Source organism: Tiliqua scincoides, chromosome 9 (genome assembly GCF_035046505.1).
Source record: "Tiliqua scincoides isolate rTilSci1 chromosome 9, rTilSci1.hap2, whole genome shotgun sequence".
Lineage (NCBI taxonomy): Eukaryota > Metazoa > Chordata > Lepidosauria > Squamata > Scincidae > Tiliqua > Tiliqua scincoides.
The window spans coordinates 1,817,726-1,869,601 of NC_089829.1; the positions used below are offsets into that span (position 1 = coordinate 1,817,726).

The window sequence follows — 51,876 nt, forward strand, 5'->3', positions numbered from 1 at the left end:
CCCACTTCCAAGCTAGTGGCACCTCCCCTGTCCTCCAGGATTTTCAAAGATAATTGACAGAGGCTCTGCAAGTACATTTGCAAGTTCCTTTAGTACTCTATGATACAGTTCATCTGGTCCTTTCCCATTAGTTCATCAGTCAAAAATTCCTGATGTTTAGGGCGGTTCAGCAGTGGAACAGATTGCTGAGAGAGATGGTGGACTCTCCCTCACGAGATATTCAAGCAGAGATTTGATGAACACCTGTTGGAGATGCTCTAAGAGGATTTCCTGCTTAAGGCAGGGGGTTGGACTAGATGACCTATGAGGCTCCGTCCAACTCTGATTAACTGCAAATGACAGAAGAGAAAATACACAAATCTTGATCATACATTTCAAAATATGGAAGAACCCAATTTTCATTGGGCTGCCCTTTCAGCAGTAACTCCTCAGCAGCTGAGAGCCTGAGAGCCAGATAAAAAACTTCCGCAGGCCATACCTGGCCCCCAGACCTTATGTTTGACACCCGTTATATTCAATTCAATGTGTAGTTTACAGCAGAATGCAATGAAACAAACCAGAGTGAAATGTCTCCATTCTATCAAAGGTCATGGCCAAAAAAACAGAAAACAAAAATACAACTGTCTTATGTAACAAAAAGTAGATCTTCTTAACTCAAAACAGATGGATGAGACTGAGTGTTTGAGGAGCCAATGAGATGTTATTATGACACAGCATGGAACCAATAAGGTGTTAGTAAGTTGACGCCCTCGGGGGATGACACCACCAGTGCCGAATTGTGATTTTTAGGAATAATACCATAATGGTACCTATCATTCAATGCATAATTTAATGTAATGAATCAAACCACATTGAAATATCCATGTTCTCTCAAAAGGTATAGCCAAATAACCAGAAAAATAAAACACAAAAAAGTGGATTTGCTAAACTCAAAACTAACCAATGAGTCTGAAAGCTAGTGAGATGTTATGAGACAGCATGGAACCAGTAAGATGTTATTAGTCCCCATTTCCATGTATCAGAGCTTATACTAGAACTCCTTTTCAGTTGTGTGAGTGGCATTAAGTTGGCCACTGGTTTCTTTATGGTTACTGATTTGCTGGGCAACCTTTACAGATAAATAAAGTTAATGGGGGGACACCATGAGTTAGACTGGGTGACAACAACAGTAATCATGCCACTGGAGGGGAGGTTGGGTGTTGTTGATCACCAGCTTGGATGACTCTTTGAAGTGGATTAGTGTCGGGCCTGGGACATGGGGGATCCGCGGGGTCAAAAGAGGAAGCAGCCGGGCACCTCAGGGTCTGGCCTCAGCACTATCAGCCCAGCCCAAGTGACCTCAGTAGGATTGTGAGGGAAGGAGGCTACATCACCCAGGTCCCTCTCCCCACAATCTGGGACTCGCCTAGTCCCAGGCTGCTTTAGCTCATGGGCAGGCTAGCCTCTGCTCTAGCCAGTTCTGCCCTCATACCCTGCACATGCCTGATCTTGTCTGATCTTGGAAGCTAAGCAGGGTCAGGCCTGGTTAGTACTTGGATGGGAGACTGCTTGGGAATACCAGGTGCTGTAGGCTTATACCATAGTCTTTCAAGACTGAAGGTTGCCAACCACCTGGCCAGGCTGGGCTTTAAGCTGGAGACCAGCCCCCTTAGGCTCCGCCCCTTCCTCCCTGTGAGGGTTATAGTGCTAGCCACCTGCGCCTTCCTTCCCTCTCCTCGTCTGTGCCTCATCCTCCTGCTCGAGCTGCCAGCTAGGCTGCAGGGACTGCTTCCCACCCCTTCGCCCCTGGAGTGGACTGGGCTTGTGGACAGTGTTTCCCCTGCAGACTGGCAAGCAAGGGGGCAACCATGAGCCCTGGTGCTTTGAGCCACCTGCTGGAGGTCCGCCCAGTCAGTCAGGGACTGACTTGGTCCCCCACGGCCTCAGCACAGGGCTCAGGAACAGGCAAGGTTTACCACTGAGCGCCCAGTCACTGCTTGCCAAGGCTTGCTTCCAGGAGTCTGCAGGCCAGTCTCCTCTGGCCTTGCTACTACTCTCCCAGCGAGCGTGAGGGTCTGCCTGTGGCAGCCCCACAGCTCTATTTCCCCTGCCAGCTGCAGGGGCTGAGGCAGGCTCTCTCCTCCTGCTGCTGTGGCTACCCAGCCTGGGGACTTGCTCCTGGGCAGCTCTACTCTCAGGTAAGACGGGGAACCCGGGCAGATAGTCTATCTGTGGTTATTAACCATGATGGCTACATTGAACTTTCAGGTGCAGGGGCAGTATGTCACTGAGGGGAGGGGAGTATAGCAGGGGAGGGCACCAATGTTCATCCGTTGCTTGTGGAGAAATATTCACTGCATTTATTTTCTGGCTATGATTATTATTTATTTCATATCATAACTATTACTATTGCTCAGCCTCACCTACCTTACAGGGTTGTTGTGAGGACAACATAAGAACAGCCCCACTGGATCAGGCCATGGGCCATCTAGTCTAGCTTCCTGTATCTCACAGTGGCCCTCCAAATGCTCCAGGGAGCACACAAGACAAGAGACCTGCATCCTAGTGCCTCCCTTGCATTGGCATTCTGACATAGCCCATTTCTAAAATAGGAGGTTGTATATATACTTCATGGCTTGTAACCCGTAAAGGATTTTTCCTCCAGAAATTTGTCCAATCTCCTTTTAAAGGCGTCTTGGCCAGAAGCCATCACGACGTGGCAATCACGACGTGGCATCACGACGTGGCAATGAGTTCCACAGACCAACCACATGCTGAGTAAAGAAATATTTTCTTTTGTCTGTCCTAACTCTCCCAACACTCAATTTTAGTGGATGTCCCCTGGTTCTGGTGTTATGTGAGAGTGTAAAGAGCATCTAACCACTCTGCCCATCCCAGGCATAATTTTGTATGTCTCAATCATGTCCCCCCTCAAGTGCCTTTTAGACGGAAGAGGCCCAAACGCCATAGCCTTTCCTCATAAGGAAAGTGCCCCAGCCCAGTAATCATTTTAGTCGCTCTCTTTTGCACCTTTTCCATTTCCACTATGTCCTTTTTGAGATGTGGCAACCAAAGAAGGGGAGGAACTGTGCACACTACCCTGAGCTCCTTACAGAAAAGGTGGTATAGATATGTGGAAAAATAGAAATTAATTAAATAATTTTATTGTATGGAGGGGTAAAAAATTTATGGGCCCAGGTATCAAATGACCTAGCTATGCCACTGAAGTCAGGAGTCTTTTTGATACTTATGTCTCTGTGGAAAAAATGGAGCTCCTTTTGGGGTGTGCGTGTATGTCAGAGCTCTTTTAACACTCTCATGACATCCCCATTCCCATCTGTAAACAAAAGGTCAGCTGCTCATCAAGTGAAGGCAGCAGTGCAGAAAGCACCAATCAGTTCCTGAGGAACCCCAGTAACAAAACACCTCCCACACCCATCCACAGTTCACATCACACCTTCAGAAGGAACGCCAGGGCGCAGAGCAACAGGGACTGGGAGGTATCTGAGCTAGGCAAGGCAGGAGGTGGTGGGACAGACTGCGGAAGAGTGGGGACAGAAGCAGCAAGTGGGAGGAAGGGTGTGTGCAGCAGCTGGGTGGCTTACCAGTACAAATCAATCCTTTGCAACTCAGTTAGTTGGCAACCTTCAGTCTCAAAAGACTCTGGTATCACGCTCTGAATGGTGGTTCTGGAACAGCGTCTAGTGTGGCTGAAAAGGCCGATATGGCAGTGACAATCTCTTCCACACTGGGAGCAAGTGCAGTCTGTCCCTGGTCTGTCTCCCTGGCTACGGGCCTTCCTTCTTTGCCTCGGTCAAGTGTCTCTCCAAACTGAAAGAGGCCATGCTGCACAGTTTTGGGAAGGGGAAAGCCTTAGGACAAGAGGAATTGCAGGGAGTGTGTTTGAGCCATTAACAGAATTTATTACTTTAAACCAGGGGTGCCCAAACCCCAGCCCTGGGGCCACTTGTGGCCCTCAAGGCCTCTCAATGCAGCCCTCAGGGAGCTCCCAGTCTCCAATGAGCCTCTGGCCCTCCGGAGATTTGTTGAAGCCCACACTGGCCCAAGGCAACTTCTCTCAGCATGAGGGCGACTGTTTGACCTCTCCTGTGAGCTGTGGGATGAGAACTCCCGCCACTGCTTGCTCTTTCACATCTGTGATGCAGCAGCGGCAGCAAAGGAAAGGCCAGCCTTGCTTTGTGCAAGGCCTTTTATAGGCATTGAGCTATTGCAAGACCTTCATTCGTTCATATATAAGTTCATCTTTAATATATTCATTTATGTAAATTTATTCAAATTCTAAATGCAAATTAATTCTTTTTTCCCCCTCCCCCCCTGACACAGTATCAGAAAGCTGATGTGGCCCTCCTGCCAAAAACTTTGGACACCCCTGCTTTAAACTGATAAGGAGTTCTGTTCATTTCCTTTGCACACAGCAGCTGCTGTTCTTGGAAAAGGGGATTCATCCGTCAAAAAAGTGGGTGTTGGGAGAAGGAGTGTTTAGAATGGGACAAACCCCCATTAACTTTATGAATTTATTTTAATATATAACAGTATAGGTCACCCCACAAATCACTAACCCCCCCCCCTCCGAAAAACCAGTGCCCAGCTTGATGACACTCACACAGCTGAATAAAAATTCTAATATTGGCTCTGATACATGGCAATGAGAGCTGACTGCATACTGACAGCTTATTGGTTCCTTGCTGTGTCATAATAACACCTCGCTGACTCTTGGAGCAATCAGTCTCATTGGTCAATCTTGAAATCCACTTTTTGTTGCATATGGCAGTTGTGCTTTCCTTGTCTGGCTTTTCATTCATAACTTTTGATCAAGTTCAGATATTGATAAACGTGTTTCATTGTTTCCTTGCGTCCTGCATTAAATTCCGCACTGGACGAGATAGAACTCGATGGTATTATTAAAAAATGCAAAGTTTTTCACTGTTGTGGCCGGTAGTGGTGTCGGGCCCCTCTGCGCATCCCCGGTGCCACGGCCGGCACCCCCCTCGCAACGCCACTGTATGTTGTGGTGCTTTTCACAACAGGAGAGGAAACTGAGCGCTTTCCACATGCGCTGCCTCCGACGCATCCTCGGCATCACCTGGCAGGACAAAGTTCCAAACAACACAATCCTGGAACGTGCTGGAATCCCTAGCATGTATGCAGTGCTGAAACAGAGACGCCTGCATTGGCTCGGTCATGTCGTGAGAATGGATGATGGCCGGATCCCAAAGGATCTCCTCTATGGAGAACTCGTGCAAGGAAAGCGCCCTACAGGACCACAGCTGCGACACAAGGACATCTGCAAGAGGGATCTGAAGGCCTTAGGGATGGACCTCAAGAAGTGGGAAACCCTGGCCTCTGAGCGGCCCGCTTGGAGGCAGGCTGTGCAGCATGGCCTTTCCCAGTTTGAAGAGACACTTGGCCAACAGTCTGAGGCTAAGAGGCAAAGAAGGAAGGCCCATAGCCAGGGAGACAGACCAGGGACAGACTGCACTTGCTCCTGGTGTGGAAGGGATTGTCACTCCCGGATTGGCCTTTTCAGCCACACTAGACGCTGTGCCAGAACCACCTTTCAGAGCGCGATACCAGAGTCTTTGAGACTGAAGGTTGCCAATACAATTTTCACCACAAAACTAGCAGGGCGCCTTCTCTGGGGGAGGACTGCGGGGGGGGGGGGTCAGCTAGACTAGTGCCCCCCAAGCCAAGCTGCCTGAATGTCGGGTGAGAAGAGAGTGCCCGCTGCGTCTCTGGGCGAGTCTCTGCCCTCCTCCCAGCCACCCAGGAACGTCAGGTGAGCCCGGGTGGCTAAGCGGTGACGGGAAAGGCCCGGAGAGAGGCTGCACTCGGGCAGCGTGCCGAGCAACGCAGCAGGGCGCCTGGGGGCCGGTCTTCCCGCCGTGCCCGCTGAGCAAAGGAGGGCGGCTCTGGGGCGGGGGGCTGCGCAGTCGCAACGCTGGCTTCGTCAGCCTGGACTGCCGAGGCCAGTCCTGGCCGCGGGGGTCTCGCTGCTCCCTGGCGGCGCCCTGCCCTGATACGTTCCGCGCAGGCCGGGACTCCGGGGGCGGTGCGACCCCCGGCAGTTTCACAGGGACGGGACCCCGCTCGGCAGAGAGGCGGGCAGAAGGATCCGGGAGGAGGACCAGTCCAGCACCCTCCTGCCGGACGCCGCGCTGCCCTCCCGACCGCTTGTGGAACTCCCCGACACAAGATGCAGCCGCGCCCTTCAGAGGGGGCGCGATGAGCTTCCCCGCACTCCGCAGTCTGCCAGCAGCCAGCCCCGGGGCGCCTCTCTTCGAGCATCGGCGAAAAGGGGGTGGAGAGCGGGGCCTTCGGGGCTCCTCTCGGAGGCTCTGGAGCCCCCCATCGGCTCCTCTGCCCTCCCAGCCAGGAGGCCTCGTGGCAGCCCGGCCCGTCCGCGACATCTCGCGGCGCCTTGGCCCCCTGGGCCCGGCTCTCCCCGCCCCCGAATGCCTGCAGCGCGTGGGGAGCACCTGCTGTTTGCCTGCTGCGCTCCGGCTCCAGCCAGCATCGCCATAGCTACGCAGCGCGGGGACTGGGCGGGGCAGGCTGCGGCTCCAGATCCCCAGCTCGCTCCGCGCCCCTCCCCACTGGGCCGGCAGGGCGGGCGAGCGGGCGGCCAGCAGGTTCCGGGAACGGCGATGCTGAGCCGCCGGGAGAGGGCAGGGCGCGCCCGGAGCCGCCTTCCCCGCGCCCGAGGACGTGAGTGCGGCGGCCGGAGCGCTCCGCAAGCGGCATGAAGCGCCACAGCGGCTCCGGGCCGGAGGGGCCCCCGGACACCCGGCTGCTGGTGGGCCCGGCCAGGAGTCGCCGCCCGGGCCTCTTCGGGGACCCCCGCGCCGTCCCCAACGGGGGCCTCTGCGAAGGCTTCGTGAGTCCGGCGAGGGGCTGCGGGCAGCGGGCGGGGTCCGTTCCCAGCCGCCTCCGCCCGGCAGGTGCTCCCCGGGGCTGGGTGCTCTGCACATGCTCAGAAGCGACACGGGCGGGGTCGGGTCGGAGACCCTCCGGCCGCTCCTGGGGGCGCGCGCCAGGGGTCGTGGGTGCAGCCGCCCTTCCCTCTCTCCCGGGCAGGACGCGGACGGCGACGACGAGCCCCTCGACGTGTACGGCTGCGGGGAGGCTGCTGGCTGCGCGGGCAGGGCCGGGAGCACCTGCTTCCGAGACGGGAGGACGAAGATCGGTGAGCGCCCCTGGAGGAGCTGACTGCTTGGCCGCCTTGGGAGGCCGCCGCGAGGAGGGCGGGGACCTGCAGAGCTCGGTCCTCTCGAGGAAGGCCGCCGCCCCTCCCGAAGCCCTCCGGGTGCAGGAGGGGTGCGCTGTCGAGAGCCCCCCGCTCCCCGCCCCGCCGGGCCTCCGCCTGGAGCTCTGTCCCCCGCTTTGCAAAAGCTGCTGGGGCCAGAGAGGGAAGCGACTGGGGGGGCACTGACCCAGGGCGTTCTCTGCCGCTCGCAGACTTTGTCCTGGTCTGGGAGGAGAAGGTCCGGTCGGTGAAGAGGAGGAGGAGGAAGGGCAGGCAGCCCCGCCGTGAGGAGGGTGATGGGGCGACTGGGTCCGCGGGCAGCTGGGAGCAGGCGCCCGGGCGCCAGGAACGGTGGAGGAGGAAATTCGTCAAGAACCTGCAGAAGGCGGGCCTCCTGGTGGAGAAGGTGAGGGGGCTGCAAGTCGCCCTGCAGGGTTGAGTTCACTTCTTCCTGCCTCCTTTTCCCACAGTGGCCAACCAGATGCCCCGTAGGGAGGCCTGTAAGTGGGGTGCCAAAGGCAGCCATCTTCCCTGACTGGCATTGGGGCGTAGACCGCCTCTCAGCCTGGAGGTTCCTCCAGAGGACCACAATTGGTAGCCGTGCTCAGAGCCAGCCCCAAACCATGCAGGCCTTCAGTGGCGTAGCTAATGATCGTGGAGCCTGGTGCCAAGCTCAAAACGATGCCCCGGAAGTGATGTCACAACCGGAAGTGACGTCACATCAAGCTTTTTAAAATTGGGGGGAACCTGCCTCTCCCTCCCAGCAGCTCACCACCCAGTTGCTCTGCCGCCTTCCCCAGCCAGTGGTATAGCTAAGGCATCTATCTGCTATCTGGGGTCAAAGAAGATTTGTAGCCCCCCACGACAAAATCAATTGTAATTAAGTAAATAAATAAAAAGTGTGCTCCTGATTGGTTTGAGACACTGTGCTGGAATGAAGAGGGATGGTTATTCGCCCCCTGCTCAATATAAGAAGAGCACTACTTGAAGATTTGCATCTTTACCCAGTAAGCAGGGGTAACTGTCAGTGGCGTACCTGGGGGTCCCCACGCCCAGGGCAACCCCCAGAATTCCACCACCCACACCCCGTTTCGCCCCTTCTCTGCCCCCCCGCGTACATGACGCGGAAGTAATTGTGGTGATGTCATTGTCACCGCAATTACTGCCGCGCAGCCTGCCTCCTCCGTTCCCCCTTTGAAAACAAGGGGGAACGGAGGAGGCAGTCGAGGCCCACACGGAGTCTTCCGCACCGCGGAGGTCTCCGTGGCAGCGGTCTGGGGCTGCTCCCAGTGGCCCCAGACCACTGCAGTGGAGACCTCTGCGCAGCTTGCAGCTTGTAAGCTCCGTGGGGGCCGAAAAGCGGCGCGCGTCCCCTCCGACATTGGAGGGGGCACGCTCCACTTCCGCTCCACCCCTGAGGGATGCCCTTAGCGGCGGAGTACGGCAACCCGGCCGGGAAGCGGCGCGCGTTCCCTCCGAAGTTGGAGGGGGTGCGCACCGCTTCCACTCCGCCCCTGAGAGTCGCCCTCAGGGCATTTGCCCACTTGCCCCCCCAGGTACGCCAGTGGTAACTGTATTATGATACAGGGAAATGAGAGCTGGCTCATATTAATACCTTATTGGTTCCATGCTGTACCATAATTGCATGTCATTGCAACATGTCAGAACAATCAACCTCATAGGTCAGTTTTGAGTTAAGAAAATTCACCTTTTGTTTCATAAGGTGTTTTCATTTTCTGGTTAACTGACCATAACTTTTGGTAGAATCAAGATATTCCAGTGCCATTTATTCATTGCATTTTGTATTGAATTACCTTTCCAATGATATATAACATGATGGTATTAGTCATACATATCAAGATTTTCACAGTTTTGGTCACTCAAGCTCAACTTGTTGCCCCCCCTAAAGCTTGATGCCTAGTACAACTGCTACCCCCTGCACCTCCTCAACTGCTACGCCACTGCAGGCCATCAACCATCAACTTTCTCTATTTGCAGGAGGAGATGCTGAGTGAACGGAAGAGCATCCACTACCTGAACCTGAGTGCCCCCTGGGAGGTGCTGGTGTATTACGCCGAAGAGCTCTGCATGCGGGCACCCCTCCAGGTGAGTCTGCCACCTCTGAGCAGGGGAGTGGGGGAAGAGCTCCCTTACTCCTCTTCCAGCCCCCCCCCTTTTGCTGGTTTTCTCCAGCAGCTCCCTCCTCCGCTTCCTCCCTAGGCACACCCGAACCCGGACAGGAATAGCTCAGACAAACTCCTCCAGAAGCTACGGGTCCCCAATATCATGGCCCAGCATGTCCCCAAGAAGCCAGTGGACTTCTACACCTGCGCCTTCCGCAAGTCCAAGCTGGAGAAGTGAGTGTGTCGAGCTGCGGCTGCCAGGAAGGGGGGTTTCAGGCCCTTAGCACTCCTACTCCAGTCGTCCTACCCCAAGGCCCGCCAGGGTGTTCTGGGAGGCAGTTGCATCCCTCCTTCTCCCCCCCACCCCCCAGACTGATGCAGCACTCCCTGTTTGCCTGGCATTCTGTACAGGTCTTTGCCCTGAGGAGCTCACAATCCTGATGTCAGCACAAGGGAGACAACAGAAGAAATGATGTGAATGGAGATGGGTGTAGCTTTGGGCAAGCTGACATGGCAGGCTCCACTGCATGTGTACCTGAGCCTGGTTTTAATAGGGAACAGGCACAAAGGCAGGAGAAAGTGGGCTTTGGGAAAGGGGTTTGATGGCAGTGAGAGAGGAGGGACCCAGCAGGCAGGCGAAAGGCCCATCCTCGGATGGAGGGCACAGGCAGGGTTGACCCTTGTCTTTATCCTGAGATGAACCCTGTAAAATGAGTCAGGGCTACAAATCTCCATGTTTGCAGGTGGAACGTCTGAGGCAGGGAGGGCCAAGGGGAGGCGCGCTTCTGCCTAAACAAGGCCTGCAGGATTCTGTACAGTTTGCAAAACCCGCTTGACCAGAGGTGGCAGCGGGATGGAAACGAAACATGGTGGCTGAGTCAGGCTGTGGAGAGGGGAGCCTCTTTCTGGGAGGTGACCCTCTGGTTCCCCTCCCTCTGATGTAACACATCTCTCCTTTCCAGGTTCCTGGGCAGCGACTGCCGTGATTCCTACTTCACCAACACACAAAGGCACCGCATTGTGAGTACTCTGGAGCCCTGTGTCCAGCGCTGGGCTTGGTGGGCAAGAGGGGCCCAGGAGGAGGAGACTGCCTCCCTCCCTCCCAGCCATCCTGCCTCTCTTTCCCACCTGGCAGGTCTACGAGATCCTAGCCCAGACCGTCTATGGGAAGCGGAAGCATGCTGAGGTCGGCATCGAGCGGCTCTTGAATGAAGGCGTCTACTCTGCAGCCTTCCCCCTGCATGAGGTCAGGGACATAGAGAGGGTTGCGCACAGAGGGCAGGGAGGCATGGCAGGGGCTCAGGTGTGCCAATAAGCTCCTGTACCATAATCTCACAGAGCCACGATTGCTTGACAGTGAACACAAGGACGTGCTGCACATTTTCAGAGGCACCAATGGCTTCCTTACAGCTTGTGTCAATTTGTACCCCTCTTTTCAACCTATAAGTGGGCTTGGAGAGGCTAGACATAGCAGAGCAAAATGCAGGCATCATTTCCTGCTTCCGACAGGAGGTCTTTGGGGCCCCTCCCCTCCTCCAAGGATTTGGCTGCTGGGACGTCAGCCCTGGGCTGGCGCTCTGTCGCCTTCTGACATCACTTCCTGGGAAGCGGGTGATGCCCCAGGGCCTCTGAGAGCCTTTTCTCCCTTCTCCTTCCCCTCCAGGGCCCTTTTGAGCTGCCCGAGTACGAGGTTCCTGGTGAGGAGCTGAACTCCCGGCAAATTCTGTACCGCTTCTGGGCCCAGTGGCGCTGCTGGTACAAGTACCAGCCCTTGGACCACATCCGTGAATACTTTGGCGAGAAGGTTGCCATCTACTTTGCCTGGCTGGGTGAGGATGATCTGACCAGCGCAGCTCCCTTTCCTTCCTGCCCCATCCTCCCTGTGACTTCCCGATATCCAGATGCTGTACTTTATTTGTGCCAGCCTGGGATGCTTTCAGAGAGGGAGCCCTGCACTCTGCACATGCTCAGAGAATGCTTCTCCAGACTTCCCAGACAGGCATTCAGAAGGAATTCAGGAGCAGCTGACTGGGTGTGGCCGTGCTTTGTGGAATAAAAAGTGAGGGGGGCACAGGCTGGGTGGAGACTATCCCAGCCCCTCTGAGGGGAAAGGGGGGTCTTGGGCTGTCCCACTGCAGAGTGCAGAATGTGTGCCCAGATGGCCCCTGTGCTCTGTCCTCCCTCGCAGGCTTCTACACGGCTTGGCTGCTTCCGGCCGCGGCTGTCGGAACCTTTGTCTTCCTTTCAGGGCTCCTTACTATGGGCACCAACACACCTGCGTGAGTGTGAGGCATAGCTCTGTGGCAAGGGGGCGAACAGCGGGCTGGGGGGGGACACCAGTCACAAAGGGGCATGTCCCACAGGTCGCTGCCCTGCCTTGCCCAACCTTTCCAGCGCAGTGACTGGTTGGGGTGTTCCTCCACCTTTTTAATGGCTGTCTGGCTGCAGGGGGAGCAAGGAGCTGCTGGGCCCAGCCTCACGCCTCCCCTTGTTGGTGCCTCCACTGGGGCAAGCAGGATGAGTTTAGTGGACATCTCGTGTGCAGCAGCAGGCTATTTCTTCAGACCAGTTGTGGAGGGCTGTGTCCTCTGCCCTGGGAGACCCTCTCCAGCCTCAGATTTCCCACAGTGGCTGCTTTGGGTGAGGGGCGGCTGTCTGCCTGTGCACAGGGGCACTCCAGGCAGAGGTGTAACTAGAGCAGAACCTGAGGGGTACCTGCCAAGGGTGGTGTGAAGCCACCAGCACCGCCGCCTCCTGGGAGAACCCAGAAATGACTGCCTTGCACTGCTTATGGCTCTGCTGGAGGAGGGGGCACTCGCTGTGGCGGCTTCCTCTTCAGAGGGGAGCCTCTACAGGAGAAGGAATAGTGGGCAAAGCTGACAGGACTTCCTCTTCTGGGGAGAACCTGAAAGTGACACCCCAAAGTAATGCCATCGCTGCCTCAGGCGGCTTCTAGTTACACTTCTGGCTACAGGCACATGTTTCTGGGTCAAGCCCTGGTCGTTTGAAGACCCACGGCCAAGGCAAAGTGCCTGTGTCAGACCTCAGCCCTGGGTAGGGACAAAGGGGGTGAGGTCTGGGAGAGCACACCCATGGCTGCCTCCTTCTTTTGCTGAGCCTGTCCTCTACCCCACCCCAGGCAGGAGATCTGTGGCAGTGGTGGCCAGTTTCTCATGTGCCCCCTTTGTGACACCTGCGACAACTGGAACATCTCGGAAATCTGCCCCATGGCGAAGGTGAGGTGACCAGGCACCTGGCAGTGGGCTGTCGGGGTTCTCCTTGGTGGGTGTAGTGACACGCCCAGAATGAACCAAGGAGGATACCTTGGGGTGTGTGGGGTATTCTGCTGTCACAGGGAACAGAGGTGCTCACTACGGGGTAGGCAGAGCAAGAGCTGTTGCTGTCAAGCCCTCCTCTGCCCCAGGCATAGTCTGCATGGCTCAGCCTCCCTCAGTTCCCCCACCACTAAAATGGGCAGATGGGGAGGGGCTGGAATATATTTCAGGCATCTTTGCAGTTTTCCAGTCTGAAATATTCCCATACTAACTGGAGAGAGAGGAAGCAGCTGTGATGGGCTAAGTTTGCAACGGCCTGGTGAGGAGTCTGTTTGCAACTCCTGACCCCCTTCTGGGTATGCCCAACGCTCCTTTTTAAGGCACTGGTATACTGTTGGGCTGCCAGACTCTGCAAAGAGTGTGCTGTGGGTGGTACCAGCTCCACTTTTCTTCTCCGCACCACTATGAGGTTGGCTCACCTCAAGGCCAAGTGGAGGATTGCCCAGCCCAGCCCACCCCTCAGTCCTCCCCACCCTTCCGGCTTGGAGCAATGGTGGAAGAGCTGAGCGGGGATGCATGGGCGCTTCCATCACAGAGCGGATGCCCCTCTCCTTGCCTGCCACCGCATCTGGGCGGCTGTACCGTCCTGTGTCGTCACTGGCGGGCTTTTCCCAGGGCCGCCTCTGTCTCTTCTGTGGGGGGTGCAGGTTGGCTACCTCTTCGACCACCCAGGGACCGTCTTCTTCAGCATCTTCATGTCCTTTTGGGCCGTCACCTTCCTGGAGTACTGGAAGCGTAAGAGCGCCACCCTGGCCCACCACTGGGACTGCTTGGACTTCCAGGAGGAGGAGGCAAGTGGAGGGGGGGCAGGTCCAGCACATCCCTTTGCAGTTTGCGGGATTTGAATCCACAGTCCAGTGATGGAGCCATCCCTGTCCTGCATGTGGAAGGACCCGGCTGTGCGCTCTACTCTGGCAGCATCCTTGGCCTGGGCCAGGAAAGAGACTCCTTTGGAGCCCGCGAGAGAGGTTGCTGGCCTGTGCGTGATGATGCTGGCATTGGCTTCAGTCCCTAGAAGGCAGCTCCATGTATGCCCAGGCAGTGTTTCTGTGCCAGGAAGAAAGACAGACCTGTCGGTCTGGGCACCAGGTGGCGCCAGTCTCCACCACTCAGACTGGCAGTGCGCACACCACGCTCCCTTCTGGGGCCCACAATGGCAGGCGAAGTCCTGAACCTTTGTAGCAAGACGTGGTCAGGCTGGTCCACACAGGCCTCTTCTGCAAACCCAGGCCTTGTGTGGGATGCCACAGCTTGGCACCGCAAGGAGTAAGCAATGGCACGGGAGGCACAGCCCAGGGTCCAGCTGGCTGTGGAGGGAAGCGGTGAGCAGGCCACAAACGCCATGAGTCCCCCCCCCCCCCCGCCAGCCACATTTTCAACCCCTCGGTTGAAACACAGTCCTGTTTCTTGACTTCCTCCTGTACCTTGTAAGAGTGCCCAAAACTTCAGGATGGTTTTCAAAAGGGAAGAAAGACGGGGAGGGGACTTCATGCGCACACACCAAAGAGCTTTCCGAGAGAAGCCCCTCAACTGGATTCGTACAGGCCAGTTCATTTTATGGCAGCAACTCTTGTTGCCAAAGCAACTGACCCCCCCCCCCACTTAGCAGGCAGCAGGGCAGTGCGATACTCAGCAGCTCGACTTGGAAGTGACCCTTGCTGAGCTTGGCGGGCCTCCTCCCAGGAAGGAGGGTTTGGGGAAGGCAGCCCCATGTCCCCTTCTCTAGCCTCCAGCAGCCTCTTCTCTGCCCTCCAGGAACGGCCCCGGCCGGAGTTTGCTGCTATGGCACCGTGCCTGGAGCAGAACCCCGTCACGGGAGTGAAGGAGCCCCACTTCCCTGAGCGGGACCGGCTGTCGCGCGTCCTGACGGGGTCCATGGCCATCATCATCATGGTAAAGGCAGCCTGGGAGTGGGGGCGAGAGGTCTCCTTCCTGTCTGCCCCTTGGGCCTGGCACACCTCCCACATTCCCCATCTTGACTGACTTCAAATTCCCCCTTCAGCATCAAATCACCCCCCAGCCCCTATCCCCACCATAGCTAAGCTCACAGGTATGTGTATGATGTCGCACCACCTGCTCCCCCCCCGTACATTTCTTCCCCTGCCTCTGTTGCCTCCCTAGATTGCAAGCTCCTTGGGGCAAGGAGTGGTCCCCCCCTTTGTTAACTGTAGGACCCCGGATGATCCTCAAGCCCTGCCTCAAGTGCTGATGCAGCCCCTTGCTTCTGTCCCCCCTTCTTCCCCCCAGCTCTGCGTGGTGATGATTTTCCTGGTGTCAGTGATCATGTACCGAGGAATTGTCAGTACCATGATGTACCATACGGGGAACACCGTCTTGATGACACAGGTGAGAGGGGCCCTCACCTGCCGGGGGGGAAAGGCTGGGGTAGGCAGGAGCTCACACTTTCCTGGCCAGTGTCGGAAATGGGCCTTGTGAACTGCCATTGTGGGTGAAGAGGCGGCCCTTCTGCCTGACCCTTTAGGGCTCTGCCTCTGCGCTCCGCAGTCTTGGTAATGAGGAGTAGGTCCTCCATGTGCAGGCACAGTCTATCCCTGAGTGCCAGTTAATACCAGTGGCAGCCAAAGGGGGCTGTGTGCCTTCCTGTCCTGCTAGGCCATGGTGGGAAAGAGGGGGCTGGCTCTGGGCCCCCCCCAGTTCCAGTCCCTCGGTCAGCCTCTGCGCCACACTTCATCCCTGCAGGCGGGCAACATCGCCAACATCAGCAGCTCAATGGTGAACCTGGTCCTCATCCTCCTCATGAGCCAAGTCTACACCTCTCTTGCCGAGAAGCTCACCAGGTGGGGTGAGTCTGTGCCTCCCCCCACCCATGCAGCCAGGTCGGCTGCTCCTCTGCTTGGGCATGTTCCTGGCCAGGCGCCCCTGGCAGCATCCATGCTCGTGCTGCCCGATGCTCCAGCTTGTCAACGCTCTCTCTGCCGCCCCTGCAGAGATGCACCGGACCCAGACGCAGCACGAAGACGCCTTCACCTTCAAGGTGTTCCTCTTCCAGTTTGTCAACTTCTACTCTTCTCCTTTCTATGTGGCCTTCTTCAAGGGCAGGTGCGGCAGGACTGCCTTGAAAGAGGAGAGGAAAGGGGGCCCTTTGCCCTGCGCCTGCCCCACTGCTGCTGTTCTGGAGGGCTCGGGTTGGTCTGGCCACGGGCACCCTTTGAGAAACGTGGGCCCCCAACCCCCTCCCCTTCAGCACCAGCCTGCCTTTCAACGGTGCTCTGGCTATACTGCCCGGGTGGCACCCAGTATACACTCCTCCTACAGCCATGGGCAGGTGCCCCACTATTGGAGGCAGGGCATTTGTGGCCCCCGGCCAGAGTGTGGCAAGGGATCCTGGGGGCATGGGGAACAGGCCACGGGCCGCCACCTAAGCCGTGGGAACACTGGTTTCCATTTGAGCTCTTGCAGTGGGCCAGTGCAGGCACACTCCTTGCAGAGTCACACCAGCCCCTTTGGCCAGAGTGCAGCTCTTGTCTGAAAGCTCTTTGGCGTCTGCCTCCTGCTCAGCAGCAGGCCTTTCGGAGCCGTGGCTGCCCAGGATGGAACTCTGGACTCCCAATACAGAGTCTGAGAGATCCTGTTTCCGTTTCCCTGTTCTCGACTCCAGGCCAGAGGCAGCCCACTCTGGCATCTGATGCCTGCTTTTGCCCCCCCAGGTTTGTGGGGCATCCTGGCCAGTACGGCAAACTCCTGGGCATGCGGAATGAAGACGTGAGTACCAGGGCAGAGGCGGGGAAGAGGTTTCTGTGTCCCTTCTGGGTGGTCGTGTGTGGCAAACAGCATCCCTCCCTGTGGACTAGCAAACCAGCTGGCTGAACCTCTGCAGGTTGGAGCAGCCACCTTCCTTTCTAACAGCCCTCTGGAAGGAACGTGTGGCTCGCCTCTAGAACCCCTTTCCCAACAGCTATGGGGGACTGGGCCGCCTTCAGGATTACACCAGGACTGTGGAACTCCCTGCCCCACGAGGCCCACCTGACCTCCTTCAGTTGCCTTCAGGAAGGTCATTCAAACCAGCCTCCCCACTAGGCCTGGGGCCCTGCAAGCCTATCTGTTCTGTGACTGGCTTAACGTGTCCAGTGCCTTGTGCTGCATGCGCAAAAAGGGGGCTCGGAACGTGCTTGTTGAGTCCACCTGTGGCATCGCTGCCTCTGTTTTCTCTGGCTGCAAGAAGCATCCCAGCTGCAGCCTGGTGCTGTGGGGTGGGGCTTGTGCTCTGGTCCCCTGGGGGGTCCTCGGCCCCAGCTGTGCAGTCGCCCACCAAGCCCTCCTTTGCTTTCCTTTACCCTGCAGTGCGGTCCCGGCGGGTGCCTGATTGAACTGGCCCAGCAGCTCTTCATCATCATGGTGGGGAAGCAACTGGTTAGCAATGTCCAAGAGTTCCTGATCCCGTGAGTCTGGGCGGGGGGCCCTCTGCGTCCCCCTGGAGCCACTGGGTGGGCAGCTGGGCTGGCCCCTGTGACCCTCTGGCTTTCGTTTGCGGGCTCCTTCTGATGCAGGGTGCCCCTCAGAGTGCCATCCTCTGCTCTCCTACTTCTCCTGCAGCAAGCTAAAGGCCTGGCAGCAGAAGCGGAGGCTGGCCCAGGTGCGAGGCGCACAGCTCTGCCAGGAGCCCAGGCGCTGGGAGGAGGACTACGAGCTGGTCCCATGTGAGGGCCTCTTCGAGGAGTACCTGGAGATGGGTGAGTGGGCAGAGGCCGGCAGGCAGGGGGGGCTGTAGTCTGCCATATCCTCTTGGCCAGGCATTCCTTGGTGGGTGAGCAATGTGGTCCAACACTCACCCTGTGCCTCCACCTTCTTCCCTCCCAGTGCTCCAGTTTGGCTTCATCACCATCTTCGTGGCTGCGTTCCCACTGGCGCCCCTCTTTGCCCTGCTGAACAACTGGGTGGAGATCCGGCTGGACGCCCAGAAGTTCGTCTGCGAGTACCGCCGCCCAGTGGCTGAGCGCGCTCAGGACATCAGCATCTGGTTCTTCCTTCTCGATGTCTTGGCGCAGGTCTCTGTCGTCATCAACGTGAGTCTGGGAGGAGCGCATCCCGCCTGGCCTGTCCCCATCACTCCCCAGATTCCACAGTGCTTCTGTCCAGCAGCCTCCACATGAGTTTCTGGTTCCTGAACTGCTCTCCTCTCCTCACCCCCAACCTGAGGAGAGTTGCTTGTGTTCTGTTTTGGGAGACTCCTGTAGCTTTCACCCCTTTACATGGGATGGGTGAGCAAGTACTCCCCAGGCTGCAGAGGCCTCCTTCCTCCACCACCATTCTGCCACATGCATACAAGGGAGGAATGCCTGCCTGGCGGACCTGTGTTCAATGGCAACACCCACAACATTTCTGGGTCTTTAACTCCGGCTTTCTCTGTGGTCTCCTGCCCCCCAGGCCTTCCTGATCGCCTTCACGTCAGACTTCCTGCCACGCCTCCTCTACCAGTACGAGCACGATAGTCACCTGCACGGCTACATCAACTTCACACTGGCCTACTCTCCGCCAAGCTACGTGGACAGCAACCACACCATGTGCCGGTGAGCCGAGCGGACCACAGCCTTCCCTCAGGCCTGTGACTGCCCCTGGCCACGCTGACTGCCACTGCGGCTTATCCCCAGGTACAAGGCCTTCCGGGATCCTAATGGCAACCACACACTCTTCTACTGGAAGCTGCTGGCCATTCGCCTGGGCTTCATCATTGCCTTTGAGGTGAGAGCTGCATGGGGTGGGGGTGAAGAAAAACCATCCCAGAAGGTGAGGGGGGGAGGGCAGAAAAAGCTTCCCCTCCTGACGTGGTTATAATAAGAGATTCTGCCGCCTGCCCCTCCATGGGTGGTGAGTGACCTGCCCAAGCTTTAAGGTTGATTGGACAGTCATCAGGGAGAGCCCCATGCAAAACGTGCTGCAGGAGCTCAGCTAGAGGCCAGGAAAGCATCTTGGATTCCAAAATGAAGCATGCGGATGGATGGCCATGTCTGCAGAATAAGCCCGGCTGCTTTTGTCGCAGTCATTTGTGTAACTTTTCCAAATGCAACATTTTGGGTTGAGTTTTCTCAGTGTTGAATTTATGTGTCTCTTGGCAAAAACGTATCCAAAACTACCATTAAATAAAACAGAAAATACACCTTTGCTTTGGCTCCTCTGATCCAACATCCATTGTTAATCTATTCACATTAATTGTTTTGTTTAATCGAACACAATTTTCTTCATAATTTAATTTAGATGCAATTTAATTACCTTATTTCATGGCACCATCTTCTGCTTGAGGGGGTCTTTGAATACACTTTTTGATTTGAAAATAAAATGAACGTGGCAGTTGCAGAACTTTGGCTCCCTGAGCTGAGTTCACACATTTTGAGATGTGCAGGAAAACACGTGTGAGGATTGCCTATTTGAGCATGGATTTGTTTTGGGAGGATGGCATTTCCAGCCTCGCATCTTCTGCAGCCTTCTTTCTGCCTCTGGCTGTGAGCCAGGAAGCCCCGCTGCTCCTCTGACCTCTGCAGTGAATTCACAGGTGGACATTGGCCCACTCTTTTGGCCTCAGTCTTCCCAGTTGCAGTTGGGGCTCCAAACGCAGAACTGATCACAGAGAGTGAGCGCTTGCTGCCTCCCTGCTCAGCCAGCCTCTTCTTCCCCTGCCCAGCACGTCGTCTTCTTTTGCCTCCGCCTCATAGACTGGCTGGTCCCGGATGTGCCAGAGTCGCTGGAGGTGAAGATCAAGCGCGAGCGCTACCTGGCCAAGCAGGCGCTGGCCGACAACCAGGACGTGCTGCTGACGGTGAGTCGTGAGTCCTCTCGCTCTCCAGGTCAGTGCACCGAGGAGCACGCCAGGCGTGCGCGCGTGTGTTCGGTGTTGGTGTTCTTGCCGCAAGATACCAAGCACCCAGCAACAGGGAGGGAGGATCCCGGAGGAGGAGGAGGGGATTTCCTTCTTGCACCGTCCTGCCCACCTCCTGGCCATCACTTCTCAAGACCCTCTAGCTGCACAAAAGGATCTGGGTGCAGTCACACGTGACTGTGGGGTTTGGGGGGGGTGATCTTCCATACAGCCAAGTGCAAGTGTGCAAACTGATCTCATCGATTTGCTTTCTTGCAGTTTTTAAACGAATCGATGCCCTGAATGCACACTGGTGCTGCTGAGGGGCAGGGGAAAGACATGGCTCACAATCCTTTCCGGCTGCCATAGTCAGACCCTTGGTACCCCCACCCCAGTATTATCTGCACTGACTGGCAGCAGCTCTCCAAGGGGCACAGGATTAGGGTCTTTTCCCTGCTGGGGCTTGAACCAAGGACCTTCTGCAGGCAAAGCAGGGGAGCTTTACTTGCTGAGTGCCCCCCCCTACTACAAAACCAGAGGAACTGGACCTTGTGGCAAACTGTGCAGGTGCTATGCTCCAGAAATTAAAAATGAGCAGAATAACGGAGAACTTCTAGAGCAGGGGTTCCATTTTGGAAGTGAGACCAGGTGACTCAGACTCTGGGGAGAATTTCAGAGGTGACCCTTTGCTGTGCCCAGGACTAGATGGGCCTCTCCATTTAAAGAACCCTGCTTTCTGCTGCCACAGAAAGCACCCCATGGCCGCAAGCACGGGTGTCTCAGCAGAATGTTCTCCCCCGCCGCATAATGTTGACCCTGGATCCGGGACCCTGTTCCCCCTGCACTGTTTCTGGGTACCGGTGACTTGAGGCCGCATCTCCGTGTGTGAAGCTGTGTGTCAGTGTTGTGATCCTTGTGTTGTATTCCTCCATGGCAGCATGAACGGCACGGTAAGTGGATCTTGCTCCTCCCGATGGCCGGCATGTTCTTGGGCTGTGCTGGTCTTCTTATGGGAATGATCTCCCTAACTTAGTAGTGCTGAGCTGCTGAAATGACTGAGCCTTTGGGTTTGTGAGGTGTCCAACAAGAGGAAAGTTTGGGTCACGCAAAACAGCCCCTCTGGTCCAGGATCCCAGGGTTATTGCCAGGAAGCCCCCAGCTGGGCCATGAAGGCTTTAGTCATCCACGTTCTGCTTGTTGTCCCTCACCCTCAGTCGTCACCCATCTCGGTCCCTCCAAAAAGTGTCTCTGACTACTAACTGCTTGCAGCTCAGTTCATCTTTGGATTTTTTTAAAAGAAAAACCTCTCTCTGTAAGTGACCTCATAGTGCCTTGTGGCAATGAGTTCTGCAGGCTAGCTATAACCCCCCCCCCCACTTTGATTTGTCTGAAAGCTCCATGCCCAACTCATGACGGGCCTGCGAAGTGAGGCCTGCTGCCTCCAGGCCGGGCAAGGTGGCAGGAGTCAGACAACCCCACCCCCTTGAGACTGCCTTTTGGGGTCAGCCCCTGCCAAACTGGCCTACTCTCTGCACACCCTGGGGCTTGCTTATGGCTGCCATCCCCTCTTCTCTGGCGACCGGGGTTTCCTGCCACCTGGTGCCAGTCCAGGAGGCACTGAGCTGTGAAGGTGCACCTGCTGCAGCCAGCGCCTCGGCCACTAGTGTGCTGAACCGGCTCTCTGATTTTTCTCTGTCTTGCTTTGTCCCCTGCAGCAAGTGCCTCTCCATCCAGCAGCCTGATCTAGCAAAGGCAGTAGGGGGATGAGCCACCACCACCAGCTCTGCTCCATTAAGAGTAGAAGCCTGGATAGAGCCTGGAGAAGCTACCTGTCATCGTCCTGCGTGAGGCCCAAAGATGCACCCAGAGGATGAAGAGCAGGCACTGCACTTGGGGGGTTCCAGTCATTCAAAGAGGCACCCTGTGCTGGGGGATCCCTCCCACAACAGGACTGTTTTGCTGTGTTCTCCCCGCTGCACCACCACTTCCTCTCATTCGTCCCCTCAGAGCATGTGCCCTTCTCCCCACTGCTGCCTGGAGGAGGTGGAGCAGCTGCAGAACCAGGATGGAGCTTCCGAATTTGTCTTCCTGAGAGTCCTTTTAGTTGAATCTCTGCCTTGGCCATGGTTGGGGGGGGGGGAGGCTGCTTCCCCACTACAACCCCTGGAGCCCTGCTAGGGCATTGCTGGTTCTCTGTATGAGCTGAAAACAGAACTAAACTGGGGACTCTACCCTGCGCTTCACCTTGTGCCCTTGTTCCCCAGCAATGCCCATGGCCAGCTAGGATCCTGCTGTCATGTTTACTCACAAGGAACCTGGTGGTCAAAGCTCCCCCCATCCACCCACCCAAGGCTGACCAATATGGGGCTATTACAAGGGTGGCCAAACCGTGGCTGGCGCGCCACACACTGCTTTCTGACATGTAATGTGCAGCTTTTGGAAATACGTTGGCTGAGCTCCTGTTTGCATCACAATTAATATAAAAGGCAAATAAGACATTTTCAAGCATAATTATTTACAGGGAATAAACTGAGAATCCATTCAGACACAAGTTTAATGCTCGTGGGGAGTAACTATTTTTAAGAATTTGATGCTTCTTAAATGTTGCAGCTCTCAAACATCTGAAGTTTATTGTATGCGGCTCTTACATTATGCTCTTTGGCCACCCTGGACTCCTATTAAGCACTGGCCGCCTGCCTAACTAAGAGTCATTTGGCCACAGAGCCATTGGGAGGTGCCCCAGGACATTGCAGAAGGCTGGGGCACTGCTGGGTGTTTGAGGGGGAGCAATCGCCAGCCCTGGAAATGAGCAATGGCGTCAAAGACTATTGGGATGCCTGCAATTCGCTGGTTGACGCCCACCACCCTTCCTGTCCTCTGCAGTCCCCGCCTGTGCTTTCCTCTCACAGCAGAGCAGTCCATGCTTTGAAAGCACAGGCTGGGATGCCATGGGATGAGGCTGCGGGGGGGCCCTCTGGTGAGTGCTGCTTCTGGGCTGTATCCAGCATGCCTTCATGTGTCTGCATTGCCAATGCTCTTGCACCGGACTGGCATGTCTTCCCGGCATGCTCTCCGCTGCGCCTGGAGTGGAGTGCCACAGCTGCCATGGCCCCCTCCTCCCCAGTTTGTATCTTGGAGGGGATCAATAAAATGTGGAATGAATCGAACGTGTTTCGGGGGGGGGGGCAGATGCAGAGCAGGCCAAGGCATTGCTGGGATTTGCACACACAGGCTGTTCTTCAGGATATCATGGGGGGGCGGCAGGCATCGGGCTGGGAGGCCTTCCTCTGGCAGCCTCCCTGAACCACCCCAAAGGATGCAAACCAGCAGCTGGAGGGGGAAGGGCCCGCCGCGTCCCATGACACCTGCACTGGGAAGTACCTGAAGTATCTTAATACACCTGCATTGAGAAGCACCTGGTAACAGTGCCCCTGAGCATGCGCAGAGTTGCGGCTAGTGAATCGCTGGGCTGGAAGAGTTCCACTGTCGCCAGTGAGCGCCTGCTGCAGAGGGGCAGCCTGGAGTGCTGCTTCCGCTCCTCCAGAAGGAGGTCTGGGCCCTGTGGGGGCCTGGCGGGTTCCTGGGACGGCCGAGCCGCAGCGGGAGCGAACAGGGCAGCAGGCACGGAACAGGTGCAGCCCCCGAGCCCGCTCCGCGGAGGCGCAGGCGGGAGCCGAGCGGCGACCCAGCGCAGGGGCAGGTTCGCGTGCAGGAGAGGCCGCGAAGGGTCCTGCGGGCACGTCCGGCTGGCGCGCGGGGGACTTCGCCGGGGAAGGGCTCGGGGGCCGCGCCGCCCAGGAGGCTGCACAGTGAAGGAGGCCCGGCGGGCGGGCGGGCGGACCGGCGCCGCGGCTCTTCTCAGGCACGCCGGGGGGCTTGGGCGCTGCCGAGGCTGCCGTCCTCGCCACGCTTTCCCGGGAGCGAGGCCCGCTGACTCGACTGGGACCCGTGCCCGGGCGCGGGCTCTGAGTTCTGTCTCCTCGACGCCTTCCCCCCGCCCGGCTCGGGCGTTTCCACGTCCCGCGGGAGCCTCTTCCACACCCTTCCTGCACCTGCGCGGCCCGCCTTCTCTCCGCCCGCAGCGAGTGAGCAGCGACCAGGCGTGGATCGGCCAGTGCGGGGAGCAGAAGCCAGAGAAGAGGCGCCGAGCCAGCCGCGTGCGGGAGGGGGGAGGAGCGTCTGGATGCCTCTTCCTCGCGCCCCCAGCCCATCAAGGGCAGAGAAGGGAAGTGGTGGGGCCAGGGGCTTGCCAACAGCTCCCGCCCCCTTGATCGGTGCGAGATGGAGAGGGGTGACTTGTACAATACGGCAGCCCAGGTCTTGGATCCTTGGAGCAAGACCCAGCCGGGCTCCGTTGACACCTGCTCCTGACCTGGGAGGCTCCCTCCGAGGAATGGTTGGAGTGTGTGTGTCATTCCTAGTCCTGATTGCCCCCTGACGTTTTTTTGTCTTCTCCTTTCTCAAAATGGGGGGTGGAAGGGGGGAGATGGGTTGGGGGCCGCCTCCGCTGTGTGTTCCATTTAATTGCAACTTCCTGCTAAGTGGCCTGAACCAAGTTGTCCTTGGCACTTAAAGCTTTGGATCGATTTGCAGGCAGGCAAGGTCAGGCGGAGGTGTTTGAAGCAAGGAAAGCGTAAAGCTCTAGTTGCAACATCCTTTGCTTGCCTCCCCCTTCACCCGAAGTAGTTGGATTCTAAGGGGGACACTCTTTACACCCAGGAAACTCTTCCAAAGTGGGGGTTACAGTAGTAGAGGAGAGGATAGTAATTTATTTCCTGTTTTGTTTCTTACTGTTGTGGATTCTTACTCTCTCTTATCATATAACAGTTTTCCCCAATCAAGTACAGGTGTTGCCTAATGTATTAGTTTTTCAAAGCAAGGATCTTCTTCTTTCACTTCTTCCATCCTCTACTTATCCACACAAGTGTTTTTGTTTAAGTTTGTTCTGGGTGTCACATTTAACTGAATGCAGAAAAGAGCAAACTGTCCTTTTTGAATTGCCAACCTGTTGTCATTGCCCCTTCAAGGGGGAAAAAGAGAATTTGAGCACCATTTGGTTCCTGGAAGACGCTTTAAAATGGAGCTTTTTGGTCAGAAGTGCAGTAGGAGAACTTCACAGAGTGAAGAAATGCAGGGGAAGCAGTTGCAAGCCTTCATATACTACTTTGGGAAGAAGTTCCCTTGAAGTGAGTAAACTTTGATATGTACTGATGTGTTGTATCACTTTGTAAGACTTGGAGCCCAATCCTAGCCGAGTCTACTCAGAAATAATCCCCATTAGAGTCAGTGGGGCTAACTCCAGGGAAGTGAGAATAGGATTTCAGCCCGAGATGTGTTGGTACCAACGAAGACATTCAATGTTTGCTCTGAATGTTTGCTCTGAACTAAGTCCCACTCTGCTCAACGGGTCTCATTCCCAGGAAAGTGCGCATAGGATCACAGCCCAAGTTTAGGAGGAGGTTTGGGCTGAGATTCAAGGCAGCTTACTCATGTTTGTTTGACTTGATAGTCCACCTTTCCCAGCAATGTCACCATGACAGGATACAAGAGTCAGTCTTACTGGGTTGTCTGAGGAGTGCAACTTCAACAGCCCTACTCTGAGGTATGCAGGTTTATGCTGTCAGCTCTAGCAGGGTGAAAGATTGAGCTGGAGGGGGGCCGAAATACCTGAAAGCCTAGAGGTCTGGCCATGAATTAATACGGCCCTGCCTGCCTGGTGCCCCGATTGCCGGGTGGGCCTCAGACGGGAGCAGCAGGAAAGGGGCTGGTGGTGGACCAAAGGCCTGGTGGCAGCCACAGCTCAGAGGCATTTCGTCTGGGCCAGCTCAGGCGCTGAGATCATGGAGGCGGCACCCCACCAGGAATCATTCCAGTCCCACAAGGGACTGTGGGCTTTTCCTGGCACTGCGTCTTCCAAGTGGCCGCCCGGCTTGCCTCCTTCCTTCCCCCTGGATCTGCTGGGGCTGCTGAGGACGCCTCGAAGGCCACCTGCCGGTTCACACCCGTAGAGGGCACCAAGGTGAGACTGCAGGCTCTCTGCCTCCATTTCCCTTCTGTAAAGTGGGTGCAATCCCAGAACTGTGGGCCTAACAGGCTGTAGGTCACAACGTGCTGGGCAGATTCCACCAGCCCACATCTCTTGCTAATAAACTGGGGTCCAGTTGCCAGCAGTGAGGATCAGATGGAGAAGCCTTCTGAAAGGCGGACACAGAGATCCCGCCAGGCTCAGGCTGAGCCCCCAGCCCTTCCATAGCAGTTGGGCAGCACCGCAGGTGCCATGACCTTCTCTTTCTTTTTAAAAAAAATTTTTTTAATTAACACACACAAACGTACAAACATATAACATACATTTAGGAGTGCTAAATACCATATACCATTACTAATTATTTGAAGGTACCAAGAAGTCAAAGATTATTTACTGTATTAGCTAATAGCCATCACAATAAGATAAAACATCTAAATCCAAAAATACATCAAGATACAAACAATGATGATATGATAAAATTAGGTCAAAATCAAACACAAAAGGCACCTACACCCATCATATTAAGGAATGTCCTTTAACCATTACTAATTAATTATACTATATCTCCTAATCTACTTACTCATCTATTTCTACCTCTTATTGATTTATCCATTTATTTATATAATATACAATAATGCCCTATACTATATTTTCTAAATATTCACTTTCTACCAAGCGTAAACTAACTTCAATTGCTCATTAATATTAAAACAAAATAATCTAATTACCAAAATTATCACCTCAGCTATTTCAACTCCAATCTAATTACACTTTTTTTTCTTTGACATAATAACCACATATAAAACAATTCTTTCACACGTTTACATTTCCAGCTATATATTTTTTAATACATTCTAATTCATATTTATCAATTTCATAGGTATTCTTTTTTTCTTCTTCAAATAAATTTGGACCATTGTTATTAGCTGAATAAATCCTCCAATTTTCTTTAACCCTCAGATTACCCCCTCAGGGTTCTTTTTCTTTCTTACTTTCCATTTTTTTCTCCTATAATATCTTTAATAATTTATCCCAGAATCTGATAAATCCACACTTTCTTATATAGGGTGTGTTCATTCTTCCAGTTAACTGGGATATATTTTCTCCTTCTTGTTCCAACAAATTTTGTGATTTGTGCACTCCTGTTACACATCTTATCCTGTCCTGTCCATCTTATCTTTCTTAATCTCCATCAGCGTCTCTGCTTTGTCCTGTTGATCATCCTGTTGATTTTCCTCCTGGTCCGCTTTTTCACTCCCTTGTTTATCTTCTGCTTGTTTCTTCACATCTTCCAATTGTTCCTTACAGACATCTATCTGTTGGGAAAGAGTCTCCAGACTGGCTTGAATCTGCGAGGACCAATTCAGCCATTGTCGCTCCGTAACAAGCAATCTCTCCTTATTAATCAAGATTTTCTATATCCACATTTCTGGAACAGAGTCCATTTTGCAATTTCTCTCTAGTCCACTAGATGTCCACAACATATTATTCTCCTCACTTCACGTCATTACTACTCTGCCATCCGCATTCCTTACATACCTCTTGCAGATAACAGTCCAGTGCGGTTAACGGAGAGAAAAACAAAACAAAAGAAAACAGTCTCACCATCTCTGGTGCAGAGAAAACAAAGCTCTTTCAAATCTAATGAGAATTATATTTATATCCAATTATGTCCAAGAATAATTCTGGATTTTAGTTCACACCCAAGTTATAGTTGTAATTATAATCCACCACCAATTTATTCCACGACAGAGAAAAAGAGCACTTTCAACCTCCTTACAAAGTCTCTCGTTAACACCTCCACTATATTCAGGGCTTTTAGCCCATCAGTCAATCAGAGCGGGGACAATATTAACACTTGCTTATCTTAAATTTTCAGCTTAACCTTTACACTTCACGCTTTTCCCCCCTCCATATGGCATCTCAGCACAGAGCCAGCAGCTTGATTGCAGATCACTGCACCTCCCCCAATACTGTCACAAATGGTTAGATTCCTCTGAGAAGAAAGCCCCCACCCCAGTCTGGCTTTCGGTTTCCCAGATACCTGCACCGATGAAGATCTTGTCTCTCCTAACAACAATCTTCAGGTCCTCTTCAGACCTGCAGTATTTGGGGGAAAACAAACTGTCTTCCAGGAGCTCCTGAGGACATGTCTGTTCGTCCACGGTTGGCTCCTCCTCCTCCGGCCTTCTCTTTCTGTATACATTAGTCTGCTAGGAGGGAGGGATGCCTGCCCTGCCCTGCCCCGCCCCGCCCCGCCCCGCCCCGCCCCGCCCCCTATAGCTTGTTGCCCAATGTAATTGCTACCTTAGCTACACTCCCTTAGCTACGCCACCAGCGTACACTCCCTTAGCTACGCCACCAGCAGTAGGCCCATCTCCGCCAGCCCAGCCTTTGGGCAGTGGCTCTACAGGCAAGGAAGGCTGGACAGAGGATGAGCCTGGGTCCTCATGGGCCAAGTCCAACACCTGGGGTGGGACACAGAGGGATGGGGAAGGAGCGCACAAGACTTGTCCTATGCCCTGCCCCTGGGTGCTGCTCCAAGCTATAGGCAAGGTGAAAAGCAGAGGGCCGTCTGGAGGAGCAGCCAGGGGCTAGGTGTCTCATAAGTGTCACAGTGACTTCCTGCACAACAGCCCTTGGAGGCTGGCCACCACGGCAGGCACTCACAGAGCATCCTGGTCTGCCTCTTTCCCAAAAGGCTGAAACCAACCGGGGCTTGAGCCTGCAGCTTCTGTCCTCGCAGCGCAGGGCGGCACAGAGCCATCAACCCGGTGAGCTAATAATAATCAGGCACTTTTGAAGAGAACAAGTCTCTGCCTGGAGAGGCTCCCAGAGCCACTTCCATCACTCAGTGGTCAGAAGCGCAACAGAGGGGAAAGGTATGGTCCTGTCCTTGTGTCCCTCTGCTTTCTGTTCTAAGGTGGGTTTGGTGGGTAAGATGGATCAGGCCATCCAAACATCGTGGGGTGCAGAGCAGCACTGGGAGGGGGGTGGTCAGCTGGCCCTGAGCTGGTCTTTTGTTTCCTGCTCAGGAAAGTGGACCCTCTGCAGTGGCGTAGCTAGGAAGGGTGCAAAGCACTAAGTTCTGCGGGGAGCCTCACTGCAGTGGCAGGGGCCCCTCCCTTTCAGAACCATTCCTGGCAAGGGGAGCAAAACAGAGGCGAACGCCTGGCTCCAAAGGGTCTGCTCCCTGCAAGACTTGGTGCTGTGCCCCCCTCTAGCTATGCCACTGCTGCTCACATGTGATGCTGTGTGCAGACACGACCGTTCACACATCCATCCCAGTCGCCTGACAGGTACAGGCCCAGCACTTGTAGGTGCCAAAAGGCAGGGGGGAAGTTCTCCCAGGAGTGAGACTGATGACCAAAATAGCTAAAATTTTGGTTGCACTGATGACCAAAATAGCTAAAATTGCAGTTTTTAGGCTCAATACCATCATGTTATACACCATTCGGTGCAGAATTTCCAGCAGAAAGCAATGAAAAAAAAGTGGAGTGAAATATTTCCATTCCATCAAAAGTTATGGCCAAAAAGCCAGAAAACAAAAATGCATGAAGCCCTATGGAAAGTGAAACTGAACCATATTGTGTGTTTACTCATGAGTAAGCCAACTTGCCTTAGTCCTTCAGAAAGGGCAGGCAGAGGGGAATCCAGTGACACTGGAATGGTCCTGATCCAATAAACGCAGGCCCCAGAAATACCCAAGAGGGAGAAGTCACTCCCTCCAATCAGACAAGTGTATTGAGCCCTATGGAAAGCGAAACTAAGCCACACGGTCGTGTTTACTCATGAGTAAGCAAACGTGCCTTGGCTTGTGGTCAGTTCAGGCAAAGGGGAATGAAAGGCCACCAGAATGGTCCCAATCTGATGAAAGTGGAGTTCAACAAATGCTCCAGAAGGCAACCCCCCACTAAAACAGATAAAAACCACTTCAGCTGGTAAGGTGAATTTTTTTTCTTTTTGAGACTTGCAAAGCCAGGTGGATCCTGACAGTGATCTGATTTAAACAGAAGAACCTAAATTGAACTGGGTACTGGGTAGGGCTGAAAACCTTTCTGATTTGGGGGGGGGGGGGTGTTATTGCAGGCAGGCTGCAGAGGAAATTCACTTGGTGGAACAGGGCTGGCTTCCCCTTAGCTTTGTTGTTTGAATGTTCCTAGGCAACTCAGGCAAATGCGCCAAGCTGCATAACACAGGGAAATAGCCTGCCAGGCGCAAGGGTCTCTCTGGCCCCCAGGAAAGTCCTTGCTCAGCTCTAAATGGGGGTTTGCGTCAGAGAGCAGTCCCGGGCCTCCTCTGGCCTCCAGGCAAGCTGGCAAGGAGCAGGCAGAGGCCAGCAGGTGGCACTGTGGTACTTGCCTGCTGCATTTCTTGGCTCCACCTGCCCTACTGGGCAACTGAGGGAGGCTTCCGGGGAGTGAGTGAATGAGCTCAGCTGAGGCCCCAGGCAGGGACCAGTTCCCTGCTGCCAACAACTCCTCTCCAACGCCAACTGCTCCTGTCACTCTCCACAGGGGCTGGAGCGTCCCCCAGCCCAGTAGTCCTCCTTCGCTCTCCATCTCTCTTAGTGCAGCCCCCAGCAGAGCTGGTATCCACCGACAGCACCAATCTGGAGGCACCCATGGAGGAGGTGCCCACCACCACCCTGGGGACCCAGCTGCCAGGCCCTTCGGGTGCCCAAGATCCTACGACTGAGCCATTGCCTCCACTGGAGGCGTCCAGCAAGCAGGTCCCCTGTGCCTCCCTCAAGACCCTCCCCAAAACCAGGTCGATGGCCCTGCTGTATCCAGTGCCCAGGTAACCCCTTGCAAGGACCCCTGTGTGGGCAAAGTGATGGGAAGCAGATGGCTTCTGCTTCTCTGTGCCTACCTGGGTTTGCAAAAAATTGAGGGGGGGGGTTCATCATGGGACCTCTGCCTGTGGCTGGCAAGGGGATTGGGATGAAGCCAGCTTGTAGCACAGGGTATGTGTGGTGCAGTCACACGCCTGGCTCTGGACAATGAGGTTCTTCGCTGGACCCTTTCCAAGCCCTTAGCCAGACCCTTTCCATGGCTCCCTGGTGGGGACCTTGTGATGAGGGAGGGTCCAAGGCATGCCTACACTTGAATGTGCTGGACGGGCTTCCAGGCAGCACAGGATTCTGATGTTTGTATTAATGCCGCTCCCCCTCTACTGATGTATTTTGTGCAGCCCAGACTTGGCCAAACAAGGAGAGACGGGGAGCTGGTACAGCCAGCACCCCAAGGGAGATGGAAGTGGGGGCTGGGGCAGTCAATACAAAAACATTTTGCACATCTTGCTTCTAGAATATTCCATCAAACTTTTGGAAAAGAGGTGGAGCCAGGGAAGAGGGAGTCGAAATATGTCCCAACCCGCGAGTGCCTTGATGGGTGGGTTCTCTGCAGGGTCCTAGTGGGGCAGAGGGAGGCTCCTAGCCCTGGATAGGTGAATGCTGTGTGCCCTGAGGGTGTAGAGGAAAGCCCTAGAGTGTCCCCCTCCACTGGGATCTCAGCCCATTGGAGGTATGTTCCATTTTGGTTTAGGACCTGTTGTCCCATGTGGGCGGGTGTTGTGGGAGCTGCAGATTCTTGCCCCTGGATGTGCCACCTCACTGCCCTGTCTTCCTTTCTCTGCCTGCTCTCCTTGGTCAGAGCCACTGTACCAGGACTACTGGGTTAAGAAGCGGCCAGAGAGCGCAAGCCTCGCAACCGGGCCTTCCAAGTGGACACCAGCCTCTCCCTGGCCGGGCTCCTGTCCTCCACGATGCTGAGTGCTGCCTCACACGCCTCCCAGCAGGACTACAGCTTCTCTTTCTGGCAAGAAATCCCGGAAGTGAAGAGCAGAGGGCTGCTGGAGGGCACCTGGAAGAAGTCACAAGTAGTGCATGTGTGTGCGAGCCTGGTGTCTTGCAAAGTGCAAGGCAATAGGTCCCTGCCCCAGGAGGATTACAATAGCTAAATCAGCACAAGGGAGATAACCGAGAAGAAGAGGCAAATGGAAGAAAATGTGGGAGTTTCACATTCTCAGGCTTCAAGTGGAGTATCTGGACTCAGGTTGTGCCCACGAGTGGTGATTTGTTCTTTGCCTTGACCCAGCAATATTCACATTGTTGCACTATACTTCCTGTATGTATGTGTTGTGTGCATGGCAGTGCAATGGATGAGGATGCAACTTACAGGGGGCTCACAATTCCCCCCCTCCCAGCTAAACCTGGAAATGGTAATAACATTTTCAGGTTCATAAATTATCCAGTCCAATTCCAATTCCAAAACCTTTATTGGCATGAACAATAAAATTAGGTAAAATGATAAATACAATACAATAATAAGAGCCGATCCAATGGCTGTGCTACCGAGAAAGAAGGTTGCAGCAAGGGGGTAAGGATAAAGGAAAAGAGGAAAGGTAAGGACAAGGTGGAGGTTTTAGCTTAGAAACTGCAGATAAAAATTCTGCTACCGCACTAGTGGTGGCTAAAGACGAGTCACTCAAAAGAGCAGATAAAGTCTCAGAGAGGGTACCTAAAGGGAAAAAAAGAAGAGGGTGTAGGTGAGTTTGGTGGAAACCAACAGGAAGTGCTGGGCAGCAAAGTAAAATGTGAGCCACTGTGTCCGGCTCCAGAGAGCAAAAGGGGCACAATCTTTGTTCCAGGGGGATATTAGAGAATCTGCCTGAATGAACAGCTGAAGGAAAGATGTTGAATCTCACCAACATGAACGCCCTCCTCTTAACAGGATTAATCAACATAGTGAAGTAATTAGATGAACGGCCGGATGAAGGAAGAAGGCCAAAAAACCAGGGAGAACAGGTGGGATTGAGGCTGGAAGAAAGTTGAATAAATTCAAGTTCCCATAGTTTGGACTTAATAATTGAATGGGCTCTATGAAGACTAATGTCTGCAAGAGATTCAGAGGACAAACCTAATGATAGGAGTTTAGAATCGATAACTTGAAACCACCTAGAAAGATAGGAATCCTTTGAGAGATCATTTAAAAGAGAATCAGGGTGGATACTTAGATGGAGACGGAGCCAGAACTTGAATGTAAGGGACCACGCAATAGTGGAAGGGAGGTGGATGCCTAATTCGAGAGTAAGAGTGGATAGTCTGATTAGATTAGGCACCCCCAAAATCCATCTAAGGAAAGAGGCTGCAACTTGATCAAGATCTTGATTTGCCACCTCTATCCAAAAGGGGGCACCCGTTAACAAATTATCCTCCAGCGGCTTCCTGCAAGGCTTGCTGGTTGCACATGGAACATAAGCAAAAAAACCTTTGCTAAAGCGGAGCAGCTGTGGAGCGCTTGGCTCTAAGGCAGGCCAAGCAGAAACCTGGATCTGAGCTATCCAGCAGTCCCTGTGTGTGTTCAATGAATTGCTGCAAAAACGAGCTGCATTCTAGTATGTCCTCTGCTCTAGCCAGCTTGGCTTCACCTCATATTCTTTCTTTGAGCATTTTCTTCTGTAGTGGAGAGCAGCCCTTATTAAAGTGCAAGGGGGGTGGACAGTCTGCCTAGGCTTTGGTGTTGCTGTGCTGGGAGTTGGTCCCGTTTTCCACGAGTGTGGTTCCACTCCACAGGCCATGCTCAAGGTTATCACTTCGGAGGCCTCCTACCTGCGCAGCCTCTGGGTCGCCGTCCTCCACTTCCAGAACTCCCTGGCCCTGCAGGAGATGCTCACCATGGCCCAGCTGCACCAGCTTTTTTCCAACCTGGCACAGGTCAAGGATGTCAGCGAGGGGTGAGTGTGCTGGGGAGAGGTGAGCGAGACGCCCTGCCACACCTTTGCCATTGCCCCTCCCCCATGTAGCCAGGTGTATGCAGCCTATGAGCCCCTGGAGCTACACAAGGACCTTCCTCCTGTACAGAAGTGTTATATGGAACTCACTGCCACAAGATGCAGTTATGACCTCCTGCTTAGAGTGCACCAAAAGTGGATCAGACCACTGAGGGGAGGGGGTTGGTAGAGCTCCACCCCTTGTCAGGTAGGTGACTGGAATAACCCGTGCTTCCCCTCCTCGCTAGGTTTCTTCTCGAGCTGGAGGAGCAGCTGGACCAGGATGTCTTCCTGCTGGAACTGGGGGATGTGGTTCTGAAGCGCTGTCCTGCCTTCCGCCGGGTCAACATCCCCTACATCACCAACCAGATGTACCAGGAGCAGCTCATGCAGCAGCTGGCTTGAGGGGTGGCAGGGGGCATGGTGGCTGAGGTGGTAAATGAGCAAGTGTGGACGGGTCTTCCAGAAGCTCTTAGCTGTGTATGGAGGCTCCAGGAGCAGGAACAGTGCACCTCTGAGTTCCAGCTGGTTGGAACGAACAGCTGGGGGGGCCTGTGGCCTTCCTGCAGGCAGTAAGGTGACCATTCTCAGAGACCAGGCTGGCCTGGCCAGGCCTCTCCAGCAAGGCCGCCTGTCTGCAGATGCTGAGTTGCCCACATTTTGCTGAATGCACATTCCATTTCTCTTTGGCAGAGACCAGTGAGGGGCAACTGCAAAATGTGGAGAGCATCCATGCCCCTCAAGCCCCACCAGACCGGCACCCGCTCCTTCCCCTTCCCAGGCGGGAGAGCAGTGGCTTCCTTCAGGTCTTGGGGCGGCTGGAGGAGCAGCCCGTCTGCCAGAGGCAGCCCTGAAGTCCTTCCTGGTGCTTCCTTTCTAGGATCCTGCTGGAGGTGAGGCTGCACCAACCAGGTGGGGAACGGCTCACTGCCTGTCACTCTGAGTCTCCCTTTTAGAGTAGGATGGCTCAAGATCAAGTGCATTCACAAGGCTCCTTGTGCTGCTTTGAGAGGGTACTTTGCGTGCGCTTAGTGATGCCTTTATATGCCTTATATGCCTTATACTAGTCTTTCGAGACTGAAGGTTGCCAATACAATAGTGATGCCTTTGCTGTGACTGCACCAGGTAGCTTCCCAGATTGGCTTCTGGGCCTTGGGTCAAGCCCTCCTTAAAGGGACAGAGTTCCTCAGCTCCTTTGCAGGCCTGCAATGTGTCAGGGAACAGCCAGAGAGGACAAGAGGGGGGATCTCCCCCTCCAGTTCCCACCCTGTTCTCTTTCTCTTGGTCAGAACATCCTGAAAATTGGCCCCAGCCGCCTCTGAGTTGGCAGACTCCATCAGGCTAGCCCACAAGGCTGTGAGGGAGGTAAGTCCCTGAGAGGCCCCAACAGAAGGGGGCCCTGGGAGCCTCACACACATGGCCTCGCCCCCCCCCGCTCTAAACGCCTGTGCGAGCATGAGGGGCAGTTCTCCTTCACTATCCCCGCTGCTCCCCTCTTTGCATTCCTCTCGTTGCAGGCCTGCGCCTCATGGAGCAGACGGAGAAACTGGTGCGGCTGGAAAAGCAGCTGGGCTCTGCCTTTCCGACAACTCCCTCTTTGGGAGCCTGGGCAGGTGGGGCTGGACACAGTGCTGAGGGGCCACTGATGGTCTGAGCAGAGCAGACTGGGCGAGCCAGGCCTGGGACTCTGCAAAAGACTGTCTGAAGACAGTCTGGAGGCATGCTTGCTTGCAGGAGTCTGTGGGTGTGAGTGTGCAAGGATCCACAAGTCTGGGGGCAAGGGTCTCGACTGGTCCAGCAGTCTGCCCGGCATTCACTATCTTCACAGGCCCTCCCACTCGTCGGCCGAGGCCGCTGGCTGGTCCGGGAGGGGGAGCTGGGGCAGGTGCTCCTCCAGGAAGTGGGGGTGAGCCACAAGCCCTGCATGACCGTGAAGCCTGTCCACCTGCACCTACTCAGTGACTTGCTGCTGCTTTTTCGGCACAAGGAGTAAGTGCCCTTCCACCCTTGACAACATGCTGGCCAGTCAAGTCACCAATCAACATGCTGGCCAGCTGGTGTCAAGTCACCCTTGACAGTCAAGCTGGCCTAATAGTGAGATCTGGAAACCGTGGCATTCGTCCCAAATAACAGGGGGCTGCTTACCTGGGGGTGACATATTTCCTTCCAATTGCAAACTCCACTGCTGATTATCTAGCTCCTACAGTTAAATAAAAGCTCCTCTCTTTTAGTGGGCATTGAGAGACATTGTGTCTGCTTAAAAGTACATCAGTGAGCCATGGTGGCTGGTGACTGCTAGCTATTCAACACACAGCACCTGCTTGGGGGGTGGGGGGGCTATAGAAAAACAGCTGGAATACAGCCCACAAAAACAGGAATCTGTCTGCAGCTGGCTGGAGACTTATGGGAGTAAGCTGCAGGGGCACCTTGCTTGCTTTTGTAAGAAGGCTGATCCCGTACTGCTGTGTTGCTAGTGAAAACCTCTCCTCCTTGTAGGGACGGCCACTTCTTGGTGAAGGACTATGTCTAGACCTGCCACATCAAGGCTGAGCTCTTCAAGGCAAAGCCCCTTGGGCAGGGGTCGGCAACCTTAAACATTCAAAGAGCCATTTGGACCCGTTTTCTGGAGAAAAGAAAACCTCGGGAGCCACAAAACCCTTTTGACATCTAAAATGAAGATAATACTGCATATATAGTTTTTTTTTTTACCTTTATGCTATGTATAAAAAAACTATAGCGTGTTGCATTTTTGAAACGAATGAACTGCGACAGAGAAAACAATATGTAACATATTTCAATGTTACAAGATCGCCATAATCTTAAATTTAGAATTACATATAAAAAACGAAAGCGCTAAAATAAAATACATTTAAATTAAATACTAATTTATTTTCCCAGGGCCTGCCCTAGTCAATTTGGTGCTATAGGCAAGACTTGGGCTGGTGCCCTCCCTAGCAGAAAATCCTGACCAACAGTAAATAGTCATCTTTGTGTCTTTTCCACAGTAATGTAAAAGAGGTACAATGAAATACAAAATCTAATGACTAGTATTTTTCAATACAATAAAGAGATTTATAGTTATTATTCCCCCTTGTATGTCCCAATTTATAATGCACTCCCCTCTTGTATATACAACTTTTATAATGCGCTCCCCTCTTACAGGTCCCATTTTTATAATGTAGCCTCTTCTTGTAGGCACCTGAGGGGGGTCATGATTGAGACATACAAAATTATGCAGGGGATGGACAGAGTGGATAGGGAGATGCTCTTTACACTCTCACTTAACACCAGAACCAGGGGACATCCTCTGCCTGTCTCCTCAGAAGTCAGCCCAAGTAGAGTGAACAGGGCTTCCTCCCAGGGAAGTGTGGACAGGAATGCAGCTCACCTGGCTCCTTCCTGCCCATTGCCTCAGCAGCGCTGCGTCTCCCGTTCTTCTCCGTCCAGCCTCGCCTCTTCCGTTCAGCCCCCTGCCTGCTGCAGGGCGAAGGAAGAAAGAGTGCAGGGAAGAGGTGCCCGGCTGCCCCCTGCACCTGCTCGCATTGGGGCGCAGGGAGCAGGTCCAGGAGAGCGCCGCTGCCCCTGCCTGCCTGCCGAGGAAGGAGCTGCTGTGCGTGCGGGGGGGGGGGGCGCTTTACAGGGAAGGAGCTGCAGCTTTGCAGGGAGGAGCGGTGCCCCGCACTCACCAGCAGCCAGCGCCCGCAGCATATCGCGCCGGAGTGAGGCGCCCTCGGGGCTGGGCTGGCTGCCCGGAGGCCAAGGGGAAGGTGCCCCGCTTCCAGCCCCCACTGGGGAGCCGCATCAGAGGACTGAAAGAGCCGCATGCGGCTCTGAAAACACAGGTTGCCGACCCCAGCCCTTGGGCTTCCTGATTGAGACCTTCTGGCTCTTCATCGCCCAGAACCACACAGGAGGCAGCACTGAGCTGGTTCTGAAAGCAGCCAGTGAGTGAATATCTCCCCCCCCCCCCCCAGTCTTGGGAGATTTGTGGAGCTGTGGTCCTCTGGTTTCTGGGGCTACAAGAAGAGCTCTTCAGGCAAAGCACGTGCTTTGCCTAATGGGGAGAGGGGCTTTTCAGAGTGGGGTTCTTGCTGCAGTCTGAAGACAGGCCAGCCAGCTCTCTCTCTCAACTCCCTTTCCTAGGACCCAAAGACGAGAGTGGTGCTCCCTGCTGGCTAGCCAACTGCCCAGCTCCCAGAGTTCATGAATGGGGAAGAACCCCAGGAAACATCAGAGCGGAGACTGACCAGACTTGTTTGTAAGGGGGAGCAAGGTGGCCTCTGGGCACTGTGGCCTCCTGCACTGGTTTTCTTGCTGCCTTGCAGTGAAGTGCACCCAACTATCGGGGATGGGGGGGGGGTCTACCGCTGGCTGGCTGGCTGGCTGGCTGCCTACAGAGGTGACTTGGGGCTATGATGGGGCAGGAGTTGCATCCCCCACTCACCTCCAACCAAGGCGAGGTGCTTGGTCTGGCCTCCTGTGGAAAGGCACGCCTCTGCACTTGCCCTGCCTGCAGCTGAGATGCCCCAGCCCTGTTCTGGCACATTGTGGTGGTGGTGGTAGGGAGTATTCAGACTGGGGGAGGTTCCTCTGCCAGCGGAAGCAGAACAGGCAGCATGAAGACGACATGGCTGGGGGCTCACTATGCTTCCCGGTGCTGACAGCAGAGAAAGTGAATGAGGTGCAAGAAGGTTGTGGGGAGTGTGATGGTGGAGCAGGGGCAGCTCTCCTCCTGGGCCCTGCTCACTACTGGCACTGCTGCCTGGCCACCACCTCCCTGCAGCCCGCTTGTCCCTGCTGTCTCCATCTCCCAGAGATGCATCTGGGACCCTCAGCAGATAAGGTGGGCCTCCAGGCCAGCAAGGGGCAGTTCTTACTTGCCCCAAAGTGCTTGTAGTGTCCCTGCCGGGGGCATGACACTATCCACATGTCTCTCTTGGTCATAAGAAGAGCCCTGCTGGATCAGGCCATAGGCCCATCTAGTCCAGCTTCCTGTATCTCACAGTGGCCCACCAAATGCCCCAGGGAGCACACCAGATAACAAGAGACCTGCAAGGCTTCCTGGGAATTGTAGTTTAAGAACATAAGAACAGCCCCACTGGATCAGGCCATAGGCCCATCTAGTCCAGCTTCCTGTATCTCACAGCGGCCCACCAAATGCCCCAGGGAGCACACCAGATAACAAGAAGACCTGCAAGGCATTCTGGGAATTGTAGTTAAGAACATAAGAACATAAGAACAGCCCCACTGGATCAGGCCATAGGCCCATCTAGTCCAGCTTCCTGTATCTCACAGCGGCCCACGAAATGCCCCAGGGAGCACACCAGATAACAAGAGACCTCATCCTGGTGCTCTCCCCTACATCTGGCATTCTGACTTAACCCATTCCTAAAATCAGGAGGTTGCGCATACACATCATGGCTTGTACCCCATAATGGATTTTTCCTCCAGAAACTCGTCCAATCCCCTTTTAAAGGCGTCTAGGCTAGACGCCAGCACCACATCCTGTGGCAAGGAGTTCCACAGACTGACCACGCGCTGAGTAAAGAAATATTTTCTTTTGTCTGTCCTAACCCGCCCAACACTCAATTTTAGTGGATGTCCCCTGGTTCTGGTATTATGTGAGAGTGTAAAGAGCATCTCCCTATCCACTCTGTCCATCCCCTGCATAATTTTGTATGTCTCAATCATGTCCCCCCTCAAGCGTCTCTTTTCTAGGCTGAAGAGGCCCAAACGCCGTAGCCTTTCCTCATAAGGAAGGTGCCCCAGCCCCGTAATCATCTTAGTCGCTCTCTTTTGCACCTTTTCCATTTCCACTATGTCTTTTTTGAGATGCGGCGACCAGAACTGGACACAATACTCCAGGTGTGGCCTTACCATCGATTTGTACAACGGCATTATAATACTAACCGTTTTGTTCTCAATACCCTTCCTAATGATCCCAAGCATAGAATTGGCCTTCTTCACTGCCGCCGCACATTGGGTCGACACTTTCATCGACCTGTCCACCACCACCCCAAGATCTCTCTCCTGATCTGTCACAGACAGCTCAGAACCCATCAGCCTATATCGAAAGTTTTGATTTTTTGCCCCAATGTGCATGACTTTACACTTACTGACATTGAAGCGCATCTGCCATTTTGCTGCCCATTCTGCCAGTCTGGAGAGATCCTTCTGGAGCTCCTCACAATCACTTCTGGTCTTTACCACTCGGAAAAGTTTGGTGTCGTCTGCAAACTTAGCCACTTCACTGCTCAACCCTGTCTCCAGGTCATTTATGAAGAGGTTGAAAAGCACCGGTCCCAGGACAGATCCTTGGGGCACACCGCTTTTCACCTCTCTCCACTGTGAAAATTGCCCATTGACACCCACTCTCTGCTTCCTGGCCTCCAACCAGTTCTCAATCCACGAGAGGACCTGTCCTCTAATTCCCTGACTGTGGAGTTTTTTCAGTAGCCTTTGGTGAGGGACCGTGTCAAACGCCTTCTGAAAGTCCAGATATATAATGTCCACGGGTTCTCCAGCATCCACATGCCTGTTGACCTTTTCAAAGAATTCTATAAGGTTCGTGAGGCAAGACTTACCCTTACAGAAGCCATGCTGACTCTCCCTCAGCAAGGCCTGTTCGTCTTGAACATAAGAACAGCCCCACTGGATCAGGCCATAGGCCCACCTAGTCCAGCTTCCTGTATCTCACAGCGACCCACCAAATGCCCCAGGGAGCACACCAGATAACAAGAGACTTGCAGTCTGGTGCCCTCCCTTGCATCTGGCATTCTGAGGTAGCCTACTTCTAAAATCAGAGGTTGCACATACCCATTATGATTTGTGATGGACTTTTCCTCCAGAAATTTGTGCAGTCCCCTTTTAAAGGCATTCAGGCCAGATGTCATCACTACATCCTGGGGCAAGGAGTTCCACAAAATAACTACATGCTGGATAAAGAAATATTTTCTTTTATCTGTCCTAACTCTCCCAACACTCAATTTGAACAGATGTCCCCTAGTTCTGGTGTTGTGCAAGAGGGAAAATAACATCCCCCTATCCACTTTATCCATCCCCTGCATAATTTTGTAAGTCTCAGTCATGTTCCCCTGCAGGCGCCTTTTTTTATAGATTGAAGGACTGCAAATGCTGTAGCCTTTTCTCGTAAGGAAGGTGCCTCAGCCCAGTAATCATCTTAGGGCCCAATCCTATCCAGTTTTCCAGTGCCGGTGCTGCTGTACCTATGAGGTATGCACTGCTTCCTGTGTTGAGGATGTAGTCACAGAGGCCTCCTTAAGGTATAGGAACATTTGTTCCCTTACCCTGGGGCTGCATTGCAGTTGCACCAGTGCTGGAAATTTGGATAGGATAGGGCTGTTAGTTGCTCTCTTTTGCACCTTTCCGTTTCTACTATATCCTTTTCAAGATGTGGTGACCAGAACTGGACACAATACTCCAGGTGTCGCCTTGCCATTGATTTGTACAACGTCATTACAGTATTAGCCGTTTTGTTCTCAATACCTTTTCTAATGATCCCAAGCATGGAATTAGCCTTCTTCTCTGCCACCGTACATTGGGTTGACACTTTCATCAAGTTGTCCACCAGCACCCCAAGATCTCTTTCCTGATCTGTCACAGACAGCTCAGAACCCATTAGCCTGTAGTGAAGTTTTGATTTTTTTTGCCCCAATGTGCATTACTTTACATTTTCTTACATTGAAACATATCTGCTATTCAGGTCCACCCTGAACTGGATGCTCCACGTTGAAAACTACCCTGGAAAGTGGTTTCGCCGCCACAATAAACTCTCTCACCCCCCCCCCAGCACCTATAAAGGGGCTGCTATAAACAGTTCCCAGGATTCCTTGCTTGAGAGTCCTGCTGGTTCAGCACAGCTGAAGTGGGCTTGGAGGGCTGAAACTTGCATAGCAAATGCACAGATACCAGCTTGTAGCAAAGAGAGCTTGAGATCCTTTTCTGCAGAGGGGGGGAACTAATGATTTGTGACCACAGATCTTAGGGCAGGTGGGATATCCTGGAATTGGTTCAGAAAAGTGAGCCTGGAGGGGTTGCATGTCTGGCCTGGATTGGTGGCCTTGATGAGAGTATCCTTTAGGTTTTTCTTCCTTGAAAATGTCAACTATATTTTTAAAACAGATTTAGAGATTTTATTAATCAAGCTGGCGTTGGGCTTGTTGGAGTTGGTGCAACTCCGTCTGCTGTCCAGAGGGGGCGGGATGCTGTCTAAAAAGGGGTCAAACTATAGTACAGTGACACTGACCTTGCTATCTGTTCTCTCTGTGTGGGGTGTGGCCCTAACCCTTTATCCTTCCCTTCTCCTCTGAGCACCTCTTCTTTGTCCTCTGACTTGTTAAGATGTGCACACCAGGGCTCTGACGCCCACGTCATCTTGAGCACAAGGCATGCAGGGCGAGACAGCTCTAGGGCCTTGCTGTCCCTAAGTATTAGTTGAACCTCTGATCCTAATCAGATGCTGTAAATATATACTTAATGAAACTGTAAGTAAATAACTTCTTTGCAACTTTAACAAGCCATTGCCTCTTTGTCTTTTTTCATTGAATAGCAGTTAGCCGGGTGAGGGAGATTCCCTGGGGTGATACCCAAAAGGGGGGGTCTGCTGCTTAAGCTACTCTGCTTCCCCCCATCTCCAAAGAGGAAACGATTTTAATTTCCCCCAACAGGGCTTTCTTGGCCCAGAGTTGGGAAAGAGAGAGGCTGGATGCAAGGAGAGTGGCATGAAATGAGCAGCAACAAGGTAGTGTGAGTTTAAGGGGAGTCCCCAGCCAATTCTTAAGGAACAGCCCATGTGGGGGGAAAGAAAATTGACGTATCAATATTTTCTGTGTTCACAGACAGTGACGAGTTCACCAAGAGAACAGACTTGGAGTAAGCTAAAAGGTCTTTCACTGCCCAACACAGCCAGGGTGGGAAGCAGAGGTGGGTGTGGGGCAGGTTGGGAGGGGGCAATTGGTTATAGCACGAATAAACACAGGCTTGCTTACTTATTGCCCCATAGGCCAGGGCAAAAACGCCTGCAGCATCAGGGAAAGGGGCAGCAGGCAGTAGGGCTTTTAGGGCCCTTGTAAAGCCATCGTGTCTGAAAGTGGAACCCACCAACGGATGCTGACAAACCCACTTGCCTGGGCAGGTGTTCTGGCCTTGGCCTGACAGGGCCCTTTGGGTGAGCATGCGCATCTCACTGATTGCTGTGCAACCTGCCCAGCTTCTCGGCACCTGCCCTCACCATGAGCACTGCCCCAATAGGTGGCTGCAGACTAAGGGGGAAGCTTTCAAAATGGGGACTTGATGACATTGAGCAGACCTACAGCCTCATGGATTCTGTTTAGGGGAGAGCAGTTTGGCCTCTGCCCTCCCTTGCCTGAGCACCAGGGGGCGGCAGAGCTGTGCGACCTGCACACTTAACAGGTTTCTCCTGCTGCTGCTGCATAGTTCTCCTCTGCACAGTTCTCCTTGCACTGGTGCCATGGTCCAAAGGAAGCAGATGAGGAGGATGAAGGTCAGAAGGGGGGGGTCTTAATGACACTCCCACAGCCCATCATCTCGCCCATCTCCAGTTCTGGGGGAATGATAGTGTCCCGTCCCACCTCCATGCTACATCCTTCTAAAAACAGTAGGTCAGTGGACTGCCCTTCCTGTTGCCAATCATGAAAGGTTCTTTGCTGTGGCTTTGAAACTTGGGCCTCATCATCACTGGCTGCAAGACTTTGCAATGCCATGATTTATGCTGGCTTCAGGAAGGGGGGGCTGGTTGATAATGGGGGGCAGGTCTCAGGGCTGGCTTGTCAATGGGGCAGATCCTGCTCCCTGGATGTGAATAGTGTGGAAGAGGAAGTGGAAAGGAGAGTAGGAGGGTGGGTGGGTGCTCTCACCTACCAATCTCCTGGCCTCTCCTCCTCTCTTTTCTAAGTCCAGGAGCAGGAGAAATGGCAGAGAAGCTGGTATGCCTCTGACTTGCCCATGAGTGTCCCCCTCGTGCTTTTGCATGCATGCAGGACCTGGTGCACCTGGGATGCTATAGTCCATGGCCCACTTTAAGAACATAAGAACAGCCCCGCTGGATCAGGCCATAGGCCCATCTAGTCCAGTTTCCTGTATCTCACAGCAGCCCACCAAATGCCCCAGGGAGCACACCAGATAACAAGAGACCTGCAAGGCTTCCTGGGAATTGTAGTTAAGAACACAAGAACAGCCCCACTGGATCAGGCCATAGGCCCATCTAGTCCAGCTTCCTGTATCTCACAGCGGCCCACCAAATGCCCCAGGGAGCACACCTGATAACCTCATCCTGGTGCCCTCCCTCGCATCTGACACAGCCCATTTCTAAAATCAGGAGGTTGCACATACACATCTTGGCTTGTAACCCGTAATGGATTTTTCCTCCAGAAACTTGTCCAATCCCCTTTTAAAGGCATCCCTTGACTTGCCTTTGGCCCCTGCAGTCTCAGCTTTGGTTTTGTGACAGCTGTGTGAAAAGCATCAAAAGTCCCCACCCTTGGGTGGCTGCAAGTTCGGATGGCATGATCCCACCCTCCCGCATTAAGTGTACTTTCCCCCAGGCCTGCATTTGCAGCTCTTTTGTAATTGCCTGTCATCCTCAGTCTCTCTCTTTTGGAGATGAGGACACCTGCCTTGTCCTTCCCCCACATGCACCCACATGCTGCTCTTTTGCTGGGAGGGCCGGGGGGGGGGGCCCTACATGACTGTCACAGCCAAGCAAAGGTGCCCTCCCTCCCACCCTTCTGACCTGTTTTTCCAAGATGCTGCAGAGAGAGGTTTTTAAAAAAACCCTCCTCCAGTGTGGAGCTTCTCGGCCATGGTGGTAACCCCAGGATACAAAGATGGGGAATTGCCCTGGGTACAACAAGCTCAACACTCCTGCAGCACAGATGGCAAAACTCATGGATCGATCATTATCCTCTGCCAAGAGTGAGAGTTGGCATTTATAGATACAGTTTAGACAGTTTGGAGCACTTATAAAAGTTTACCCAGACCTGTGAGGCAGGCTAGTGCTGTGATCTCCTTTCGCTGCTGTAGTTGGAATCGTGTCTAAGGCGCTCCTGGCAGAGGCAAGATTTGAACCCAGGACTTCCTTGGTGACTGCTCTGTGCCTAAATGCAGTACATGACACCTGGCACAGAGGGAAGTGGAGGGGGCCGGATGGGCAGTTCCTCTGCTGCAGTGAGCAGCAACCCCCCAAGTTGTAGGCAGCAGTGATGAGGGTCGAGCCAACCGCCTGCAGCCTGTTTCCAGGCAGCCACCCTCAGTCCCCCTCCTCAAGGACATGAAGTTGATCATTAGCCTCCTGCCTGCTGGCACCTGGGTGTGTGATCCAGTAAAGGGCAGTGAGCCTTTGCCCTGCCTTGTGTTGAGGAATCTGTGTTGGGCTAACCCAGGGGTCACCCTGCTGTAACACTGGGCAGGGGCCAAGGAGCATCTACTGCCCAGCTCAACCAGCAGGCCTGTCCCCCATACTGGGGCAATGATTATTCCCAGGGTGCCCTCCACACACAAGCACTCTGGGGATAAAAAACAACCAAGTGACAGTGCTTGTAGCCAGAGGTCCTGCCAAGGCAGCTTCACCCACTGGGCAAGGGCCCAGTTTCAGGAAATTGCTTGAGGTTGCCGCAGAGACAGAGTGACTGGTGGGGGTGTTCCATTCTGGTCCTTTCCGGAGAAATGGCTGGGCCACCTGCAGGGCAGGGGGAAGTTACTGGGCCCTTAGTGGAGGGCAGCTTCCCTCGCTCATACACACATTTTCTTGGCAGCCAAGCAACCTTCGGCTTCCCTCCACCCCACCCCAAAGGGGCATCCTTAACCCCCATCCATCCATCTTTGTTGGGTCTCTCCATCGGATCAGTGTGCCAGTTGTTCTGACTGACGGATGGCGGGGCTGTGGCAAACCAGCAATGGAGGGAGGCTGCTGCGGCCTGGGTAGAGACAGGATTCTGCTTTCGGGGAGGGTTGTCTTGATCTTGAAGCCGTGATTGGAGGACCACTCCAGGGTTCTCAAAGCGGAATGGTGAGAAAGGAGAATGTTTGTGTCCTCTCGATCCAGAACAAATGCTGCAGCCTTGCCTGAGTTACTTAGCAAGCCACTGCCAGAGGTGCTTAGGGAGCAAGCACTTTTAGAAATGGCTCATATAAGCAAGCCAAGCTGCATAAGGCCTGAGGACTGGCCAATCTGACCTGGAAAAAAATTCTCAAATATGAGGCCTTTCCCCCCTTTTTTCGGTATTCAGAGGTCCACCTGGCCACCTGAATCCACCTGGTATTTAGAGGTCCACCACAATGGTGAGTGGTCGCATGCTTGATTTGCGCCATGCCTTCCTTCCCTGAGGAAACTCAAGGCGTGTCTGCAGGTATCCCGGGCACAGCCAGACCTGCTTGGCTCCAGCACTGTGCCAAGCACTGTGAAGGCAGCCTTGGGTGCCTTCAGCCTGTGCCCTGGACTGCCCTGCCCTGCCTATCGCTGTATCTTGGAGCAGTGAATTCCAAAGATGGGCAATGCATTGAATCCACTGATGCCACCCAGAGGATTTTAGTAGAGGATTTTAGAAATGGGTTATATCAGAATGCCAGATGCAGGGGAGGGCACCAGGATGAGGTCTCTTGTTATCAGGTGTGCTCCCTGGGGCATTTGGTGGGCCGCTGTGAGATACAGGAAGCTGGACTAGATGGGCCTTTGGCCTGCTCCAGAGCTGTTCTTATGTTCTTAAACTACAATTCCCAGGAGGCCTTGCAGGTCTCTTGTTATCTGGTGTGCTCCCTGGGGCATTTGCTGTGAGATACAGGAAGCTGGACTAGATGGGCCTATGGCCTGATCCAGTGGGGCTGTTCTTATGTTCTTATGTTCTTATGTTAGGAGATGCTGTGAACTGGGGTGCCTCGCTTGTCCTGGTCATTGTGCTTTCCAGTGCCCCAGAACCTAAGGATGGAGAAAACACCTAGAACATACCTAGAAACACCTAGAACATCCAAGGTGCATGTGTGTTTGGGGCAGTGGCATAGCTAGGTCATTTGACCGCCGGGGCCCATAAATTTTTGTCACCCAATACGACATAATTATTTAATTATTAATTAATTATATTCATTCATTCACATTTTTATACCACTCTTCCTTGAAGCAGCTCAGGGTGATGTGCATGGTTTCTCCACTTATTTTGTCCTCACAACAACCCTGTGAGGTAGGTGAGACAGAGATAGTAATAGTCATGACATGAAATGAATGATAATAACGGCCAGAAAATAAATGCAGTGGATATTTCCCCACAAGCAATGGATTAAATTCTGCATCAAATGCATTCTGCTGGAAATCCGGCATCCAATGGTATATAGCATGATGGGGTTATTCGTAACCTCCACGATGTTAGCAATGTTGGGTCATTTGTGGTGTCACCCCCCAAGGCTGGTACCTGGAGCAAACTGCCCCCTTGCCCCTCGCTAGCTACGCCACTGGTTTGGGGTAGATGCAAATTCGAGAGATTTGCAAAGGCTTTCATGCTTTCTTCAGCCTTATCACCGCAGGAACCTCTGCTGGGATCCAAGAGTAGCCCTGTTGGGTGGGTGGGGGGCCACATCTGCCTTATCTGTGGTATGCTTCCCCCCTGGGCCAGGCGGGGGAGGACACATCTCTATGGCTGCATTTGTAGCTTGGAGCCAGCTGGTTCCCTGACCCAGAGAGCACTCAGTTCCTCCCCTGCACATACAGTCTGGTCAATCTCACCCTCCAAGGAGGAGGCACCTGTGCTGACAGAGCCTGGCCAGGAGCCGGCTTTGTGCAATGGGGCCAAGGGAGACCTTATCTTGTTGTTCCCCTAGTCATGCCAGGAACAGCAGCCCCCACACTCTTTTCTTCCTAGCTAGGCAGGCAAGCCCCACCACTGGGCAGAGGCACTAGCCGCTGCCTACTCACCAAAGTCTGGTCGCACTGGCCTCTTCCCACCTCCTAAGCCCCCCCAACCTGAGATTCTGGAGGGGTAGGCCTCGGGATGTCATTTGTATCTGCACAAGACCTGGAGCCCTGCAATGGGGAGAAACGGGGGAGGAAAATTGCGGGGGGGGGGGGGAGGGAGGATTTTACCCACCTCTTTCCAGTGGGTAAAAATTTCCTTGCTGGCCTGAGACCTTTAAAGTCATTCTCTGGAGGGACGCTGGTCCAGGCAACTCCTCTGCTGCAAAGCTCCTGTTGCCCCAACACTCTGCCCCCTTGTGCACTGGTCGGTGGAGGTGGGTGGGCACACTCAGTTCTGAACGGGAGGGTGAGGCAGTGGAGGTGCCCCCCCCCCCCCAAAAAAAACCGTGAGGCCTGGGAGTCTAGTTGGGGGCCTGGAGGTGGCCTTCTGAAACTGAAGGCTGAACTTGGAAACCAGCAATGTGGGAAGGTTGTGCCCCCCCATGTGCCCCACTAAGCCCCCCCCCCCATCTTCAAGTAAGGCAGCAGTTTTTAAAGTATTGTTTTCAAGGGAGGAGCTTCTGCAACCTGCTGATGGGAAGTGCCACATAAGAAGAGACTCTCCCCTTTGCCCTCTCCTGTAGGCTTGTTTCCCTGCTGCCTGGGAAGAGGCATTCTCCCCACCCACCCCCATTTCTCAGCCCAGAGGTTGCTGCAGGCACATCTGTTGGCATCCTTCAGTCTCGGAAGACTATGGTATCGCGCTCTGAATAGTGGTTCTGGAACAGAGTGTCCTCTCCAGTGCGCGAAGCCTGGGTAAAGTAGGTATGGAGGATAGGCTGCTACCCATGCAAATCCCCCCTCTCCACGTTGCTGAAATGGTCCAATGGAAAGGCAGAGGCCAATTTGGTTGGTTCCAGCGGCGTCGCAGGAGTTGCCAGAATGTGACTGTGTTCAGCCACGAACTGCCTCAGGGACTCCAGCTCCGGATTTTGCCTCGAGGTTGACTCCTGAAGCCTTTTCCTTAACTGGATGTAGCCACAAGGCAGTGGAGGTTTGGGATCAGAGTTTTCCTTCTCTCAGATGAGCTGCCTTCCCAGGCTGACGAGTCCCATCTACCCGGTGGCTGTTTAGTCGCCTCTTACGACAAGTGCAGCCAAACTGAGGGCCTGTTCTTATCCCCAGCCCCCAGGCACATAGAGGACTGTAAAAAAAAGAACAGGGTATGCTTTGCGCAAATGTAAATGTCAGCCACTGTCATTGCATGACTGTCTTTCTCATCAAAGAAACCTGGCTACTCATGAGAATGCACTCCTCCTTGTCCTTCTCCAGTGTCCGATTTAGAGGAAATATTTGGAACTTTGCTCCAAGTGATCCTGTATTAGAGGTTAAGTAAGATGTAGTACAAAGGTTGTGCCTACAAGGTCTGGCTTTTTCTGTGATATATGGCTTGGCTCCCTTGCAGAAGTTGTCTCCAGTGTTCTGCTTGGCACTCAATTCTCGCTCTGGATCATGTGGGTTGATTTGAGTTGGTGGAAAAGTAGAGGAGCTGGGTTGCCAATTAACCTGGATTAATCCAGCCTGGTCTGCTGTTGTACGTTTAACTGCTGTCTGAGGCGAACAAAGCAGCCACTTAAGTTTCCCACAGCAAAAAGAAAGAAACATGACCTCCTCTGTGTGTATATCAGACAGCTTTGGGAGGCACAGCTACAGGGGCCGACTGGGAAGTTGGCAACCCAAGCTGAGGCCCAGTTGTCTGAAGTTAGATCATGGGTCCCTGAAGCCTCTGAAACCCAATTTGAGCTCACAACCAGCCTGCAGCAACTCCCTTGCCAGCTGGAGGAACACTATGGGGGGGTGTGTGTGTCAGTGATTCTGTTCCAGGACAGATCCCTCCATAATGGGTTGGTATTCGTTTCTCACAGCCAGCAGTGATCTCACTTCCAAAACTGGCTGCTGCCTCCCTGTTGAGATCAAATGCACCTTTCTCAAGGTCTCCCTTGCCTCGCCCTGGGCAGGATTTCAGGCTCCCAGCAAAGCCTCCTTCCAAGCCATGAGAGAGAGGAGTGTGATTGATGTGAGGAAAAGTCACGCTGGGGAAATCCAGGCTGGGAGAGGAGGAGGAAGCAGGGTGTGGGTGTAGATGAGATGGCGGCGGGGGAATCCAGGCTGGGCCTCTGTGGCAATGGCAGTCAGACTGGTGCTGGGTTCAAGCCACAAGCTGCAGAACAGGGTTGGGCCGCAGGGAGTGACTGAATGTGGCTGTCCTCCCAGCTTCCTGCTTTGCATTTCTTGAGAAAGCTGCTGCTGCTGCTGGGCCTCGGCCCTCTGCTTCAGGGGGTGTGCAAAGAGGTGTGTTTGGTCACCTTGACTGGGGTGGGGAGCAAAGCATGCAGACTGAGCTCTGTCAGCCAGCAAGAGGAAAAGAGCTGGCCCTTGGCTGGGGAGGGGGCTGTGCTGAAAAAACACTCTGTGCATGCTCAAGGAAGTGCTGAACCGTACGAGTTGTGCTGTTGCCACAATGAGCTGCAGCCACAAGTCCTGAACCAGCCAGACCAGGAAAGGCCCTGGCGCCTTTTTTCCCTGGCCTTGGGTCGGTGTCACGGAGGCCCAACTCCTGCTTCAAAGGAGTCTCCATGTGCTGCAAAGCTGCTCCCTGTGCACAACTGACTCCCCCCCACCACTGAAGGAACCTGTTGCTTCGGAACAGCCTTTTTCTTCTGAAATCCAGCTACGGTAATGCCAGATGGGGCAACTGCCACAGACTCCTTGGCCAGGGCCCAGCTCCTCCCTAGCTTTCATCTTTTGCCAGGAGGCTGCCTGTAGTGGGGACAAGAGGGGGGGCTGTGTGACAACCTCCAAAATGCTGCCTGCCTGCCTGCCTGCCTGCCCTTCCTTGCTTCCTCATTCCTGACCCCACAACAAGCATGTGAACCGATTCTCGGCAGGCCCTGAGCAGCGGGCACAGTTCAGAACAGAAGCATCGCCTAGTGGATGGGGCAGGGGTCCTTCTAGCCCTGAGTCCTGTTTCCAACAGTGCCCAAAACAGGTGCTTCCAGTGAACCCTCAAGCAGGGCGTTGAAGGCCATCACCTCCTGCTGCTTCCCAGCAACTCATATTCAGAGATAGACTGCTTCAGAACATGGAGGTTCATTTATCCGTGTGGCTGATAGGAATCTGGGAGATCCTGGTGGGTGTGCACAAAAGCACATCTAACACAGTGTGCAGCACAAATGCTATAGCGCTCTCCCGTTGGTGTTCCCCTGCAACTGACATTTAGAGGAAGACTAAATGATTTGTAGGTAGATTTGGACAAGGGAGGTTCCACTGAGCCAGCATGCCTGGGACAGCCATCAACAGACCTTGCCTCCTCCTCCTCCTCCTCCTCCATGAATGTGTCCAGTCCCCTCTTAAGCCCAGGAACCGTCGCCATGTGCAACGTCAGTAAACTCCAGGAGTGAATTCTGCATCAAATTGATCATCTTCTCTGTGTCTCCAGAAGGGCCTGCCCTTTCATTTGGGTGCAGGGAAGCAACTTTTTATCGCCCTCAATTGTCCCTTTGAGCGCAAGGGGCTCCCAGGCTCAAGAGTCCTGGGAAGCGCTGGGGAGAGGGATCTTGCACACTGGCTGCAAGTGCCTGAAAGCACAAATACCACCCCAGACAACCCACAGGGGTGGAGGAGTGGCGGCTGCATCTCAGCCAGGCTGCTGGTTACACCTGAGCGCTAGTCCGATCCGGAAAGGCAGCACCACCCCAGCAGCTGCTCTAATCCCCTCTATCCGGAGCTCAGCGGCACAGGCTCCGTTCCTGGCACCTGCTCAGAGGATGGAATTCCCCGGCCTCGCCTGGGGGGAGAGGCGGCACATCTGGGAGACGGCATCTTCCATGCCCATCTCTGCCTGGCCTGCTTTCATGTGGGTCCTTGCACTGTGGGGGGGACGGGACAGGGAGCCAAGACAAGCCTTGGCAGGTGGGCTCCCAGGTGCAGGCATGGTCACTCAACAGCAGCAAGGGTCACTCTGCGCATGCTCAGAAGCTCTCTTGCTCTCCTTTACAGGTTTCTGACACAAAGACCTCATAAGAACAGGAACTTATCAACACCCCCACGCATTCCTCTCCCCTGAGACTGGGAGGTCCTGGGTTCTTACTGCAGTGAAGCTGGCCAGTGACTTTGGGCCAGTTGATCTCATGGCTCACAAGGGTCTTTCGGGAGAAACAGGATGAGGGAGAACCCCCTTCATGATCCTGCAGTGGGAACAGCGCTTGTGCACCTGCGCCCTAAGTCGATGTGGGGCTCTTCATTGAGAGGTGAGTCCCAATTGTATACAAGATGTGAAACAATAAGAGGGCACCTCTGAGGGGATGCAGAGGACGGTCAATAAACAACTGCATCTTGATCTTGGCCAAGAGATGCCATCTTGAAAAACTAGATGATGTCCGTCCTGAGTTGGTGAGTGCAGATTGTGAACAAAGGGAGAGGCAGTGGCTGCTCGGAGGAACTCCTGACTGTCCTGGCACTGGGCATGTGCAGACTCTGTCTGGCCTTCTGGGGTTCGTAACCTGGCACCTCTCTGGCTTGAGTCTCAGCCTGGCTGGCAGAGGCAGTCCCTTTCCCCCCTTCTGTCATGACACCTCCCAGGGTGTGG

General features: G+C 54.1%; 1 protein-coding gene across 1 annotated transcript; it reads left to right on the plus strand.

Moving 5' to 3' along the window:
* Window positions 1–6,966: 6,966 nt before the first annotated feature.
* On the plus strand, window positions 6,967–22,022 carry LOC136660223 (anoctamin-7-like). Its single transcript, XM_066637324.1, has 22 exons — window positions 6,967–7,183; window positions 7,456–7,649; window positions 9,242–9,349; window positions 9,464–9,600; window positions 10,329–10,386; window positions 10,502–10,612; window positions 11,030–11,195; window positions 11,555–11,645; window positions 12,506–12,602; window positions 13,349–13,492; window positions 14,457–14,594; window positions 14,949–15,047; window positions 15,402–15,504; window positions 15,650–15,761; window positions 16,370–16,424; window positions 17,004–17,101; window positions 17,256–17,392; window positions 17,520–17,725; window positions 18,087–18,229; window positions 18,311–18,401; window positions 19,339–19,501; window positions 21,228–22,022. Exons 1-22 carry the CDS (start codon window positions 6,967–6,969, stop codon window positions 21,257–21,259), a joined length of 2,700 nt encoding a protein of 899 aa, XP_066493421.1. The 3' UTR covers window positions 21,260–22,022.
* Window positions 22,023–51,876: the final 29,854 nt, after the last annotated feature.

Bases quoted from the DNA above. Each gene is read 5' to 3' on its own strand.
- LOC136660223 (XM_066637324.1), top strand. From the start codon at position 6,967: ATGCTCAGAAGCGACACGGGCGGGGTCGGGTCGGAGACCCTCCGGCCG. The intron at 7,650-9,241 runs GTGAGGGGGCTG...CTCTATTTGCAG, and splicing joins CGGGCCTCCTGGTGGAGAAG to GAGGAGATGCTGAGTGAACG. The intron at 17,393-17,519 runs GTGAGTGGGCAG...CTTCCCTCCCAG, and splicing joins CGAGGAGTACCTGGAGATGG to TGCTCCAGTTTGGCTTCATC.